This window comes from Pleurodeles waltl, chromosome 6, assembly GCF_031143425.1.
Source record: "Pleurodeles waltl isolate 20211129_DDA chromosome 6, aPleWal1.hap1.20221129, whole genome shotgun sequence".
Lineage (NCBI taxonomy): Eukaryota > Metazoa > Chordata > Amphibia > Caudata > Salamandridae > Pleurodeles > Pleurodeles waltl.
The window spans coordinates 112,710,309-112,775,400 of NC_090445.1; the positions used below are offsets into that span (position 1 = coordinate 112,710,309).

A 65,092-nucleotide genomic window follows, 5' to 3' on the forward strand; every position below is an offset into this window, starting at 1 on the left:
TTACTGCTGCTCGTTTTTTTTTCACTTGAAAGCGCAAAGCACTGTTATTAGCATAATGCTTCTTTTGGCCAGAGCCTGGCCGAGATGCAATGCCCCTGTCTTGTTCTTGTCATTTACTATGTATTGTTTTCAGGCTAGTTACACTGGATAAGCTGGAGTGAGCTAAAACGTCGACTCACAGAATACATTAGATTGCTGAAAGGAGAACCACGACTTGAGCAATGGGTTATTGATGTCATGGAGCCATCTGATATCCTTATACAGAAGGGGGCTGGTGTGGCTGCTGCATACGGACTTCAGTGTAGGAGGGGCACGCGGTCTTGTGGTTGGAAATAAGCATCATTACTGCATGAGTTTTTTCTCCCTTGGTAAGGCATATCAGCAGGTTAATAGTTTGCAACTATGAAGCTGGTTGGAAAATTGCTAATTACTGCTTGAAAAGGCTACATACAGTGGGCTGTAGGATATTCCACTGGCCGCTCTATTTCATGTCACCATTGCAGAACCCCACAGTCACTGAAATGGACACCACTTAAGCAACAGCAGAAAGCGGAAGGAGCTAGGAGTGTGTTTCACGTTTATGATTGAGGGTTTGGCATGCGTGGCTATGATGTCAGAGGTCCTGCATTATCTTTTCCATGGGGCCTTGTCGTCAATGGGATACCTACAGTGTTGATGTATGGGGGCTGCTGTAAGTTTGTGTTGGCCCTAAAGGCCAAAGGGCTTGTGGCTCTGAAGGACATGGTATTTACTGGCTCGTATGTAGCTCCCCCAACCTGCACTCGCCACGACAAGGATGTATTTTGTGATCACAGCAATGAAAAGTAAGTGGGGAGTGGCTGAAAAGCCTGCGAGGAGCAGTGGTTTACAGGGAAAAGGGACAAACGGAGAGTGGTGGATGGGATGGGGTACTGGTAGATGCAAAGGAGGGGGGAGTGATATATGTAATGGGAGAGCTATTGGTGTGAGAGTGGAGGAAGACTGAAGCAGAGTAGTAACAGTGGTTGGAGGTTGATAGAACAGACAGGTAAGTAGGGGTGATGGGAAAGATACAGTGGTAAAGAGAGTGCAAGGGTGAACTGAAGCAGTGCAAAGGTAGAGTTGAGAGGATGGCTAAATGAAAGAGTAGGGGCAGTGAATAGGGATAGTCGTAAAGGTTGATGGATGAGGGTTAGTGAAGAGTAAATATGGAGGGAAGAGTGGGAGGGGTCATGCGAATAGTTGTGAGGGGTACTGGAACACGTGACTGGGTAGTGAGAGAGTCAAATGCTATTGGTTTTGATGTGGGTAGCCACTCTGACTTTTTTGGACCTGCGTAAATTTGTAAAATATACTGTGTGTCCATTGTATTGAAAAGTTTGGAGACCCCTGATCTATCGCATGCACTTGTTTCTCTTACTCTTTTAAATCTGAGGAGGTTGTCAGTTATTTATATGCTTTAACGAATCGGCCTCCTCAGTTGGTCATATTTTCCATGAAAGAGTCTGCTGCTCGAAATCTTTTCCAAGGAAGGAATGGTAAGGAGTTCGGCCAACTAGTCTGCCAGCAGGTGCAGAGTTTATGTTGAAGGAGAGGACCAGTGCAGCGAACAGCTTCATTTAGAGGTGATCCATCTAACCAAAGGAAGCCAGTGCATGGAGTAAAGAGCTGCTCAGATGCAAGCCATGGCACGTAAAGGAAGTTGTCATGCGTTACAAGAAACTGACTAGAGTCCAGGAGCACTCACCAATTTCTTACTTGAGTTGCGGAATAGTGTATGAAATCTACCTTTTCTGAGTGGTCACCTCCGAATTTATTGCTGACTTTTAAACTCTGACCAGTGTATGTGCTCTGAGCCCTAAAATATCGAGAAAGTAGCTAATCCCTGATTGGCATATTTACTTTTCTATAAGGTCATAGTATACTGTGAGGAAATAGACCCATAGCAGGAAAAGTTAACTGTCACTGCAGACTGCAACACTTATTATACCATCCATCAGAGTGACAAAAGAAAAAATGGCTTCAGGACTACCACTATAGCCTGACTGTTGCAGAATAAAACCGTCAGTGAGACTTGCTAAAATAACCCTTTAGACAGGTAAAAAGCTCCATTTTGAATATTAGTAAGTCACCTGTATATAAGCCTTGTAGCCCACAAAGTAAAGCAAATGGTATTTAAAAGTGAGGCATGTAGAAAATTTATCTTACCATATCCCTGCGGTGACAAGGCCCTAAAAGTTAGTATCACTGTGGTTGGCCTAGCTGTCAATCAATCAATCAAGGATTTATAGAGCGCACTAATCACCCGTTAGGGTCTCAAGGCGCTGGGGGGGGGAGCTACTGGTCGTAGAGCCATGTCTTGAGGCGTTTCCTGAATATCAAGAGGTCTCGGGTCTGGCGAAGGTGGAGCGGTAGGGTGTTCCAGGTCTTGGTGGCTAGGTGAGAGAAGGATCTTCCTCCAGTGGTGTTGCGGCGGATGCGGGGGATAGAGGCGAGGGCAAGGCTGGCGGAGCGAAGATTGCGGATGGGGACGTGGAAGGTGAGTCTGTAGTTGAGGTAGGCTGGGCCTGTGTCGTGGATGGCCTTGTGTGCGTGTATGAGGAGTTTGAAGGTGATCCTCTTTGATACTGATAGCCAGTGAAGGTCTCTGAGGTGGGGGGAAATGTGGTCACGACGTGGGATGTCCAGAATGAGGCGGGCGGATGCGTTCTGGATTCTTTGCAGCTTTGTTAGGAGTTTGGTTGTTATTAAGGCATATAGGGCGTTTGTGTAGTCCAATCGGCTGCGGACCAGGGCGTGGGTGACAATTTTCCTGGTTTCGACGGGAATCCACTTGAAGATTTTGCGCACCATGCAGAGAGTGTTGTAGCAGGAAGAGGAGATGGCATTGACTTGCTGAGTCATGCTGAGTGTGGAGTCCAAGATGAAGCCTAGGTTGCGTGCGTGGGTGGTGGGTGAAGGCGCAGTTCCTAGGGAGGTGAACCACCAGGAGTCATTCCAAGTTGAGGGGTTAGTGCCAAAGATGAGGATTTCTGTCTTGTCTGTGTTTAACTTGAGGTGGCTTGATTCCATCCAGCTGGCGATGGCATGAAGTCCGTTGTGGAGGTTGTTCTTTGCAGTTGTAGGGTCTTTCGTGAGGGAGAGGATGAGCTGAGTGTCGTCTGCGTAGGAAACTATGTTGATGTGGTGGGTTCGTGCAATGTTGGCGAGGGGGGCCATGTAAACGTTGAAGAGCGTGGGGCTGAGCGAAGATCCTTGGGGAACGCCACAGATGATTCTGGAGGCTTCTGACAGGAACGGTGGGAGGAGGACTCTCTGGGTTCTGCCTGAGAGAAATGATGAGATCCAGTCGAGTGCCTTGTCGCGGATTCCAGCGTTGTGGAGGGGTGTGCGGAGAGTGTAATGACATACCGTGTCGAAAGCTGCGGAGAGGTCCAGGAGGATGAGTGCTGCTGTTTCTCCTTCGTCGAGCATGGTCCTAATGTCGTGTGTGGCAGCAATGAGTGCAGTCTCAGTGCTGTGGTTTCTGCGGAATCCGGTTTGGGAGGTGTCAAGTACCTTGCTGTCTTCCAGGAACCGGGATAGTTGGCTGTTTACGATTTTTTCGATGACCTTGGCTTGGAAGGGGAGGAGGGCGATCGGCCGGTAGTTCTTGGGGTCGTCTGGGTCTGCCTTTGGTTTCTTCAGCAGGGTGTTGATTTCTGCGTGCTTCCATCTTTCTGGGAAGGGGGCTGACTCGAAGGAGCTGTTGATGGTTTTGCAGAGATGGGGGGCGATGATGATGTTTACCTTATTGAAGATATGGTGTGGGCAGGGGTCCGATGGTGATCCGTAGTGGATGCAGGCCATGGTGGTGGCGGTGTCCTCTATGTTGACGGGGGTCCAGTGTGGAGGAGGTGGGTGTTGCTTGGAGCGTTGGGTTCTTGGGTGTTTGTAGTCAGCTGGTGGGTCTGGGGTTTGAAGTTATTGTGGATTTCTTCTATCTTTTGACGGAAGTGAATTGCCAGTGAGTTGCGGAACTTCTGTGATGGCGGGGGTTCGTTGGAGCAGGTCCTGGGGGTGGAGAGCTCATTGACGATGCCGAACATCTCTTTACTGTTCTGAGCGTTGGCGTTGATGCGATTTTTGAAGTGGGTCCTTTTGGTGGTGCGGATCAGCTGGTGATGTTTGCGTAGGGCATCCTTGAAAGCGATGTGGTTGGAGTTGGTAGGGTCAAGGTGCCAGGTTTTTTCCATTCTGCGACATAGCCGTTTGGATTCCTGAAGTTCTGGGGTGAACCAGCTGGCCTTGAGTCTGTGAGAGGTGTTTAGTTTTTTTTTTTGAGCGGTGCAAGGGTGTTGGCGCAATCTTCTATCCAGCGATGCAGGTTGGTGGTGGCTGTGTTGGGGTCCGGAGTCCCAGGGGGTGGGGCCCGGGCGAGAGTGGAGATCAGTTGATCCGTTGATATTTTGCTCCAGTTGCGTCGGGGTGGGGGGTTGTGTGCGGTGGTGGTGAGTGACTGGTTTCGGGTAGAAGTGGATGCAGCGGTGGTCTGTCCAGCTGAGTTCGGTGGTGTAACTGAAAGAGTAGTGGTTGCTGGCTGAGAAGATGGGATCGAGTGTGTGGCCTGCGGAGTGGGTGGGTGTAGTGATGAGTTGCTTGAGGCCGAAGTTGGCGAGGTTGTCGATTAGGTTGGTGGTGTTGATATCGTTGTTATTTTTTAGGTGGAAGTTTAGGTCACTGAGGAGGATGTAGTCTGTTGAGGCGAGGGATTGGGAGCTGATGGCGTCAGCGATGTCGTTGCAGAACTATGGTCTGGGTCCAGGGGTCTGTAGACCAGTGTTCCTCTGAGTGTGTTGTTGGCGTTGATGTGGATTTTGAAGTGGAGGTGCTCAGCGGAGTTGATGGTGTCATGGGAGTTGGTGGAGACTCTTATGGTGTTTTTGTGGACTATGGCAATTCCTCCTCCTGGTCTGTTGATTCGGTCTCTTCTGGTGATCTTGTAGTTTTCTGGTATGGCTATGGCTACGTCTGGTTCCGAGGCTGAATTCATCCAGGTTTCGGTGAGGAATGCGACGTAGGGCGAGTATGTGGTCAGGAGGTCCCAGAGTTCAATTGCATCCTACTTAACACCCGCTCCGTCCACAAACATGCATCTTAGGCGGTTGTCTGTTTGATTTGGAGTTTGGAGGTTAGGTTGCAGGTGAAATTGCAGGCTTTGAAGGAGAAGGGTCCTTTGGTGCGCGTCGGTGTGGACTGAAAGCAGATGGAGGTGCGTCCTGGATTAAGGGCGTTGAGTTCGTTGGCAGTGTAAAGGTGTTCGGTGGCGCGGGAGGCGTGTTGGCCAGGGGGTCTCGCGTTGGGCGCGGTCGTGACGCGGACGGGCACAGACCGGATTGCCTTTGGCGAGCCAGCGGCGCGTCCGCGCTGCGGCTGCCATAAGAGGGGAGGTGGGAGGGAGTGGCAGCTGGGAGGAGGGAGGGAAACCTCCAATGGGAGTGCAGGGGAGTGGGGCAGCAGGAGTCAGGAGCGGGAAGAGCTCCGAGGAGGAGGGAGGGGGGCGGGGCCTTCCAGGAGAGGAGAAGCCAAGAAGCCCGAACAAGCTCAAACAAGCCCAGACAAGCCCAAAACAATGGCAGCACTTACCGGAGCAGTGGTGAGGAGGAAGCGACCTGCCTGCAAGGATGCAAGGTCAGAGGTCGCCTATGTAGAAAACCAAAGTACAGATTATAATACTAACACCGTATCTCATGAATGGGACCAGCTGAAAAATAACTAAGCCATTATTTTTAATAGCTATTAAAACTCCAATTTGTAAGAAACTGGACTATTAATTGGGCTGCCTGACTATCCACCTCAAAGAATAATAACAACCTTTGTTGGCATGAACCCTTAAAGTCACTAAATTAACCCAACCTCAACTCCCTGGCAGCTATGGCACAGAGCAGACCAGCTTAATTTAGGGCACTATGTAAAGTACGTATGCAGCAACAAAACAGTTATAAAGTCATAATGAAAAAACAATAAAAATCCCAATACCAATTAGAAAAATAGTGTAACATTTCATAAACAAAATGACAAAAACACATTTATGGGAACCGGATATATGAATTGTTAAAGTTTTAAGTTGGAATAGCACAGAGAAGCAAAAAGTGCCAATGATAATCAATGGTCATGGTAGACTTGGACCTAGGCGAAATTTAAGGCTGGCCACGATGGAGCATGAATTAATCAATTAGGTATTTATAAAGCGCGGCTTATTACCCGAAGAGTCTAAAGGCGCTGGGGGGAAGGATACGGATCACTCGAAGAGCAAAGTCTTGTGGTCCTTCCTGAACTGGATCAGTGAGAGGTTTGCCTGAGGTGGAGAGGCAGTGTGTTCCAGGCATGGGTAAAATATACAAAATAGGTTCATCCTGGTCAAAAGTTTTATCTTTCGACTTTGCCCTTTGCGTCCCACTTCTGAACAGAAGTTCACTTCTAAAGAACCCAGGACCTCAGGGGAGACATTTAGGGACAATTTATCATAGTATTACATAACCCTTGCGTCATGCATGGTGTCGCAAGGGCAACGCAATACTAAAGTCAGATTTACCAAGCAACGCAAAACAACTTTGCATGAACCTGCGTTGCTTGGTAAATCTGGAGTAACACAAGGTGGCGCAAGCCGCTGCCTTGTGTTATTCTGCCCTGGAAAGGCACTCCATGGATGGAACGTGGGTGTTCCCATGGATCCACCTATGGTTTCTGGCTCATTCCCAGATTTACCAAGACTGGTAAAGCTGGGAATGCACCAAAATGCTACACCTTCTGAGGGAAGGCACAACCAGGGGAAACTTTCTAAGTGCATTGCATTGTGAAGCACACTTAGAAAGAGGAAAAATCTCAGAGGATTGTTTTTGTGCAGGAAGGTGCCCCTTCTTTCACAAAAAACAATCTTGTTTGCAACAAAGCGCAAGGGTGCCTGTTTTGGCACTAGGCAGCAGTTTGTGTGCCAGCAGAGAGCAGGTAAATATGGAACATTCCTGTCTTCTCCCTTTCACTCAGCCAGTTGTCTTGCATACCATGAAAGATTAGTAAATCTGGCCCTTAGAGATTCAGGGTGTAAGGCAGAGGCAAACAGCAGCGTCTAGTTCAGGTGCAGTTGGCACTGGTCAGTTGCTGGAAAGGTCCCCTGTAGCTTGTTATATTCCTGTAGCTTGAACAGGTCAGCTTCATGACAGTTGGAGTACACTTCTTTGTCCTGGATACAAGAGAGACAGCAGGTCCAGTCCTTTATGACTCTTTTCAGGTCTCAGACTATCGGTTCAGTTCTCTTCTGAAGTGGGTGGTTGGAGTTGCCACATTTATGCCTGGCACAAGCTAGTGGGAGGGAATTACTCATGGGCATACCCTATTCAATTTGACAAAGGTTCCCCTGGGCCAACTAACCCACGCTGGACATTTTCAAGATTAAGAAGTCTTCAGCCACGCAACATTTTGGATCTGAGGGCTGGTGAAGTGTGTAGAGAGTCTACTATGGTAACCCTAGTGGCCTCTCCTATCTAACTCTAAAATTCCAGTTTGGGGCAGTCACTGTACCCCCAATAAACCCAGCGAGATGTCTGGTAGAACAAGGTAGGTCTTTCAAGCAAAAATGCGTTGGATAGACAAGGTAGAAGTGCGCCCCAAGTCATATGTAAATCCACAGTAGCACTGAATCTGGATTTGACAATGAAGCATGTTTTGATACTGTGATGTTAAAAAGGGTCAAAAGGGATGCTTACAGCCCCATCCTGCACATTCTGTCAGGCTCAAAGGGGTCATCTCTGCGCAATCTAGTCAGACCTATTGCTTGCTCCCGGGAAGCATGTCACACCTTTTCAACACCTATTCAACTGCTAATTAGTGGCTGGCAGAAATGGGAAAGTGTGAGCCTGTCAGCTTTTTGGCGTGTCTCCTCTGTCTTTTTGCCTTCTGACCTCCTGTTTTACGGTATACTGGACTCTGTTTTTGTTGTTTTATTGTCCTTGTGCACTTTACCACTGCTGATAAGTGCTCCATATGTAAATTGCACTGGTGATTGGTTTATCCATGATTGGCATATTTGATTTACTGGTAGGTCCCTAATAAAGTCCACTAGAGGTGCCCAGGGCCTGTAAATCAAATGCTACTAGTGGGCCTGTAGCACTGGTTGGGCCACGCACATTAGTAGCCCTATAAACATGGCTCCGAACTCCCACTGCAGAGTCTGTGTGCGCAGTTTTAAACTGCCAATTCGACTTGTATCCACTTGCCAGGACTAAACCTTCCCTTTTACTACATGTAAGGCACCGCTAAAGTGGACCCTAGGTGGCCCCATGGGCAGGGTGGAGTGTATTTAAAAGGTAGGACATGTACTGGTGTGTTTTATATGTCCTGATAGTGAAATACTGCCAAATTCGGTTTTCACTGTTGCAAGGCCTATCTTCCTCATAGGTTAACATGGAGGCTCCCTTTAAATAACTTTAAAGCGCAGATTCCCTTTGAGGACAGATAGAAATATGGAGTTTAGGGTCTCTGAACTCACAATTTAAAAAAACATCTCTTAGTGAAGTTGGTTTTTGGATTGCGAGTTTGATACTACCACTTTTAGAAGGTAGGCATTTTCTTGTGTAAACCATTCTGTGACTGCCTGTTTGTGAACTCCCCGTCTGGGTCAGTTTGACAGTTGGTCTGTTCACAACTCTCCTCTAGACAGTGACACCAAGGGAGCTGGGGTGTAGCCTGCATATCCTGATGAGCCGCCTGTGCTGAGAGGGAGGGGAGGAGTGGTCACTTACACCTGAAAGGACTGTGCCTGCCCTCACACAGTGCAGTTTCTGACCGCCTGGAGTGTATCTGGGGCCAGGCCTGGACAAGGAAGGAGCTTGCAAACATGTGAGATTTTGCTTTGAAGTTGGCCAACTTCAAAAAGCAGAAAGGGGTATAAATAGTAGACCCAAAACCCAAGACTTTTAGAATCTTTCTGGAATCAAGAGGAACCTCTGCCAAGGAGAAGAGCTGGAGGAGGGGTACTGTCCCATTGCTGTGTTGCTTTTCTGGATTGGCCTGCAGTTGCTGCTTCTGCCTTAAAAGAGAGCAAAGGGTGACCTTTGCTGTGTATCCTGCTTGAGAAAGTTCTCCAAGGGCTTGGAGTAGAGTTTGCCTCCTGTTGGTAGTCTCAGGGACACCAAAGACCTCCGTTTCCTCGACCTGCAGCACTGGGAACTGTGTGTTTTGTGCTGTCCAAGAGGAGAAACCACTGCGCCGCCGCCAATGATGCCGCGGGCCTGCATCGTGACCTGCCGACGCAGCACAGAGCTGCACTGCTCCGCTTCGCACCGTGACCCTGGTCTCACCGACGCTGTCATTGGACAACTTCACTGAGCCGCTGCTCACACTATGACCTTTGGGCCCCACACTTCGGCATCGCCTTGCTCACACTGAAGCCTGGGCATCCCCGACGCTCCTGCTGACACCAGCGCCGCTACCTACACCGTGGCCTATGGGCACCACTCCTGAGGAGCAAGAAGCACTGTCCCATCCCGCAGTCCCGGCCCACCGACGCCAGTACCATCGACTCATGTCGTCACCAGGCATCCCTGCCTGCACCGTGGCCTGTGGACACCGCTCGAGGGTCACAAAGCACCGTCCCACACCTCTGGCTTAGGCCTACCGACATCACTTCAGCAACGACAATGCTGCTGCCTGCACCGTGACCTGGTGACACTGCACGTCGCACCGTCCCACTTTACACTGCAGCCCTGGTCTCACTGACACCGCTGGATGCCGTCACCAACCTGCTGCCTGCACTGTGACCTGTGAGCACCACAAGTCGCATCGCCCCCGCTTCGCACCGGAGCCCCAACGCCATCCACACCAGTGCGCCTGACTTCATCAGCCCAGAGTTCGATCCGCAACGCATGTGACTTCAAGGGCCAGACAACTCCTGCACTGACTCCGGAACAGACACAGCAACGTCACTCTCCGGAGCTCCCCACGAGGATCACAATGCCCTGCAATTCCAAAGGTACTGTTTGCGGGTCTTCCCGACACCATAGCTGGCCCGCGGCTGGCCTGAACTGTTGGTTTTGTTGATCATGATGCCGTGATAGCGCCAGGTGGAGCTATTGAATTCAAGAAAACTGTATTTTAGTAACTCTTGCAGAATTTATATTTTTATTACTGTATGTTGGATTTTTATCGTATTTGGTCTTGTTTTATATAGATAAATATTGGCTATTTTTCTAAATCTGGGGTGGTGTCCTTTTGTACTGTTTTTATTTATTACTGTGTGTTATGTGCAAATGCTGTACACATTGCTTCTGAGAAGCCTGACTGCTCATGCCAAACTACAGAGGGGGTGAGCAGAGGTTATCTGAGCGAGTATCTCCCTTATCCTGACTAGAGTGAGGGTCCCTACTTGGAGAGGGTGCAAACCGACTGCCAACCAGAGACCCCATTTCTAACAGAAAGCAAATGCAAATGGGCCTCAAGCTGCATTAGGCAACAAAAAGGTAACTTGGTAAAAGTACCTTTTCCTTAATATATTAGTTTTAAAAAAATCCAACTTCGCCATTAAATTGGATTTTTAATAACTATTAACAGTAGTTATATTTTTAACTGTTTCCTAAACCAAAATCAGACAGCATTAATAAATCTAATGAATGTTTTTTCCTATGGAACAGCCAGCCTAGTTAAAGTGACATTAGCTGTTGGGCCTTTTCACTGTAAGGACAAGTTTACCATTACATTTCTACATCTCATGCTTTTAAAAACCATGCACCCTGCCTTGTAGACAAAAAGGTCTATAAAGGGGTGACTTAAAATATTTAAAAGAAAGGTTCTAACCTGTCAAAAGGGTTATTTTGACAGTTAGAATGAGCAGTTTTAAAGTGCTACAGCCAAGTTACAATGGTGGACCTGAAGGCATTTTTACCCTGTTACTGAAGTTGGTGGGCAAATAGGTGCTGCAGCCTACTAGTGACATTTAACTTACAGACCTTGGGTACACATATACTAGAGACGTACGGGTAAGTTAAATATGACAATGATGTGTTTACCAATTTCATCATTTTGAAAAGGGAGAGCACAGGCAATTTACCACTGGTTAGAAAGTGTAAAGTGCAGAGAGCTCTATAGCAAGAAAAAATAGTTTTCAGCAAAACATGCACAAAATCCGGGTTAGCCATGCAGAAAGGGTACATTTCATACAGTCCTGCTGGTGATCTTACTGAGCTACAAGCCCCGATAAACGTGCTGAAATCATCAGAAAAAGGGGGATTAAAGGAAAGTAAATTTAGTTGTGGTCTGGGTTGAGAGGTCAAAACTAAAGTTAATTTTAATAGCTCACCTGCTTCGATTTCCATGACAAATATTCTTTCAGTTACTTGGCTTTGAAGATGAAGTGATAGGCTACAGAGTTGCATATTTCTTGCAAGTGGGTAACTCTTGAAAGGCCCTGGATTCTAGAATATGGTGATTAATTGATAAAATTAATTAAATGGTAGGGTAGCTTCTGAGCTGCAGCGGGAATAAATCAACCTTTTTGATAGTGGCTATTTATGTTCTGCAATGAGGCTGAACAATGCAAGTTTGTCATTATGGTTATACCTTTTCTTCAAGTGTATTTCCAAAATTCCTTTATTGTTTTTCAGAAATTTCAGTTCAGGTATCAAGCAACTGGTTTTTCAACTGCACTGAAGTCTTGAAAGGCATGATGTTGTCGAGGATGAACAACAGCCAGACTTTGAACTACTAAACATATACGATTGCACTGTTTACAAAGAAGGGTTCATGAGAATGAAAAGAGCAAAAGCTGTTTTCTTCCACTGACTTACTTTGAGGTTCATAGGGCTAGTAGTCTGCAGTATGAGGTGTTTGGAAAGCAATAAATAATTGTTTTGTTTTGCGAATTAGTTTTGTTCTGTCAATGTAGTACATTGCTACATAGCTAGTAGTCTGCAGTGATTACCGAAAGGAAAGGTTAAAGAAAATCTCAAACTGATCAGTCCAGGTAATACGATGATTTCCAGCCACTGAGATGATGTTGTGAGAATTGAATATTGCAATAGTTATAGGCTCCCTGTGTGAGCAGGACTAGACATCATCTGATCTAGGTTGAGCAATATGAGATATTAGTGTAGTTGGGTAGTCTGGTGGTGTTCTGGTTTATCAAACTATGCTTTTAGGTCTTGTAGTTCGCAGTAGGTGGGATGTTTTAAAGTGATCTAATAGACAAAATCCAGAAAGGGACCTATAAATCCACAGCTTTAAGGGGAAGCACTGTAAATGAATGGGAATGGGGCAGTGAAGGTTGGTGAAAAACAGCATTGGATGAATAGAGTCACATTCCAGAGCAATTTAACATTGAATGAACTTGTTAGGTACAGAGGTTTTACAGACAACAGCAAGTCTGATCCTAAGTCTTATGATCACTGATCAGTATTTTATAGCCTGGAAGGAAAGCTTTGTGTAGATTAGGTACTTCGTCGTCACATACCCAACTTTCTGAGACAGAAAACAGTTCTGTTGTATGTGTGTGTGTGTATGGAAAATGTCAATTACCCAGTGTACATCTGTTCATGGCATTAGTCGCTGCAGATTCACATGCTGTGCACATCCCGCCATCTGGTGTTGGGCTCGGAGTGTTACAAGTTGTTTTTCTTCGAAGAAGTCTTTTCGAGTCACGAGATCGAGGGACTCCTCCCATTTCGACTCCATTGCGCATGGGCGTCGACTCCATCTTAGATTGTTTTCCCCCCGCAGAGGGTGAGGTAGGAGTTGTATATGCTAGTAATAGTGCCCATGCAATGGAGTGAATACGTATGTACATAATGTAGTTTAAAGTAATATATATATTTACAAATATACAGATGTTCAAGATCAACTTTCAAACGGCTACAGGCTCCCATGGAGGCGGGTGGGCGCATGTGAATCTGCAGCGACTAATGCCACGAACAGATGTACACTGGGTAAGTGACATTTTCCGTTCGGTGGCATGTGTAGCTGCAGATACACATGCTGTGCATAGACTAGTAAGCAGTTATCTCCCCAAAAGCGGTGGTTCAGCCTGTAGGAGTTGAAGTTGTCTGAAACAGTGTTCGTAGTACTGCTTGGCCTACTGTGGCTTGCTGTGTTGTTAGCACGTCTACACAGTAGTGTTTGGTAAATGTATGAGGCGTAGACCATGTAGCTGCCTTACATATTTCTGTCATTGGAATATTTCCTAGAAAGGCCATGGTAGCACCTTTCTTTCTAGTTGAGTGTGCCTTTGGTGTAATAGGCAGTTCTCTTTTAGCTTTAAGATAACAGGTTTGAATGCACCTAACTATCCATCTAGCAATGCCTTGCTTAGAAATTGGATTTCCTGTATGAGGTGTTTGGAAAGCAATAAATAATTGTTTTGTTTTGCGAATTAGTTTTGTTCTGTCAATGTAGTACATTAACGCTCTTTTGATGTCCAATGTATGTAGTGCTCTTTCAGCTACAGAGTCTGGCTGTGGGAAGAACACTGGTAATTCTACTGTTTGATTTAAGTGGAACGGTGATATGACTTTTGGTAAAAATTTAGGATTTGTTCGTAGAACTACCTTATGCTTGTGTATCTGAATAAATGGTTCTTGTATGGTAAATGTTTGAATTTCACTTACTCTTCTTAAAGATGTGATGGCAATTAAAAATGCAACTTTCCATGTTAAGTATTGCATTTCACAAGAGTGCATGGGCTCAAAAGGTGGACCCATGAGTCGTGTTAAGACAATGTTGAGGTTCCACGAAGGAACTGGTGGTGTTCTTGGTGGTATAATTCTCTTTAGACCTTCCATAAATGCTTTTATGACTGGTATTCTAAATAGAGAAGTTGAGTGCGTAATTTGCAGGTAAGCTGAAATTTCTGAAAGATGTATTTTAATGGAAGAAAAAGCTAGCTTTGATTTTTGCAAATGTAGTAAGTATCCTACGATGCCTTTGGCAGATGCGTGTAAGGGTTGAATTTGATTATTGTGGCAGTAATAGACAAATCTTTTCCACTTATTTGCATAGCAATGTCTAGTGGTAGGTTTCCTAGCTTGTTTTATGACCGCCATACATTCCTGTGTAAGGTCTAAATGTCCGAACTCTAGGACTTCAGGAGCCAGATTGCTAGATTCAGCGATGCTGGATTTGGGTGTCTGATCTGTTGTTTGTGTTGCGTTAACAGATCTGGTATGTTTGGTAGTTTGACATGAGGCACTACTGAGAGGTCTAGTAGTGTTGTGTACCAAGGTTGCCTTGCCCATGTCGGTGCTATTAGTATGAGTTTGAGTTTGTTTTGACTCAGCTGGTTTACTAGATATGGAAGGAGTGGGAGAGGGGGAAAAGCGTAAGCAAATATCACTGACCAACTCATCCATAACGCATTGCCCTGAGACTGATCTTGTGGGTACCTGGATGCGAAGTTTTGGCATTTTGCGTTTTCCTTTGTTGCAAATAGATCTATTTGTGGCGTTCCCCAACTCTGGAAGTAAGTATTCAGTATTTGGGGGTGAATCTCCCATTCGTGGATCTGTTGGTGATCCCGAGAAAGATTGTCCGCTAGCTGGTTCTGAATTCCTGGAATAAATTGTGCTATTAGGCGAATGTGGTTGTGAATCGCCCAATGCCCTATTTTCTGTGCCAGGAGACACAACTGTGTTGAGTGTGTGCCTCCCTGTTTGTTTAGGTAATACATCGTTGTCATGTTGTCTGTTTTGACAAGAATGTGTTTGTAGCTTATTATGGGTTGAAATGCTTTCAGCGCTAGAAATACTGCCAATAGTTCTAAGTGATTTATGTGAAACTGTTTTTGGTGAGTGTCCCATTGTCCTTGGATGCTGTATTGATTGAGGTGTGCTCCCCACCCTATCATGGAGGCATCTGTTGTTTTAACGTATTGTGGCACTGGGTCTTGGAAAGGCCGCCCTTGGTTTAAATTTATACTGTTCCACCATTGAAGCGAGGTGTATGTTTGGCGGTCTACCAACACCAGATCTAGAATTTGACCCTGTGCCTGTGACCACTGTGATGCTAGGCACTGTTGTAAGGGCCGCATGTGCAACCTTGCATTTGGGACAATGGCTATGCATGAAGACATCATGCCTAGGAGTTTCATCACCTTTTTGACTTGTATTTTTTGATTTGGATACATGGCCTGTATTACATTGTGAAATGCTTGAACCCTTTGTGGACTTGGAGTGGCAGTCCCTTTTGCTGTGTTGATTGTCGCCCCTAAGTATTGCTGTGTTACACGGCAGAAGGTGTGACTTTGTGTAGTTGATTGAGAAACCTAGTTTGTGTAGGGTTTCTATGACATACTTTGTGTGATGTGAACACCTTTCTAGAGTGTTGGTTTTGATTAACCAATCGTCTAGGTACGGGAACACATGTATTTGCTGCCTTCTGATATGTGCAGCTACGACTGCTAGGCACTTTGTAAAAACTCTTGGCGCAGTTGTTATTCCGTATGGCAACACCTTAAATTGGTAATGTGCTCCTTGGAACACAAACCTTAAGTACTTTCTGTGTGAAGGATGTATCGGTATATGGAAATATGCATCCTTTAGGTCTAGTGTTGTCATGTAGTCTTGTTGTTTGAGTAGTGGGATTACGTCTTGTAATGTCACCATGTGAAAGTGATCTGATTTGATGTAGGTATTTAATGTTCGGAGATCTAATATAGGTCTCAGAGTCTTGTCTTTTTTGGGTATGAGAAAGTACAGAGAGTAAACTCCTGTTCCTTTCTGGTGTTCTGGTACTAATTCTATTGCTTCTTTTAGTAGTAATGCCTGAACTTCTAGTCCTAGAAGATATATATGTTGTTTTGACATATTGTGTGTTTTCGGTGGCACGTTTGGAGGGAATTTGAGAAATTCTATGCAATAACCATGCTGGATAATTGCCAGTACCCAAGTGTCTGTTGTTATCTCCTCCCAATGTTTGTAAAATTGTCTTAGTCTCCCCCCCACAGGTGTTATGTGTTGGGGATGTGTGACTTGGAAGTCACTGTTTGTTTTGAGGGGTTTTGGGGCTTTGGAACTTCCCTCTATTTTTTGGGAATTGTGCCCTTCTATATTGCCCCCGAAAACTTCCCCGCTGGTATTGGCTTTGATAAGTGGGCCTTGCTTGTGAGGTTGTGGCCTCTGTAGGTTGACCTCGAAACCCTCCCCTAAATGGTGTTTTGCGAAATGTGCCTCTGCTTTGTGGGGAGTAGAGTGCGCCCATGGCTTTTGCGGTATCAGTATCTTTTTTGAGTTTTTCAATAGCAGTGTCGACTTCCGGCCCAAACAACTGCTGTTCATTAAAGAGCATATTCAGCACGGCTTGTTGTATTTCCGGCTTGAATCCTGACGTACGCAACCATGCGTGTCTCCTTATTGTTATTGCAGTATTTACTGTCCTTGCAGCTGTATCTGCTGCGTCCATTGATGACCGTATCTGATTATTGGAGATACTTTGTCCTTCTTCTACCACTTGTTGTGCCCTTTTCTGGAACTCTTTGGGTAAGTGTTCTATGAAATGCTGCATTTCGTCCCAATGAGCTCTATCGTATCTTGCCAAAAGTGCTTGTGAATTGGCAATACGCCATTGGTTTGCTGCTTGTGCTGCAACTCTTTTACCCGCAGCATCGAATTTGCGACTCTCCTTGTCTGGAGGTGGTGCATTTCCCGAGGTATGAGAGTTTGCTCTCTTGCGAGCTGCCCCAACAACTACAGAATCTGGTGTTAATTGCTGCGTAATATAAACAGGGTCTGTTGGTGGTGGCTTATACTTTTTTTCCACCCTTGGAGTTATGGCTCTGCTTTTAACAGGCTCCTGAAATATTTGTTTTGAATGTTTTAGCATTCCTGGGAGCACAGGTAAGCTTTGGTATTGGCTATGAGTGGAGGAGAGTGTATTAAATAAAAAGTCATCCTCAATTGGTTCTGAATGCAAGGTGACGTTATGAAACGCAGCTGCCCTTGAGACCACCTGCGTGTAGGATGTACTGTCTTCAGGTGGCGACGGCCTTGTAGGGTAACAGTCTGGGCTGTTATCTGATACAGGAGCATCATAAAGGTCCCATGCATCAGGATCATCTTGACTCATTGCAGTATGAGTCGGAGATTGCATCAGTGGTGGAGTGGCTACCGGTGATGTATGCATTGATGGTGGTGGAGATGGTGGTGGAGTAGTTTGTCTTGCCACCTTTGCCTGTGGCTGCTTGTCCTTTTCTTGAAAGGCAAGTCTTCTTTTCATCTTAATTGGGGGAAGAGTGCTTATCTTCCCTGTGTCTTTTTGAATGTGGAGCCTTCTTTGAGTGTAGTCTGGCTCAACAGATTGAAGTTCCTCTCCGAACTTATGTCCTTGCATCTGGGAGGACAATCCCTGTTCCTCTGTGTAGGAACCTGTTTTCGGTTCCGATGCTGGATGTTTCGGAATCGAAATCTTTTCGGTCGCCTTTTTGTGCTCCGAGGCAACCTTCTTTATTTTCGGCGTCGTGGTTTCTTGGTGCCGAACCATTTCGGTGCCACTGTCTCGGTGCCGAATCTGTTCGGGGCCGGTGTCTCGGACCCGAGATTGCTGTGTGGCGGTATCTCGACCGGAGTCGGATGACTTCGCCACATGCATGCCCTTTTTCGGTGCCGATGATCGGTCACCTATCTTTCGGGTTAAGCCATGGCCTGTTGGCGGTGGCGTCCCCTGGGCTTTTGTTGTCTTCTCGTGAGTTTTATGTTTCGATGTCTTACTCACGGTTTTCGGCGTTTCGTCAGGATCGAGCTCGTCCGAGTCCGATTCATGGATGGAGAAGCTTTCTTCTTCCTCCTCGAAACGCCCTTGTCCTGTCGGCGCCGACGCCATCTGCAGTCTTCTTGCTCTTCAGTCTCTTAATGTCTTCCTCGACCGAAACGCTCGACAGGCTTCACAGGTATCCTCCTTGTGCTCTGGAGACAGACACAAGTTACAGACCAGATGCTGATCTGTATATGGATACTTGTTATGGCATTTTGTGCAGAAGCGGAATGGGGTCTGTTCCATCAGCCTTGAAGAGACACGTGGCCGGGCCGACCAGGCCCCGACGGGGGGATCGAAAAAACCCCGAAGGGCCACCGGAGCGCTTCAAAAATCGGTGTCGATCTGTTATAACTAACCCGATACCGAACGCAAACAATACCGATGATTTTTCAGAGATTCTAACTAACTTTCCGACCCGAAACACGGAGCGAAAAGGAACACGTCCGAACCCGATGGTGGAAAAAAAACAATCTAAGATGGAGTCGACGCCCATGCGCAATGGAGTCGAAATGGGAGGAGTCCCTCGATCTCGTGACTCGAAAAGACTTCTTCGAAGAAAAACAACTTGTAACACTCCGAGCCCAACACCAGATGGCGGGATGTGCACAGCATGTGTATCTGCAGCTACACATGCCACCGAACATATATATATATGTATATATATATATATATATATATATATATATAGTTCTTCCGATTTCAATGCTCTTGCATTTAAGAGGTTCCAAGTAACTCGGAGGGATGTACGGAAAGGATAGCTAGCATCACTGTCTGACTCCAGCATGCCAAGTAGTGACTATGTATGGTTGGAAGCGATGGAGAGACAGCAGCACAAGGAATGGGGTGGAACATCACTGCACAAACACTAATTCTCAGGAAGTGAGATAGGGTGGATAGGAGGTGAGGAGTAAGCAATAACATGGATAACAGGGAAGCAGGCGAGGGCTGGTGGAGTTGAGAAAGGTAAAAGTAATGTTGGAAGTTATGGCTGGACAAGGAAAAAAAGGGTTAGCCTTAGCATGGACAAGTTCTGGTGTATATTTGAAGTTGGTTTTAAAAAATAGCGAAGAGAGGATTTACAGGTAAGAATGAAATTGGTGCAAAAACATGACAATGGTAAAGGCGTGGTTAATAATTGGAGGCAGTCTTGAAACAGGATGAAGGCCAGTGAAGGCACTGGAGAAGGAGTGAGAAAGTGTGGTAGCGAATGCTAGAGACTTCCAGGTTTCAGAAGGAAAGAAAGGTGAGCTGGTATGTCTGGGAAATGGAGGACAGGGAAGATATGATGGAGCTATCGTTGAAGAAGAGGTAGTAGGCATTGATGGTGAAAGGAATGAATGTTAGGAAGGACAGAAGGCGGTGAAAGATATTAGATGAGAAATAATTTCTCATTAGTCCATCATCGTGAGTGTTGAGATTTTTAAAGGTGTTTCTGTCTGGAAGATGGCATGGTTCTGGGCCTTCTGTGTTACTTATGGTGTTTTCAGTTTATGATGGTAGTATGTTCTGTGGTGCTTAGGTGTATGATGGGAGCAGTAATCTACATCCACTAGGAGTGTAGTCAGTTGCTGTTTAGGGATGTGATATCGACCTTTGAGTGGCAGGAGCTCAGCTTTGAAGAGCCATTGGTGTTATTGATTATAATCCCATCCGGTGGACTTTTTGATTAATTGTAAATTTAATTTGGTGTTAACTTTGGAGCAGCAGGAGTTCAGCCTCCAAAATCACTTGTATTGGTTATGCATCTACCTGAGGGAGCTTCCAATTATTTGTTTTAGTGGTGATGTGTCAACACTGGAGTGGTGGGAGTGTAGAAGTTTATTTTGAAGTGCAATTTTGGATGATAAATTATTTATAAAGTGTGGTAAGTTTCATGATGGATATGGTTGTAAGTGATGAATTAATGATGATGTACTTGAAATTACGATTATATTGTTTAGAAGTGTGATTGATAATTTAGTATAGTTATGTTACATTTTGTATAGGCCCCCATTTATCAAAAATGAATGCAATTTCTGGCATTCTCCCCATCTTGTTCCTGCTCATTTCCCCTCCCAAACAGTGACCTACTGCAAAGTCTTCTCTCCCACGGTTTCTGAGGAGCACAGAGTGTTATGACTTAGATGGCAACTGCCTTAGTAAGTGTGTATTGTGAATGGAACTTTCCACGTCTTGAGGTTCTTCCTGAAGATTGTGAGCGACGGGCTTTGTCTGAGGTGCAGGGGAAGATTGTTCCAGCTCTTTGCTGCAGTGTATGGCGGAGGGATCTGTCAGGGGTGAGAAAGGAGACACTGTGGTCCTGGTAGGCGGGTCCTGCGTTGTGTATGGCCTTATACATGTGGGTGAGACGCTTGAAGGTAATTTGCTTCTCGACCAGTAGCCAGTGGAGGGTCCTCAGGTGTTGGAAGATGTGTTCTCGGCGAGGGAGGTCCAGAAAGAGTCTGGCACTCAAGACTCTGGAGTGAATTAATTGCTTAAATACCGATCATTGTTCTATTTTCTGATTGTGTGTTCTGTACTTCAGCCTTCATGGCAATCAGTGCATCCTTGTGTATCGTTTATACTAAGAATTCTGCAATAAATCTTTTAAACTGTTTTCTTTGATCTAGAACTCAGTTATTGAGTGGTCCCAGTTTCTATTTCTATTTGTTATTCAGTAAGTTTAATGCTGTGGAGGATGGTGTCGCCTGTCACTAGATCAACAAGAATCAGGAGCCAAACTGACTGGGTTAAAAAAAAAAAAAAAAGGGGTGTGTAGATTATTGGGGTTTGGCTCCCACACAATTTTATCTTCCAATTTTATCTTCCAGGATCCATTTGATTTTGGATTATAGGTTCAATCTAGTATTTTCCTACTTCTTGTCTGGCAAGGCAGTTCCGAGCCTAGAGTAGTGGAAATTCAACTTAACTGGAACTAACTGTATTAAGTCCTCATGTGGTTTGGATAACAGAAGAGGGCCAATTCCATGTAACAGACGTGACAGGAACTTAACTTCTAGGAAGCCCTGCGACTTCAGCATAAATTGTGGTGGGATTTGCTTTAAGGAAGTTGCTTCCCCAATACTGGGAGGCATAGTGCCCACTCTAGGTGGATGTTTATTTTCTTCCAATAGACACCTGAACTTCTGCCTTTTAGATAGGCCTAGGAGTGGGTGAGGTACAAGGTGTGCCTTGAGACACACCATTTTTGTGTGTTTATTAGCATTTGTAGTTACTGCTGTCTGATTCGAATCTGTAGAGGTGCACATCTTTGGTCTCCACTAAAGGACTCCAAAAACATGCATAATCTATTAGGGGAGATGATGGATAAAATCAAGATGTGCCAGAAGTAGGTAGTTTGTAATCAATGTATGCGGGCTCCTTAGCCATTAACAGAAGTTACTTATAAGAGGCATTATTTAATTATATGGAGCAGACGGACTTAATATCACGGTCTGTTTTAAACAATATGAGCCTTGAAGGAAGGCAGTGTGTCAATATGCAAATCCCATGTAGAAAACACTCAACTTTGATACTGGTTAGAAGCAGTGATTTGGTTAAGGCAGCCTTGCGTTTTGAGCAGACAATCATATAGGTGTGGTTGAAAGAGAGGCAGGACCAGAGTCAACGAATGTCACTTAATGATGACACTCAGACTTTTTGGGTCATCAGCACATGTGGATGCCCTGGTTGTGTAGAATGATCCCTGTTGAGTCTTTCTATAGGCAGTAGGCCTCATTGCGAGGGCTGTGTAATTTCCAATTCATGAGTAATTGGACTTGGAGCTTTCCAATGGCCTCTTGCCCAGGACATTTCACCACGTCAAAGCTGATTTTTCCAGTTCTATAACGAATCACACATTTCTCAGGGCACCTTTGGAGGACAACTAGGAATATGGCAGTATTCCCGTATCTCCAAATCAGCGATCCCCAAGATGTCTGTAATTGCTATAGTGGCACTACCAATGTAGTGTTCCCAAACACAAAAATGGAACCCTTAGTGCCCATGCAGATGCATTACAATTAATTACACAAAACATTGCACAGTCAACTCTGTTGAATCTGAACATTCACCTGGCCTCTGTAGTCAACATTTCAAAGAGAGTTATTGACCACTTGAATATTGTTTGTTGGTGTCTGATGGTTAACTGTTAGGCCTGTGGTAGGCTGGCAAGGACTTTGCTGCTTGGAATTAGAATCATAACACCAGGTGAGTAACTGTTAAAGATTAAAATCCCCTCAATTTAAAAATTTCAATTGAGGATTTTTTCAGAATAGTTGTACACACCACTGCTCTGCATCCTCCACTACAACTGGAAAAACACACCTCTGGTGCTACAAATCACAAAGATAACATCCATCACCTGCTATCATGACGAGGAGTGAACCACCAGCTGTCACCCATTATCAAAGTATGTGGTGTACAGGGTCTCTATAATTTGAAGGAGGGAAAAAAAAAACATATTTTGAAAACTCCGGTATATGGACACTGGATCAACAAGGCAGGACAAAGCAACTGAGTTACCTATGGGTTTTTAGCATGCCACACATGACTAGATACACACTTAACTAGATACAGACACAAAATCCTTGCCTCCATGCTTAATGTCTTCTTTAAAATATTTTATTTTCATCATTTGTATTTTTTTTTTAGATAAACAGATACGATTTAGGGTGTCAACATCAAAACAGTAATTAACAATCTGCTGCAAATAAATCCTCATATATTAATATTATAACAGTAAACAATCCAAAAGGTAACATCTGATCGATTAATAGCAAGATCATTACTTCAAACAGATAATGTAGTGCCAAGACTAACTTAAAAGATAAAACATACAAGGAACATGAACAAGTGAGGATAGCAAAAGAAAGGTGTCATTAATGAAAAATACTACAGTTTGGAAAAAAATCATAAATTAATAAGAAAGTTGATTTAGGATTCCGATAAATTCAGAAAAAAAAACCTTTAAGATGTCAGCAAGTCTACAATGCAGACAATTTATAGAAACATTCACTGATAATCATTTATATTTGATTAGTTTTTGAAAAATGACAGGTTTGCGACTTGCAATAATTTTGCAGCAGTGATTTTATTTTTTGATGTGGATGTTGGCCATCAGGAAATCTAGCGACTGTGCTTATTACACAAAAATAACATGCAGTATTGAAAGATTAATGTTGGTACGCACTAACTTTGAGCCTACAGCCTAACAAGTATTTCAGTGCTGTAAAGTCACTCAGATCAACACCGCATGTTCTGTGCTAGTAGTACTGCCCAATAATACTGTTTTAGATTTCTAAAGCTTTTAGTTTACAGGGCCCCCACCACGGTCCAATCAATGAGTCTTTGGAAGCCCTTGAAGATAAATCACATTGAAATGAAGGCCTTTTGTACACGTTAATTTGATGGATGATAGAACAAACTTGTCCACGACATTGGCAACTGCCGCACCCAGTCCAGAAATATGGAGCCCGCCAGGAGTTTCTTGGTGATTACGCACTGGGCTAGGACTTCTGGACCAACTCACTTTTGTGAGTTCCATCACAGTAAGGTTGGTTCTTGGTCTGTTTGCACCCACACAGCCAAACTGTCTTTGATTCTTCCACGACAAACCTGAGAGGAGAGAAGCTGGGGCTGGCTTTCTTATGGGATCCATCACAGAAAGGCTGAGGAATACAAAGCATATCAAGCTGCATTCTTAGAGATACAATCTACAGGAAAGAGTCATCATTTGAAGAAATAAAACATGCTAATTTATACCCAATCTTCTACATACTACAAAAATGTTAGCATAGCTACAATGATCCGTCAAAGATGCTGGTTCAATGTAAACTTCGATTTTTCAGTTTTAAAGCCCCCATTGCATTTTATACATTTGTTTTATTTGACTGCATATTTAACAATTATAAACACGTTGTATTTAACTTTGTTTGGTTTGTGCAAATATGTTGTTTTATGTTTCCAACATGATTTGACAGTTCAGCAATTACTTGCTGTATGCATCTGAAGTGTTCACTGGTGCTTCATATTGTTTAATGTTGACTTGTGTGACTGTTCTTATCTGCATTTCAACAGTCAACAATGTGTCCCAGAGCCATTAGGTAGGTGAAAAGACATGATGGTTGTTTTTTTCAGTATTATTCTACAAAAAGGCAACATGTTGGTTGTTACAGTTAAAAGCAAATCAATAGAAGAACCTTGAAGGTATATTAACTTGATGCAAACAAAAGATAAAGAGAAAGAAACCTTCAGGGAGCTGAGGATCAACATTTGGTGCAGAAGCTGTAAACATCATCTTCTTCTAAGGCAAGGACAATGGCTGTCACCTTGAGAAAGCTAGACAGCCTTACCTACTTTTGCTGAAACACCATAACATCTGGGAGCAGTGGAAGAGATTGTGGCTTCCTTTGTGTGAACAGCATCCCTGCAGTAGCATTAAATTATGTGGGAGAGAAACAAGACCACTTATTGATTCTTACTGGTACCTTTTGGGGCTAAGGCGAGGCATGGGTTAGAGGACAAATACAGTGACATGCTGCATTACCGTAATAATGTTGTGATTTTTCCTTCTTTTTAGCTGGATAGGCACGGTTATTGCCACTATCTTGTCTGCCCTTAGATACTGCTATGCACATTTGTATGCACTAAGGTAGGCCTTGATCTTGTTGTTGTAAATACAAAGTATAAAGATATATCCTAAGTATGGTTGCTCAAGCAGGTGTAGCCATGACGAAAGAGGTTTTGGAACCTACTAACATTAAGTACTCCTGTGAATCTCACAGGACTGATCGTTACCTGTCCATCTAGTATGCAGGAGATTTGTGGGGTTATAGACTGCGGGGTTTTCTATCTCAGGATTGCTATACTAAGTCCTTGCTACCAAAAGGCCAAAGGGGCGCTCAGCTCAGACCGTATTCCGGATAAAGCCAAAATCAGTACCTGGGTATTTTCTAGTTTTTGAAAAGCAGTATGGCTACATTTTGAGGACAAAGGATATTGGTGATGTTTAACCTCTGAATCACAGAACCTTCACTGATATATTGTTAAGAAAAAATAAAATGTGAGGAAATCTCACCACCACAGACATCAGTAGAGTGTTGTAAAACTATAGTCGTTAAAGAGCAGTACAGGCCCAAGTTGCAAGGTTACGAAGTAGGTGAGTCTACCAGAAAGCAGAACAAACTCAGCAAGCTTCAGTTAAATATATTTAACAAGCTTTGTAGAGTTTATGATACAGCGCACAAGTATGTATTTCATTTTCTTTGTCAATAGAGCATGACTTAGAAAAATTGGTCAACAGTTACTTTAGTCAGGAGTGTAGATAGTCAGATAAGAAATCTTGAAACAGAGCAATAAACACTTACACACATGGCGAACGAAGGTTAATGTTTTCTCAAAGTTCTGTTAGGATTACGATAAGGGGAACCTAGAGAAGAGGTCAGGAGTTTAAGGATGCAGGTTATGTGGTGTTTATGTTAAAGTATAGTATTAACTTTTTATTCTGTGACCTGTTATTGGTTTTTAAGATAATATGTATAAAGCCTGCATTTTTGTGACTATATAAAGTAAAGGGCTGCTTGTAAGCAGTCATTTGAGATCAGCTTTTCAGCTCTACGGAGATAACGCCTCTCCTGACTGTTGTGATTAATCCTACTTTTGCCTTGACAGAGAAGCCTTGTTTCTCTTTATTCCAGTTTGCCCCCAAAATATATATAACCTATATTGATATGTAAAAATACAGAATATTTCTAATAATGTGTAAGATCATGAACACTTCACAGCAGCTCGTCCCATAAAAATCTCATAAGTAAAAGCTATCAAAGACGGAAATATTCTAACCACAAGATCTGGGGTGAGAAGACCAAGTATGTTTATATTTAGTGGTGCATTTGCCCCATCAGGGTAAAAATAGTGCATTCATATTAGCATGAAAACTAACTCTAGGAGAGTAAGTCAGATGAAAATGCCAATATATTTGCTCTGCAAGAAAATTGCAGTGTATCATTTCACAGTGCACACTGGTGTAAGCACTGCATAGTGATAGTATTGCATTATTGGGTGCATTGCCTTATTAAAATGGAAGGTATTTGTTACCAGCAATGTAAGCTGATGCATTCCTTTCTTTGTTGTTTTAATGTAATGTTTGCAGCTCCCATATATCCTAGGCTGAGCTGTTTTTCAGGGGCATGATGTGTTTAGTCCTTTTCAGTTCTAAGCTCAGGCTGCCACAAAATCCTAACTTAATCTTACCAACATGGGTTACTAGACTTGAGCTCAGCCATGCATCGAGCCTTGAACTCAGCTCTCTAATCCTCCAGAAATTCAACCTCCCTCTACTCCTGCGAACTTGCGTCCACAGACCAATGGATGACTTTCAGCCACCTAAATACAATGTTTCAAAAACTGAAATACCTGTGGTAAAAAAAATGTATGACCATTTATCTTCCTGGCCAGACAAACTAGAATCCTTCACAAATATATATAAGGAGGTACAAAACCTTCTATTTATGATGGATCTAGACTGTCCGAATTAGCTTTCTTTGAACTATGAAAACACTCCGTTACACTTTCCAACATCTAGGATTTCTGCATAAAGTTCAACCATCCTAATCCTCTGAAAACTGGATTACACTAAGAAACCTATAGCACGGCTCAGCACTATCAATCATAAGAAGCTTGCAAGTAAGTTAGAGCTCTGCTGCAAGTCAGGTTGTACGATTAAAGATGCAAGTTCATATCTGCCCTGTCTTGGTCTTTACAGTTGCATGGTCCTCATTCAAGCTGTTATGTCTCTCTTACAGGGCAATAAATGATAAAAGCCCACAATTCTTTCTGAAAAAAAGAAACACCAGCTACTTTCAACCTAGGAACATATGTTCCAGACTAGTACCCCTTCTAAAAAAATTCCAGCTTACAAGAAAAGTAACCTACAGGGTCACAACATTCTCTGTGCATGTGGCCAAATTGTGGACTCACTACTGGCAAAAATAAGGACTACGAGAACCATATTACAGTCAGAAGAATGGCTGAGAAAAGGTAACTCTTAACATGATCATTAAATCTCCAAGATTAACTATGTCAATTCCCACTACCCTAGCAAAAAACATTTTCCACAATAGCATGGACAAAAGCTAAAATAAGATCTACTGTAAAAGACTCGAACAATCATTAAAACCAAGCAGTTCTGTTCCTATTGACAGAAGCCCCTATGAAACTTCATGCCCACAAGAGGGTGCACAGCAACTCTCAAAGTGCAGTGACATCATCAAGCCTGGTGCATAGAAGTACATAGAATACTCGCTCTAGAAACTTGCAAAGAACACTCAATGTCATCAATTCCCAATCAACTTTTTCTCTTGCCTCCACTCGTCCTTGAATGTCCCCTCCTGTATATCCTGGCCCAATCTACCCACTCTCTACCCCAACTATTTCCAAATCGTCGTCTGAAAACAACTTGACTACCTGAACGTTTATGCACCTTTCTCCACTCTAGTTAATGTTCCTATAAATGTCTACATATTTAATCTGCACATGTCCTCACTTGTATAAATTCACACATTTCTTCTCCTCTTTGACTAGTAATCCTTCATACAAAAGCTGCAACTGCACAGTACTTCCTAACCCAATTCTTTCCAACCATGACTCAGCTAATCTCACTCACACACAAACAACTTTAGACTTCACGTAAGACTAGGCACTTGTCTAGAAAACACGAGGCTAAAAAAGAGCACAACATTTCTCAAGCACAAAATCCTAGATTAACAGGTTACGGCTTCTTCTGCCTAAAGGCATGCTCTGTAATATAACTAAATCACTAATAATCACTGTACCCACTCTGACAATGGGTTCTGAAGTAGTGTGCCACTTCCCGAAAAGTGCTTCAATGCCTCGTCAGAGGTACTAGTCACTATAGGTTATTATAATGCAATATAGAAACCATAAGTGGACAAAAATAATGATCCCAATTCCCTTTCAGTCTCTCTAAATAATGTGCAAGTGAAAGGGGGTCCTAGTAAATGACAGCATAGAAAAACATCAGTAAAGGAAAGTTGTTTCATTCATTTATTGACTCATCTATTCATACAGCCAAATACTCACAAATTCATCTGTAAGAACTTGATTTGATTAGTTGCGAAAGATGCGAGTCGTTCTAAACTAATAGGTCTGCAATTGTCTCATTACTGGGAACTACAGGCTGAATGTGTCATTATTAGAAATAGCGACTACCTAATTGTGATTCTGTGCAAATCGCAATTAGGTAATCCCTATTCCTAATGTATGAAACGGAGTTTCATTTCGCGCATCCTAATGGTCGCAAAATGACCTACCTCATTAATATTAGTGAGGTAGGTCGAAATTTTAGACTCATTAAGAAACACAAAAATCACAGGGATGGTGGCTGGCTGGGGTCAGAAAACCACCATATCTGTGATTGCTTTTAAACAAAGCAATCTTTTTTTTTTTTTTTTTTTTTTTTAAATGCAGCCAGTTTTCCTTAAAAGGAATGTTTAAGGATGTTTAAATAAAAAAAATAAAAAAGTTTTCTTTTCATTTTTTAACAATAGGCAGTGGTCCGTGGGACAACTGCCTATTCTTAAAAAACATTTTCACCACCATTTACAAAGGGGAAGGGGACCTGTTCCCATCTGCGAAAGGGTTACCACCTATCTAAAGTAGGTAAAATGCGAATGTTTTATGACCACATTTCGGTCACAAAACATTGATACATACTGCTGCGATACAGTATTAGAAAGGGACAACCTGAATACACCCCATCCTAATACTGAATCGGTATTTACTCAATTCCAAATTGCGATTCGGTAATATGTTACCAAATCGCAAATTGGAATTCATACACACCAAAATGCATTTTACCAGTCGCAAACGGCCCAATTCTGCAGATCAGGCCATTTGCGACTGGTAAAATGCATGATACATATGGCCCTATGTTCCCTAGAATGGCACTTGACTGTTAGGGTAGTGAAGCAAAGCAACCCAAGTCCTACTCGGGGGAGATGATGTGGGCTAGCAATCGTAAATCACTGGCACGCAACAGCAAAGAATTGTTGTCCAATCAGTGCTTTTTCGTTTAAAAAGAAATGTACTTTTATTACAAACACACAGTACTAAATTACAAATATATACATTCAGGTAAACTGGAACACCATATCAAATTATACCCTAGTGCATCCTGAACCCTATAATTGCAATACCACCCCATATCAGATATATGTAACATCCCAATATATAGGGGTGTCATTTTAAATGAGGCAGGTCTACTAACTTTGTTGGGGGGGTGGAGGGGTTAGGGTGGGTCAGTCACAACATTAATAAATTAGATCAGGTCCCAGGTCCAGCTCTCCCTGTGCGTCTGCATCACTCATGCTCCCGTCTTCTCCTTGGTTTTTCTTCCCCAGTTTTTTGAGTGCCTTCTCCTTGTTCTTCCCTCAATCAAACATTTATAGTTCACAGTAAATCACCTGTGAGAGTCTCGAGGCACTGGAGCTGTATCCTGCTGCGTGGAGGAATGATCATTCGAACATCCAGGTCTTTAGTTCTCTTCTCAATCGTTGGAGTGACTGTGTGGTCCTAAAGCACAGTAGAAGATTGTTCCAAGCCTTGGCTGCCAGGTGCGAAAAGAAGTGTCCTCCCAGTTGGCTCGACATATCCGTAGGGTGTCTGCAAGGGAGAGGGAAGCTGATTGGAGGTGCCTGGTGGGTAGGCTAAAGGTCAGGCATTTGCTGATATATGCTTGTTCCCTGGTATCAATCATTCTCATTTTGTGTGCCCTCTCCTTGCTTTTTCCTTGTTTTCACTGCTTTCTCCTTGCTTTTTCTACTGTTTTTTGTGTGCCTTCTCCAAGCTTTTCCCTTGTTTTTCATTGCTGCTTTCCTTCTTTTATCCTCGTTTGTGTGTGCCATCTACTAGCTTTTCCCTTGTTTTTCACTACGTTCTCCTTGCTTTTTTTCCAAGTTTTTTGTGTGCCCTCTCCTTGGTTTGCTCTCGTTTAACTGCTTTCTCAGGGACCTGCAAGTGCCTGGATAGCCTGTCGGGTGATTAATTACGCTTTACAAATCCTGATTGATTTCCTCATGTTTCAATACAAAACCACAATTTAAACCAATGGGGATAAAATCATATTGGAATATGACATTACGAAATTATAAGTGTGTGTCTGAGTCTCTCTTCACTATCAAAAAGCCTCAAACTGCAGCCATAGGACCCAGTATAAGGGATTACCCCATTCCAGAGGAAAAGCTCCAGATCTAGGAGTGCTTAAATCAATGGAAATCTCTTCTGGGGGATATGGGAATAAGGCTCTAGGAGACTTAGTGCAGGAGTCCTTAAATACCTTCTAGCGAAAGTTTCTGCACTCTTGCAGCCACCCCAAACATCCTTCTGTAACTGTTGGTGGTGTCCTTGTCCCTTAGTGGGCACCACAAGAAAGTAAATATGTCAATTCAAACCAGTGCAGAACATCCTGAGGCACGCCTTGCTGAGAGCATTTGCCTGTGCATACTTATGAGTAGGGTTTTGTGGCACATTATTTCTTTTGATTTTGGGTACCCCAGCTTTTCTTCTTTGTTTCGTTTCTTACATTCATATGCTGTCGAGCAGGTGTACCGCCTTCCTACTTCCTGTGGGCAGGGAAAGCACTCTTAGAGCGGTCATGCACCAGCCCATGTGGAGCATGAGTGGGTGTTACTGCCTCGATCCTCCACCCCTCCAGACACTGGCATGGGGAGTAAATGGGGAACATTCAATCGCTCCCGGGGTTCTAGCCTTCCCAGAAGAGAATGAAGAGCACAATGGCGATCTAATGGTTTGCCTTCCTTGTTCTCTGTGAACAATGCATGGGTTTCCCCCTGGACTCCATGAATGGCACTGCTTTAGCAGTAGTGCTCCCCAGGGCCAGAAGCAGGATATGGGAGGGAGTCCCACACATGCCCCATGTTCAGAGAATGAAATAATACATAAAGTACCGATCCCTGTACCCTGGTCTATCCTGCAGGCTTGTTTCGCAACTCCTGGCCAGGCTTAGCCACTAGGAGCATTTTCATTAGGTCTCTTGGCCTCTAGAGGGACAGTTTGTGGGGTGCTGGATATTCTGACTCCCTGTCTCAGCCTTGTCCCCTGCCGGGCACCTGGTGGTACTCTTCTGCTGGTGTTGCACAGTCCCTTCTGACCTGCACCACAGGTTCCTGGTTTCTTGGGGGGCCTCTAGGGGCAATACATTTCAGGTTCTTCCCACTACCCCAACCCCCCAACTGATCCTGGGGAGATCCATCCTAGTTATGAAGTCAGCTGGAGTCAAAGTCCTTAGTCCATTGTTGCAGGGCATCAGGTGGCGACTTATTGCTAGGCATTCTTCTGCCATTGTCGTCTCCTAAGACCAGGGGTGTCTGATTCGTCTCTCTCTTGTGCAGGAGTTTTTGGTGTGTGGAAAGGTGTAGGGACAAGGCACTTCTCACCAATAGTACAATGCCACATCACCCCTCCACCCATTCCCAAACCTTGCTTCACAGATCTAAAATGGTGATTTCATGTTTCCACTGGAAAAAGCTCCTCTGAGGGCCTCAGCTCTGCCCCTAGCTGACACCAATGCCTGGTCCCTTCCACCAAAACTTCAAAGGCAATCCTCTCCTGTGTGGGCTGCAGAGGTCTTGGCTCCCTTTTTTTCTAGTGGGCCTGGGTTGTTCCACCCCAGATGCATGCAGATTTCCCCAGAATCCTTCCTTTGCCAGTAACTGAGTAAATTACTGTTAACTGCCCTTTCGTGTGGGAAGGTCTCTAATCCATTTTCTGGGGAGCAGAGCAATTAACTAGGCCCAGTAGTAGGAACAACGGCCTGGTACCAGATTATGAGCTGAGCCAGAGAAATAGGACAAATCCTGAAGATGCGTGATGCCTTGCTGGATCCTGTAGGTCTAAGAGGAGTAAAAATGTACTTTAGAGCAGATTTCGCCTATATGTATAAAATATAGTAAAAACACCACTGATTCCCCTGTGAGCACTACAGACCGACACTTTGAATGGTCATAATAATGAAAAGCCTATGCCAGGTCAGCACCAATCCTTGCACAGTCCTTTCTCCGACAGGCAACCTGTGCACAGACACGGGGCTCTGCACAACACTAGTCTGACGTGGAGCCCACACGCATGGTTATGTGTAACGAGCCCAGTACCTCTTACTGTAGCTGAGCAAAAGCCTCTCTCACTGTAGCTGAGCAAAAGCCTTAACTTAAACGGCAGACAATGGCTGTCAACACGATCTGTCGAATTAAAGTGAATTTACTGTGAGTGCGACTCAGGCATTGAGACTCACTCACATGAGATCCAAATTATCAATATAATTGTCATACTCAGTGCTCAGCAGAAAGTTGCCTTTAGAGCAACAATATCTTGCTTTCTCTTAGACCTGCATGAGACAAGCAAGGCTGGTGCATTTACTACTAAGGAGCCAGTAATGGCAAGAATAGGCCCACTTGACAGTCACATCAAAGTGCCAACACGGTTCAAGTAAGCCTTCATTTTTTTTTATCAATTCTGAACTTTCTATGGATAAACCTCTTTAAAAGAAAGATGAAAGACTAATCCTCACTACAGTGGAGTGGAATCCTTCAGAGATTAGGTGCTCATCTGTAAGACTGAACAGCAGTGGGTCACTCTACAAAACTTAAAAACACTTGCACAGAAATGAGTTGGAACAGAGGGCAGCTGACTTGTGCCCAATATGGAGCAAAATAAAGGCAGGACTCTAATGGACAACATGAGGTCCCAGTTCTACACAAGAAAGCAAGGTGGCACAATATAGATATAGACAAGATAGATATTATACAATGTGTATCAGTAGAACGCTACTGACAAGAGTGAAATGAGCGTTTATACACACTCATCAGGTAGAAACAAGCTTGCCATAGAGGGGAGACACTCAGCACTGAAGCACCAGACATAGGGGTAACCATTCCCAAGACAACAAACACACCAATGCTTTGCTATCAAGGAATGAAAGCTGGCTACCGAATAAGCTACTTGTGAAGACAGCCCAGTGTATTTACCTATACTGTTACTCATATTGCCCTGAATCTCTTGTTGACTCCCAATGTCAGGAAAAAGCTGTGCACGACGAGCTTGGGCTAAGACTGTGGTGGTCTGCAGAATTTCAAGTAGTGTTTATCAACCATCCCCATAGGTTCAGAGCACATTTAACCCTGCAGATGGGGGCAGGAGACATGGTTCTCTAATGCGCTGCAGCTAAGTTGAACCCAAAAGCATGGCTTTATCAATATTTATTGACTGCAGAAGATTCTTGCTATAATAGCTTTTAACATCAAAACCTACAAATTGTGCGGGAGACAAACGTAAGTTGTGTAAACTTAAAGGCCTGTATAAACGTTCTTTACTACCTTATCAAATTCTAACATGTATGCCACATGTTGCCTAATCAGGTCTTAATCATTTTTCCATTTATTGTCATTCTGCAGATATCTGTCCTTGCTCTGGTAGCAGATAATTAAAACATTCAAGGGAAAACCCAATTCATATATATCATTTCTCCAGTATATGGTCAAGCTTTCTCACCCAGCCAAACCTTTGCACAAGACAGACATCAAACTTATAACATGAAGCAACTGTTATTTTGCTGATTCAGTCAACAAGGCAAGAGAGAAAAACACAAGTTTTCTAGTCTAATGAACAGTAGGAAAAAACATTCTAAGTTTATATCTGAAGACTCATTAGATTGCCCTATGCACGTAGTGCCTCGACAATGGCTTTTTGAAGTCATTCCTCATCTTGGCAAAGAATGTATTTGTGAGATGCCATGCGCTTTGGGGGTTTTCAATGTTGTTTGGAAGCAACTAAAGATTTCAGGAATTTCAGCTAGCTGTTTGTTTTCTTTCTAAACAAGGAATCACAAGATAAGTTTCTTCATGCATAAAGTTTCCCTTTAACAGAACATAGAGAAGACTGTCATGCACTCTAGTGGGACGGAAGCACCTTGTGTGGGTGCCTCTAGAATGACTACATTGTGAACATGCCATATTTCCACCAAGCACTACTGCCCGCACTTGCAATCTAGGAAGGAGTCCTTTGCTGGCCTAGTGCTTCTCCAGAATCAGTCAAATGAGCATCCTACCTGCGTAGTGTGTTTTGGCCAACTACTGCATACTACTGTAATTCAAAAGCATGAATAATTATGAACGAACCACCACTAGGAAAGAGGTTAGTTACCACAATTATGAACGATCCGCCATGAGGAAAGATGTTAGATACCTATTAGTTTCCCAGCACTGGTATCTCTATAGATTCATACAATACTGCTGCTAATTCTTAGTATTACAAAACACTATATCTGATTGCATCAAGTGATAGGTCTCTTGGGGCAGAGAAGATGCTTTTCACCACATTAGTTCCTTTTAGACACACAATGAGGTAGACTGGCTACAGAGGCTAAAGTACGAAACCTTTGTTTTTGGACAAGTACAGATAAAGGTACATAGTTAACATGGATATATTTAACAATGCACTTGAACAACCGTAATAATACAATGTACACATGGTGCGCAACAGTCACAACTAAGGGAGGTGTTATTAGGGAACCATTACCTGGGCCTGATATGAATGTGACCAGGCAGCTTCTTATTCTCCATCGTCCGTCTAAATGTTTACCTACAGTCTCCTTGTGTGCTTTCCAAACTCATGCTGCCATGGCATTCACTAGGTATCAGCTGGACATTCCTGCAATGCATAGTTAATCCCCCACAAAGTCTTCTATCCAGGTTTTGTAGAGGAGGTGGCTTTGTATTATTGATATTTAAAAAAAAAACAATATAATTTAAAGAGACATGCATCACATCATTTTGCTAGTTACCTGCTTCTTGCTGTGCCCGCAGGCGCACCAGGCATACCGCTTCTCTGCAGTCAGGTCCACCTGGAACGGGTGTTTCGCTGCAATTACTGGAGCTGGGGCAGATCCATCTGTAAACCATCGAACCTGCACACAGAGCGAGTCTTCAGACATTGCTTCTCACATGCACAATGCAATCTCTGAGAGCACTGATGCATTCTTGCAAATCAGATCATGAATAGAGGTATAATGCATAAAATATGTTGCTGCAAATCATCAGATAGCTTTATCACGTTTTTCAGAAACTAAATGTTGCGCTGTTATGAAAGGCAATTTCGGTTTTACTGGCATTCCTCAAATAGGTTTTTATTGACTAAGGAAGTAAACAAATCAACCGGGTCAGAGACCTGCGTGATGGGGTTTGGCTGGCCTCAAGTGTCAAAACATGAGTAGCCACTGCTGATTTAACATGTCTACTAGACATTTTTCCATTTTCTTGTTCTGCATTTCTTTTTAACTGCAAGTTCTGTGTAAGAAGAAAAATTCACATTGCCATGGCTTGACTGTACCTCACCTTTCAATTGAGCCACAAAGCACACATGAGCCCCATCACTGGTACAAAGCAGACTTGTGCCGGACTTTGTTCACCCACCTATTAGTGTAGCAGCAGAATTTCATACAAACACCTACAGCCGAATGTAATTATTTTTCAGGGGAAAGGGACATTTTCCCACAGTTTGTACTGTGGGATATGATACTGGACGTAGATGAAGGCCACAGCCAGTGGGTACAAGTACTGCGATAGGTGAAGATCATGTAGTGCAAGTGCTGGTGGCAGGGATACAAGTCATCTCTAGATTGTTCGGAAAGTATAGCATTGCAATCTCCCACCCTGCTGAATAAATCTTGTATGTATACTAAGATCAGTTACTACTTGGTGGGGAAAAAACAATTACAGTCCCCTAGTTATTACTTATGCAAAAATACCCCATATAAACCCTCATGACATCACACAATTTAGGACAACATCAATGGCATCAGAGAAGTTTCAAACAGGTAAATTGTTCATATCTGTTTAAAGACTGGAAATGTATCCTTTGACTGGATCAAAGTTTCTGTAAGGACATCATGATGTCTGCAGTGGTGTTGCAGCCTTACAAAGACATTTAAATTGTGTGTAAAGGTTTTCATTGCTTGTGAGCGAAATTCAACCTGCTTTTAGCAACAGTGTAGTTTCTGAGGATATTACGGGCCTAATTACGAGAGCTACAGATAGTCCTGGCCCCTTGATATACCTCTGTAAAAAAAAAATGTTGTCCAGAGATTTTTATTTTTGATTTGTGTTTTTGTATCATTAGAGAAGTAATTCAGCTTGGGTAGACATTGTTAAGCCGGGCCTATTATTTCTGGACAACATTTTTTAAAATGGCGGATGTCTTGCAGTGATGATGTAATATTTCAGGCACCATTAGACCTATATACTTAATTTTGGTGCCAAAACATAGGTCTTGGGGGTCAAGTAGTCTTGTAGAGGCAGAAAATAACTCCTCATAGCAACCCTTCTGCCATTTTCCAAAATGGTGGCTCTATAATGATGTGTTTTAGCCATCATATTGGTAATTTATTTTAATATTGTTTTTGTTTTAGGTTTTCCTTTGATTCAAATTTGTATACATGATCGAAGCAGGTGGTAGCAGAGGATCTTTACCTCCCGACAGAGTGTTTCTAACTACAAAAATTGAGGACTCCTTGAACAAAGGAACATGTATCATATGCCAAACTAATCCGAAAGAAAAGCTAACATCAACTGCGGCTGGACAGAAGAGAGTTTGAGATGCTGAAGAAATACAGGAAGACTGAGTTCACAAAAGATTGAAACTGACGGGTGAAGAGGATCAAATATTTTATAATTGTAACATCAGGTGCTCCAAGTCGTACACAATGGAGAAAAGCCATGAAAAAAAATAATTAAAAAAAAATAGCAGAAACCAGTGAATCACAGCAAAAATCAGAGTCTTCTGAGAAAAAGACGACAACCAAACCCAATGCCCATCCACTTAGAAGATTGATGGCTACCCCTTGTCCACTTCAAACAACTGATCAGAAAGCAGAGGAACTTCGATGAGTTATTTCTGGTTTAGCTAGAACAAGGCCCAAGCGGACTGACCAAAAAACAAAATACAGAGTATGTGAGTCTCAAAGGGCAAACATGTTTTTATCTGCAGCTAGTTTCTTTCAAGATGAAGTTTTCAGCAGAGGAACTGATCTTAACAGAGAGGTAAATGTATTTGTAGCTGATTTGTATGCCCATCCGAACTGCATGCGTGGATACATTCTAAAATATGAACGTACAATGAGCTCCCAGCAGCAATGTAACCAATAGCCTTCAGTTAAGTTTGCACTCTTTGAAAAAGCAAATTAAGTTTTAAAGCCACCGAGGGAGATCAGAGAAACAATGGTCAACATAGATTAAACTGTATAGATCCATAATAATTAAGTTAAGATTTTTCTGGTGAAAATGTACAATGACAGAATTTGTTTGTCAGTCTAACAAAAAAATGAGCCACTTAGGGTGCTCTCAGCTGATTTGACTTCTGAAATTCTTGCTGCCAAAATAAGATCAAGGTATGCTGTAAAATCAGCAGGAACCATTTTAAAAAACGTTCTAAAAGACTACGATTTTGGACTTAATGACAAATTTTGTGATGCCCCAGAGCTCCGTAAATGATGGGAGTCAACAAGAATGCCTGATGTTGCCTTAGCATTTTTTTTACATCACTGTTTAATATCAGCAAAGCAAAACTGTTAAAAGCTAACATTCTCGTATTCCGAACAGAAGCCAACATTGATGATGGCTTTGAGTATATAAACGAAGTGGAAGACAATCCCATGAACCGAAAGGCTTAAGCTGTGCCAATGTATTGTCTTTTCAAAATCATGTTTTATGAATTACATCACTGCAAAAAGAAAACTTCGCTACACATGATGACTGCCCATGCAATCTATGGCAGGTACAAATGTAGAGAGCTAATCACTTCAATGAATAGGATTGGTGCATCAACAAGTTATATTGACATAGTAGGGAGCAGGAACTTGTTAACAGCTCATACTGTAAAATCTTGTGAATCTGACAACACACCACTTCCAAGTCACTTTACCAGGGAAGGATTTACAATTACTGCTCTTGATAATTTTGATTTTGAAGACCACTTTTCTTTGTCTGGAACATCCAGCATACATCATACTGCCATGGTGCTTTTTCAAGACTGTACCAATGAAGAAGCTGCTGGAAAACAAGCTGTAGGCATACACAAACAAAGCTGCAAACTTGTAACCAACCTGCCTTGCCAACGTGTGCAAAATCACTACAAGCCATCAACTTGTCTCAGTCTACCAGAAAATTTCAAAGTGGCGGAGGATATTGGACTTCTTCTACCTGATGCTGCAGTCCACAAAGCTGATTTGACTGAAGTTATCATATTGCATATAAAGTGCAGACTGAAGAAAAGTCAGTTCCTCCATGGGCTGGAATTCATGCGCTGATCACCCAAATACCATCCCACTGAAGGAGGTATGATTCTTACCAGTAATACCAACTCCAGTCACAAACTTCGCAACAGTATACACAGCTCTAAAAAATACCCAAAATGTGCGTGCTCAGCTTGAAGACCAGCCTATCCTGCCAATTGTTTACAATGAACGTGTTTTCCATATTTCAACTGACATAGCAATCCAGTTGAATTTGATGATCTTTAGCCAATGTTGGGTGTTTTCCACATCACAAAAGTTGTGTTGCAGTGCTGGAAGATCTCAGTGGATGTGGCATAGACAATGCACTTATCAAGGCTGAAATCTTTGGAAGCAAAACTGTCCAGTCAGTATTAAGCGGACCTCATTATGTTAATTCATTACAAAGTATGCTGATTATATCAGACACTATTGAAACACTGCGCTGGAATGCTTTCTGGAATAAGAATGATAAATTAGGTTTTGCATATCCTATCTCAGAAGTGAACATGGCATAGGGTGCACTTCATTCAAAAGACAATTCAAAGCCAGGCAATGTTCAATCACTTAGTTCAAAATCAGAAAACCTGAGTTTGTCGAAGAATGTGAATAAAAATCTGAAATGTGCAAGTACTAGGGTAATGATTGATTCATGATAGTTCTAGTGGAAAAACTTGGTACATGCTGATCGGGAAGGTGACTGGGAGCTGCATGTGAAGACTGTGGGACCACTGATTACTGTGTTTCACAAATTGTATTGCATAAACTACCTGAGATGCGGGTCCTGGTATTTGGAAAAAGTGAAGAAGCTAGAGTTGGAAAAACCATCCCTCTACAAACAATTCATCCCAAGACATTTTGTGGTGAAAGACAGAGAGGGAAGGTTCAAAGTTGTGGCTCTAGATATGAATCTAGAACAGATGAGCCAGAGATCAGAGAAAAGCTCCAAGGGAATTGTTGGTCAGACACATAAAAGTGAATATGCTGCTCAATGGCACCTAGTTTACCATGAAGTCCTTTCTATTTGCAATGTTTTTAGAGATAACAAATTCAAATTTAATGGACCATTGTGAAACTGTTCCTCTCCACAAATTTGTGGGACTGAGAGGGGAACGTTTAAATAAACATGTTAACAGCCTTCTTCATTTCATGCTGCAGCAAGGAAACCCTTTTGAAATGGCTGAGCCTGTGCGACTACACAACTTTGTGACCAAACAATAATGGGGATAACTATATAAAGACACATCTACTAGATGTCCTGGAACATAGATCAAAACTATACGCAGAACTGAAGCAGGAGAGATTTGTATTGAAAAATAAAAAGCTGTTTGACATAATCACTAAAGCTAAACTTCCATGCATTAATTGCCATAGTAAGTGTTTCATCCGACCAGCCACTACAAACCAGGCTACAAAAAACAACTTTCACAAGCACATAGAGAGATGGATGTAGCAAAAGAAAGGGGTGAATTTATTAAGGACATTCTGTTGCATGATCTTCTTCCAACAAATGTATTATTTGATGGAGATGCTGCAACCAAATCAGTGAAGCACAAACTTGTACAAGAGCTTGAATTTTTTTTTTTTTAAATAAAATAAAAACTTCACCTGAAGAATTTCAATTCAAAAAGGTGACCTCACTGAAAACTGGTGTTGTTGACTGTGTGTCACAATTGCGAATGGTCAAGATTCCATCCATACAAAATTTCGGAGAGGTCTATCAGACTGTTCTACAAATAAAGTCAGTGTGCACCTTGCAAGAACTGTAGATTGTCTTTGACAGTTATCTGTCAAAGAATGTGAGAGAATCAGACAAATATCTATAAGTGGAACAACTGACCTTACCTGCATCAAAAATTCAATACCTATACTGTGCAACTTGATAAATACTGGTCATCAACATCGAACAAGATGAACTTGGAGATGTTAACTATCCAAAACATTGCTGATGCTTCAGTGAACAATGGATTTTCAATTATTGCAAGTGGAATGATTATCAATAAGGAGTTGGTGCCTGCAGAGAGATAATCAAATGGTATGGGCCATATTGTTCCAGAACAGCCAATTGGAAGAAGCTGAACTTTGTGTTGTGCAAATGTTGAGAAGGCTGCTTGAAATGGTTCCAATCAAGTCACTGTACTGTCAAATGACACAGATGTTATTGTTGTGCTACTCAGATTTGTTGCAATGTTCATAAGTCAAGGATTGTCAGAGTTATGGAACAGGCGAGAAGAGACACTTAATCCTGCTTCATATTCTGTACAAGAACTTGACCCGGAGATGCCCAGTGTTCGAATCAAGGCACACATTCCTACGGATGACACTAAATGAAAATTGGAACAAAGCTTGGAGCTTTAACTGCTGAACCTGCGAAGATTCTAAGAGTATTTGCTGAGATGAAAGAAGAATGTGACTTTAAAGATGTAGAAAAATACCTTGTGCATGTGTTGAAAACAAGTTCTGACTGTCACACATTTGACAATCTTCGGTACAGTGAGTTCAAGAGATCAATCCCGCTAAGTGACCTTCCACCAACATCATATTCTGTGCATGGACATAATAAAAGAGCATTGTACTTGATCAGAAGATGTGTAAATGTTTTGGGTCATGCATATGTAAAGAAAGATCTCTGTGAATTTGGTTGGGAAGATACTGATGGGGTGCTAAAACCTACAAAATTTCTAAAACCTCTACCCACAGAACTTACACGTACATGTACCTGCAAAAGCTATGCTACAAAAAGATGTCCCTGTTGATATGCTCCTCTCAAATGTTTAACATTCTTCAAATTTACCACGAGCGATTGCCGAAACAAATATATAAAGTGAACTATGAAAACGTGCCTAAACCAGGAGTGATAATCATTTTTTTAATTTTCAGATCATAAACATTGTTTGGTTTATATATATCAAAGGATTAAAACACCGTCTGTTCTTCCTCTAATATAGCTGCCGTTTTGGAAAATGGTGGAAAGGTTGCTCTGAGAAGTTATTTTCTATCTCTATAGACTACTTGACCCCCAAAACCTATGTTTTAACACCAAAATGAATAATATAGGTCTTGTGGCTCCTGAAATATTACATCACCACTGCAACACATATTTTAAAAAAATGTCATACAGAAAGATTCAGCCTGGATCAGAAATGTCTACCCAAGCTAAATTACTTCTCTAATGATCCAAAAACACAAATCAAAAAGGTATATCAGGGGGCTGGGATTAAGAGGGGTAACTGGAATTTATGACACCTGATAAAATCTGGTACCCAAGAGTACAACATTTTTTAGGGTGTAATAGATTTTGCCTATTCTGACTTTTTTTGGGGAAACTGTGGATTTTGGAGACACACACACGATTTTGGCAGGGTTCAGCTACTAAAATTGCTCCAGACCACAGACATTATCACACCTGGTAATTAACAAGTGTGATAGACTCCAAAAGACTTAGATTTTCCAAAACACTTGTTATCAAGTCCCGAGTTGTGACACCAGTATTGAATTCATGCATCTGCATTTAATGTCTGTGAGGATATGTGTAACATGAGAGTGTAAACAGAGAAAGCTTTCTTCTGTGCAATCTCTGAGGACAGCTGGCAGCTATTTCCATCTAAAGCCTGTGAAGATATCTATTACACAAGAGTGCAATTGCAGCTGGTTATCTTCTTTATAAAACCTCAGTGAGAGCATCTATATCCATATAAACTCTATGATCTGTTCACTGACATTTCAGCCTTTCCTTTCTACTTAACTTCTGCAAGGGTATCTAGTTGCTGACAGTGGAGTTGTCAGATGTGAGGCAACGCTGAGTCCCCAGTAATGCTATGTGTGATGTCAGAGCAGTGCGCAGGTGAGGAACGAGCATTATGACAGCCTAGCTAAACTTTACTGGGGGCTTTCAATAGTTTAGATTCAGAAACTATGCCTATGTGTCTTGCTAATGATAAAAGTGGCTTAACAAATGTTATATGGAACAAGTGTACTCATAAACATGCGTGTATTTATTTGAAAATGTTTCCTCACTATTCAGCATGGGATCAATTTTCACTTCCCCACATCGTTTGATTAAGATTAGTAACTCTTGAGGTTTTTCTTACAACTATAAAATCTATGCTTTTAAGACGTGCCCATCTTGTGACAAGAAGAAAACAGTCATGTTGTCAGAGAATGTCCTTTGAGTCATTCATTACCTAGGACAACAATTAAGGACAGAGACAGAATTCTTACCAGGAGGGAGAAACACTCCTAAAAGTGGTGTGGAGTGTTGGCCACCACCTGAGAGACCTGGTGGTGTCCCTGCCTCATCCTATGTTCGTTCACAGGCCCTCTCGCCGCCTCCTGAGGCTAGTTCCACGAAAACAGTGACATCAGCACCACTGCTAACATTCCCACTTGGTAGGAGTGCAACGTCAAAGACGCCAACAGTGACAAACTCTTACCAATGATATGTTTGAGATACTGTCAAGGCTCTCAGTTCCATGTGTTTCCATGAAGACACATAACAATTCACAATACACATACGTTTTACTTTCGCGGAGCCCTGTTTTTGGCCCTCCTGGGACACCGGAGCACAGAGCAGAGGGGTGGGGCCCCCAGAGCCAAGCACGTATAGCGCTCAGCTGATTCCCGCAGCGCGGGACGTTTTACTTTCACGGAGCCCTGTTTTTGGCCCTCCTGGGATACCGGACACCGGAGCACAGAGCAGAGGGGCGGGGCCCCAGAGCCAAGCGCGTATAGCGCTCAGCTGATTCCCGCAGCGCGGGACGTTTTACTTTTGCGGAGCCCTGTTTTTGGCCCTCCTGGGACACCGGAGCACAGAGCAGAGGGGCAGGGTCCCCAGAACCAAGCGCTTATAGCGCTCAGCTGATTTCCGCAGCGATGGACGTTTTACTTTCGCGGATCCCTGTTTTTGGCCCTCCTGGGACACCGGAGCACAGAGCAGAGGGGCGGGGCCCCCAGAACCAAGCACGCATAGCGCTCAGCTGATTCCCGCAGCGCGGGACGTTTTACTTTCGCAGAGCCCTGTTTTTTGGCCCTCCTGGGACACCGGAGCACAGAGCAGGGGGACGGGGCCCCCAGAACCAAGCGCGTATAGCGCTCAGCTGATTCCCGCAGCGCTGGTGGCGCCCGGGCCAAGGGCGGGCCCGTCTGTGACCGATTGAGACCAGGCTGGGCCCCACCCTCTGATGTTTGCAGCCCTGGAGGTCTGAGTTAATAATACCTACGTAAGAAAGGAGAAGTAAGCTATAATTCAGATTTGCTAACTGAGTAGTTTTATTGCCTATGCATTTTGTTGTATAGTGCCTTTGGCGCCTCAGCACTGTTCTGAACTGGTCTAATCTTGGGCATCTTTTGCCCTATTATAATCTGAGACGATGGGCAAAAGGAAGAATATTACATCTGGGGCTGAAGGAGTACAGGGTATGCCTGTTCAATCATCAATAACTAGTTACTTATCATCAGTTATTGGGGCCATTGAAACTGAAATTGTCCAAGTAGAAGAAAGGATTGGGGCTGTTAACAGTTTAACTCAAAGAATCTCTTTAGAGCCTATGGTATATATCCAGTCCGCAGATCCTCTAACTGCCACCTATAACTTTGGTTTGCCTCAACCTAAAGATAATATAATTGACTTGCATTCTCCACAGTCTCTTAATGTATGCAACGAAGTCCTCATGGACCATTTGGTTGCGATTCCTCCTCCCCCTAAAAAAAGGAAAGCAGGAGGCCATCGCAAATGTATCAAGTCTTTAAAACAGGTGCCGAAGGCAAAGGAATCCACTCTTTCATCATTGGATGTCCCGGTTGATCATCTTTCTACGGCAGGTGCATTAGGCTCTGAAAGTAGAAATTTAAGATTCTCTCATGATAACCATTTGTCTAATTTGGACCTAATGCGCAAACCGCTTTTTTTTTTGCTTTAGAGGAGAAACTAATATTATTAAGTAAAACTAAATTTGAGCAGTTATACGACACTGTCTCTAAATCTTTGTCTCAATTGTCTACCATAAAAACTGGTATAAAACCTGCGGTTTCCCTTACCCATGAAATTGCGTCTGATTTTAAAGACCCACAGCAAGTCAATCGTTTAATGGACCAAGATCAAACCCCGGCCCACCGCATATCCACTCGCGGCTTTCATGATGATTCACCCACAGATCTTTTGCCTATTCCAATTGGCAGTACGACTACCCTGTTGGAACGTGATATAGCCTCTAGGCCTAGACTTTTAATTACTCAAAAGGAGGTTTTACAGTTCCCGCCGGACAGTATGCCGTATGTTTTGGTCTTAGCTAATGTGCCTCCTCTTGATTGTACTCAGAAGGAAGACCCTCGGTCTCTAATAAGGAAATGTGCACATTGGTTGAGGCAAAAGCTTAGACATCAAGACAATCTAAATAGTAGAATTATCATGGCAAGAAGGGTGAAGTGGGTAGGTCTGTCTAAAAAAGCATATGAAGGAGATTGTATAGTGATTAATTGTGCCAACCCCCATTTGGTTAACTAATTGTTGGTGACTTTGTCACTGTGTGCGAAGGGGAACAGTGCGATTAAAAAATTTCCTCTAAGTTTCTTTTATGATCCAACTGTTTTAATAGTTCCCTCTATGAAGGTTCCCTGTGGATTAAAGGCAGTATTGTCAAAGGTACCTCCACAGAACCCTATTTTTGACTCTGATGGTAGTCCAAATTTGTCATCTCTTGATGTTAATGATTGACAAGTGGAGGGGATGCGAAAAACGATTGGTACCCCGCAGGAAATTGAGATGGTGGGAGGGCATATGTCTTTGGCAATATCGACAGGGTCTGATGAGTCAGTTATTTTATCCCAAAATATAACAGACATTGCTATAATTAAGGAGCCAAGGAATAGGTCCCAGGAAAGCACTGAACTCTTATCTTTAATTAGCTGGAATATCGCAGGGCTTCGATCCAAAGTTGAAAATTTAGAATGGCTGGAGTTTGTATCTACTTATGACGTTATTTGTCTCCACGAAACTTGTTCCATGGCCCTTTTTTTTGGGATGGCTATTATTCCGTGTTTCAGCCAGCTCTTCCATCCACAGCGGGTAGAACAAGCGGTCGGCTCTTGGTACTTGTGTCCTTACTACTCCCAAAAATTGAGGTGTCTTTGATTTGGTCCTCTGCTTATTTTATGGTGGTCCAATTATCAATGGCTGGGTGTAAGGACATTCTACTTCTGAACTTCTATAATAAGATTCCGTGCAATGCTTTGTTAGGAAGCCTCGAAGAGCTAACAGACTTTCTAGACTACGTAGGAAAACTCCAGGACAGGGAGTTTGAAATGATATGGGTCGGAGATTTTAATGTCCAGTTATGCAATCACGAATTACCTCACATATGTGGCACCTTTATAGAAGGCAGAGGGTCATTTACACACTTCATTCACTCTAACCAAAGCAATGCTTTGAACACTCTTGTCTATAAATTCAATCTTGTCTTTGCAAGGGATATGACAAACAGTCAGATAAGAAAAATACCCACCTACACGGGGAGTATGAATGGTAATATTTTTTATTTTATTCTTATTGGCTCCTCACTTTCACGCTTAATTGTAGATTTTAAGATAATATTTCACTGTGCCAGTGACCACAATCCTTTGGGCATAACATTAGCCCTTAAAACTAGGGTAGTTTTACCCAGAACAGAATGCAAGGGGAAAGTAGTTCTCAAAAGAAATCTCGGCCCCCGTATGAAGTGGGATAGAGTAAACATTAACACCTTTCATGAGGATATCATAACCCAAAATAAGGCTCATATTGATAAATGTTTGTCTTTGCAACCTATTTGTGTCCATCTTGTAGTTGCTTATGAGTCTTTAAGTCGTGCTATCTCTGAGGCACTGATGTGTGCCAAGCATTCTAAAGGCGTAAAACCTCAACATTGGTTTAATTCGGCCTGCACAGCTGCCCATAGAGACTTAAAAATAGCTATCAAAACTATCCCATTTAGCCACGACTTAGTCAAACAGGCTAAGGGTCGATATAAGTTAGCCCTTGAGGATAGGAAGAACGAAGTACGATCTAAAGCATGGGAAGATCTCATGGCAGCTACGGAATTGATGGACCCCACACAATTTTGGACGGTGGTTAATCACCCGTACTTTTCAGGACAGGATAATAGGGAGGATGAATGCCTGATACCAGAGGGGGTCTGGGGGAAACACTTTACATCAGTATTTCAGTCTGTAAATGACCCCAATCATGGCAAAGAGGTTTGTGGCTTTCCGGCATTGGTTACTCCAAAACCAAATAAGAGTGGATTACTATTTGAGATATATGAGATAACCACAGCAATAAAGAAAATGAAATCAGGGAAAGCCCCCAGTCCTGACGGGGTTCCAGTGGACTTATTTAAATCTTTACCTGATTTGTGGGCCCCGCTAATTACAAACGTTTTGAATAGTGCCATTAAAAGCTCTATCCCTTCCTGATGGCTAACAGCAATAATTGTCCCGATATTTAAAAAAGGAAATAGGCTTGACCCCATTTGCTACAGACCCATTTCTCTCATTGACTCTACGGCAAAGATTCTGGGGAGTGTTATCTTGATTCGGCTTGAAGAGTGGGTGACAAGGACAAAAATCCTATCGCCAATTCAATATGGCTTTAGGCCTGGATTAGGCACAGTAGATCAGGCCTTAAATTTGCATCTCATTCTTCGCAAATATGTTATTGTCAAAAGGGAATCTATTCACTTAGCTTTTATAGATCTACCCAGTACATTTGATATGGCGAACAGAGAGAAACTGTGGGCATTAATAGATACAATGGGGGTTGAGCAGGATTTGTTGGACCTGATCAAACGTCTATACTCTGATCTTACTATTTCAATCCAGTTTGGTCAACATGGTGAAAGGTCCCATCCCCTCGCATCCAATCGGGGTGTTAGACAGGGCTGCACTTTGCCACCTTTTTTATTTTTGTTATACACTAATGGTCTGTATAGTTATTTAGCACAAAATGGTAAGGCTTTTCCTAGGATGGGTCTTAGACAACTGCCGATTTTATTACATGCTGATGATGCCGTTTTAATTGCCCGTACAGCTAATGGTTTACAGACCCTTTTGGATCTCTTTTTAACGTATACACAAGAGCTTGACTTGAAAATTAATTTTTAAAAGTCACATGTTATGATCTGTGGTCCTAGAAATACAAGCACAAAATGCGTCATAATGGGGGGGGAACACTTTAACAAAGGTGAAAGATTTTTGCTACTTAGGTTTGCACCTAAGTTCCTCTCTGTTGTGGAACCCCCATTTGAACTTAAAGGTTCAACAAATGGAAAGAAATGTGGAAGCGATTTTTCGCTTCGCCCATAGACTAGGACACAGATCAGTTCATGAGATCATCACGCTCTATAAATCCAAATGTGTTTCAGCCGCAATTTACGGGGGGGCTTTGGGGATATACCAGCTCAACCATACTACAACGGGCAGAGAATACATTTCTCCATCGGCTACTTTTGGTATCTAAAAATGTAGCGAACATTATATGCCATAAGGAGTTGGGAATCCACTATATTAGATACTTGCTTGATATTGCCCCCCTTTTGCTATGGATAAAAGTATGGCTAAACCCTGCGGCTACTCTAATACAGGATTGTGTAAAAGACTGCATCTCGTTAGCCAACTATAACAAAATTCCATGGTTAAATTTTATTCAAAAATGTTTTCGGAAATTGGACTTAGAGTTTATGTATCTCAAACCGGAGCTTATGCCTGTAAACGCGAAGGAAATTGTTAAATCTCGTTACACAGAGCACGCCATGAATTATAGATATCAAACGGCAGAGAAAGTGAAATCTTTTGAGTTATATGTACATATTTCGACTTCAAACTTGATAGAACCTTATTTTGTCTGGTTTCCGTTTCCCTCCTTGTACTCTCTACTTTTACTTTTTAGATTTAACATGATTCATTTTAGAGTGGCGTTTCCAACAAAATGCATGTGGCAAAAAATATTACCGTCATGTCCCTGTGACAATTTTTCTAAACAAAGCCCTTGTCACTTTGTTTTATTCTGTTCACTTTACTCAGCTCCTAGGAAAACTTTTATATTGCCAATTTTGCGCAAATTACATACTTTTTCTCATAAGGAAGCATTGATTGGTATTCAAAGACTTCCATCTAAACAAATGTGCAGCTCAATTTTAAGTTTTATCAAATCAGCTATTACCATTAGAAAATCGATATGAACTAGTTGATGTGACTGTTTGTTAATGTAATTTTTAATGCAGATTTTATTGTTGTTTAGGATTTTATAAGTATTAACTATTATTTATTAATTTAGAAGGGCTAAGGGATATGTTTGGACTTTCTAGTTTTGTAATATTTGTAGATCGAAGAAACTGGCCTTCTGAATTAAGTAATAAGGATTGTATTTTATGGTGACATATATGTATGCATGTGCACTTTTATGGCAATATGCCGAATAAAGATTTTTGACTGACTGACAATACAGCACTCTGTGTCATGAAGATGACAGATGTAGAAACACGCCTCAAGAAATTCCCTTTCACGTAAGTCACACGTGGTCATCGATTTTAAAGAGGGGGGGTGGGACTATCCATCACATAGGACAAAGTCTTCTCCTTGATGGCAGGAGTCTCCTAAGAAAAGTTATATGATTGAAAAAAGCGTCCATTCCATTAACTTGCTTGCTACAAAAAGTTTAATTGAAAAGGTAATCAAACTCCGTCACTCAGGCTCTCCTTTCTGAGCTAGGACGTGCTTCCAACATTCACCGCTACATCTTATTATGTGCTTGTTCATTAGGATATGAACTGCCCTACTTGAAGCTAGTTCAGCTGTGTACTCAGGTTACTTTGTGGTGTTAGTCATAGTCAAATGACTTGTCCAGTTGAGGCCCTATAAATTATGACTGGTTTGAAACGTCAACAGTATATCCCTTGGTTTATAAGGACGTTTTGGCCTATGTAGAATACGTGTAAAACATTAACAGGCGCTCACAATTACTACTATCAGTACCAGGGATTTTTTTTTTTTACATAGTTGTGATTTTATAAATATAAGTCACTTATTCACCTTTGTCACACACTGCGTTGCCTGCAGTACTTTAATTGATAACTTTATTGTGTTGTAAACTTGAAAGGAAATTGTACACAATGAGAATACATGTGATCAAATTCTCCCACAAGAGGCCTAGTTATATTATTTATAACTCCAATTGATTCTCTCATTTAATGACATATAAAAGTTTAAATTGTAATTGGTTATAGATGAATTATATACAACAGCTCCACCTTCAAAAGAGTCCCACATGACCATTGTTGGGTAGAATATGTGTACCCAGATTCAGCTGGGCTTACTGGATTAGTCTTTGTGATATGAGTGATAAAATTACCCCTGCTGTACATTATAATGATATTGCAAGTCACCGAGGAGTTCCATAACTACATAGAGGAACTAAGCTGAGTTCCTCTATAAAGTTATGGAACTCCAAGGGGACTTGCAATATCCTTATCCTGTACTCCAGGGGGTACTTTATCACATATAATACATGGTTACATCATCACCTTTCCCATAAAGCACTTAAAATCTCAATGCGTAGCTCTTTCATATGAAAGAGCGAGCATGTTTGCAAACATGAGGAATTAAAATAAAACCTCTAGTGCAAAATTAAACATAAAAAACATGTTAGGTTTTTGCTGCACACATTAGAAACAGTTCAATACAAGTCACTTAAAAATAAAGCTGCAGTAGCGGAATGTGTATAAACATGTAGGCATATTCTAGGTTTTCTCTATCTAAAGAGTGGAAAAAATAAACCTATTCTCTCTTCTTGTCATTGTAAACTATTAAAATAGAGCAAAAGAGAGAAAAACAATGTTCTGTTTGTTGCTTTAAACACCTGCTTTATTCATGCTCAGTGACTTAACCTGTCTTTCACCTCGGCTGATGGCTTCGACACTAAGCAATGCAATGTCAGAACTCCATTGTGATAACCTTAAAATAGTCTGTTCTTACGCCTTTTCTTTAAAATTGATGACTTGGTGTATCACACGTCACCGATCATAAAGAAATCAGTGCCTGCCATTTATACAGGGATTACAGACTCCCATGTATTATAAATATATACTTCCACATTCTAAAGGCATAATCTTAAAACAGTAGGGCTTCTTGCTGCGCTGCCCTGCCCTGCGTCAAAAGAAAAGGGCAGGAATGTGCTGTACCTATGAGATACAGCTCATTCCTGTCCTCTTCCACTGTGCTGGTGCACAATTGGCTGCCATGTGCCAATGCAGGCAACCCTTCCACCATGGTGCCAACAGTGTAACTATCCACTATAAGTGTCTGTGCAGAATTCTACTCCTTTTTCTTAGCATGAAGCATCACCAACAAATTGACATCCATCTTAATGTTCACTCTTCTGATCTGCACCTAGACGAATGTAACTCGCTTGTTACCCTATTCTTACAAAACCAAATCTACAATCAGAACCAGAGACTGTCACTGTTTTTCTTCAATGTTTAATAAAACATATTACTCAAAACATCAAAGAATAGAAATTGTTAACTGACACCCAAAAAGTAGCAGATCTCAGGAGGGAACGATCTTCCCCTAATGATCATAGAGTGGGATGATCCTTGTCTCAGTATCCTTAATAGAACAACAAATTTATTTCCCGATTACTGGGAAATTTTACATTTTGTCAGGACCAGAGGCAAGGATTATGTATTTTCAAAGACTACTTACCACCAGCGATGCCACCTTCAAGACTGGCTTAAAATAAAATCTTTTGAAGGTCGATTCTGAAAAGCAATGCACCTCATTCATTGTATCTTCCAGGCATCCTCCTAATAATCTCCAACATTTACTCCATCAATTACTTCCTCTGGCATAATCCAGGTTAGCCAACTGGCAATAGAAAGCGAGGCTACTCCCTTTAAAGTTTTCTTCAATGCAATCAGCAATTGTCCCTCCCACGGAATCTCAAGCTCTGCACTAATTTCCTCATAGGCCTTGATACACATGACAACAGACAATTTTGGTTTCTCTTCAAATGCTGGGAATGAAATTGGCCTAGAGTCCCAATATCAGACACTGGTCTGCATGACACCAAACACAGCAGCTCTGGGAGTTTAGAAGACAACTGTTTCCTGGATAGTAACATTTAAAGGTATACAACTTAGTATCAAAATCTGGCATCAGGGTAACTTCACCAACCAGAGTACGGCGAGGACACGCCTTCCGTCAAGCCAAAACTTCTTTCTCTAGATGATGACAAATTTTTGAACCATATCATCTGCTACCTTAGCTAAAGAAGCCCAATAGGATGGCCTAAGAATGTATAATTGCTTGAGCTCAAACATGTCTGAAGGCGTCCAGTCATTATTTACTCTCAAGTAGGAAATGTTCCAGGCTGCCTGGGTCTGTTGCATCCCTGCTGCTCAGACCAATATCCATTGCCTGTCCCACCCTCACCTCTAAATAGGGGCACCCAACAGGATGAAGGTATTTGAGACAGAGTTGTCATTCTCCCCTGCCTTTTCAGCTTCCCAGGGAGGAGATACAGCTTTGAGTATGAACCCATTCTTGCAGAAGGTCTCTCGCAACTTACCGAACCCTGCCAGGTTCCTATGTCGCACCTTTTCTGGGTATTCTTAAGGGCAAAGTGGTTACCTGGGGACCAACACTACTAGGATCACCTAATCAAGGACACCTGCAACAGTCCACCTCCCACTTACACACACACACACACACACACACACGCGCCTAGTAACTACCATGAGGACCTGGTCCCTAATAGGCTTAAGGGCTTCATTGACAGCTCGAGAGAGAGCTCACATTTCTCTGGCAGAGGCAGTTCAGCAGGGGACAAGCCTGCCTTTGGGGTACTTTCTCACCACGTGGGTCGTCATCATTAAAGAAGGACTGCAAAAGCTGATCCACGCAGTGCTACCATATGATTTAACACTGTGCAGAGTCCCTTTTTAGAAATGTGCTCAGGATTCACCACAGGGATCATCTGCTGTGCCAGTAGTTACCTGTAAAGAACCCCTACACTGAAAGTAAATATAATCAAACAACCTGGTAAACCTGAATCAGTCATAATCGCTGTGAAGAAATGACATGGAATTAATTTCTAGCTGAGCACTGAAGAAAAAGGAGGAGTTTTCACAGAAGTTCAGAGTGGACACAGACATAAGATTGGTGGACTGTGTTGTTACTTTGGTTTTGGGAAATGTAGCTTTGTACTTGGCAACAGTTGCTGAGACATAAATTTAAAAAGATGACACATAATCCTTCCATTTTGTCCTGACATAGAATAATTGTTTTCCCTTTGGGACTGCTAATACCAGATGGCTCCATGTCATACTACTCCTTATTTCCTGTTCACTTTTTCAAAAATCAAACATGTGCAAATAGTAGTTAAATGACTGGGACTGATGCACCTGAGCCTGTACTACCTATAAGCAGATGCGCTGGGTGCAAACAGGGAAAGTGCGCCATATTAGGTACTACATGCTTCCCTCAGTTCAGCACATGCCAGAGATGTACAAAGCAGCTGTTTTAAAGCTGCTCAGTGTTTCACTGTGCAGGTGGCAACCTGCCTGCACTTGTCAGAGGGATTCAAAATCCCCTTGCAGGTGTGTGCAGTGAGTCACTGCACCTGTCAGTAAGGGGATGTTTTTGAACATGAATCCATGGGACCCCTTTTTTGTCCCTCCAGAGGGATGACTGTAGAAGACGCACTGAGTGTGTGCCACTTTTTTGTGGTTCACTTTCAGTGCACCTTCGAAAGGCAGGTTTGCCTCTGTGCCATTGTTCTAGCTTTGAAGAGTAACAGCATTGTGGTCTGTTTAATGAAATGTTAACTGTGTTTTTATAGTGCTTAGTTTCTAGGTGAACATTACTGTTTGACGTCAGAACTCTGGCCCAGAGGGCTGTAAAGACTTCTGCTTTTCACTGGGTATCCTGCTTTTCACTGGGTATCCTACTTTTATGTGTAGCATATTTTTTGTGTGTATACACAAGGACTTTTCTCTTATAAGGTACTAACAGGACGTTGATCGTATTAGTTGGTATTATGGTGTAAGCTGTATTCTGAATGTCTAACCCACCTCGCCTCCTCGAGTAAGCCTTGGAATGCTCCGTCTCATTACCCTGAGATAGTGAATAGCTTTAAAGAAATAGTTGCTTATCCAGTTTGGGATGCAGTAGCACTGTGGCCCCAGGACACTATTAGTCAACAACCCCAATTGATGCAAATTGCAGCCGCGCAACTCCTGAATGCCCTGGTGCCTCGGGAACGTGGTCGTCACAAACGCAATAAAGAAGTATCCAACATGAACTAGTGAGTCCCATCTCTTGACTACTCAAGATACTGTTCTACAACATAGCTCAAACCCAACACTCCGTTTGGGTGTCTAATCTGGAAATGTTCTCAGCGATTCCTCACCCCTATCTGATGCAACAGATAAGCACATCTGTCACTTCACATTTCTCCCTCCTTCACTGTACCATCGCTCATAGAGCCGGAGGGCCAGCAGTGTGACATTGATGGCAGTCTCACTATTTTAGTAATCCAGCAGCTAAATGTTATCCTCCCACATTAGAGTTTAGTCTGGTCCAGCTGTTTCTCCCACCGAATGGTCATTTGCCACACAAATATATGAGTAGTCGAACGACAAGACTTCTAAGCTACAGCCCAAGGCAACATTAAAAAAAACACGAACTTGGGAGACCTGAACTTTCCTAGTCCACAACAAATCGAAAGCTCGGCAGAAGTCATATTTTCTTATACTGATGCTCTCAAGAACTCTTAACGCTAAGAAAAAGCACAAACAAATGCTTAAATAATACAACTCTCAAAGACATGCTAAATCTGATAACCCGACGTTTCCGTCTCAAATCCGAGGGCACACTTGGCATCTGTGATTTTTTTTTTTTATAAAAAACGCCTGTGTTTGCAGAAATCCAGTCATCGCTGTGTGAATATTTTTGAATGATGTCTAACCATGGTTTATCCGGCTCACTTACGTTCATCCCTCTATTTGGTCATTAGAACAGTGAAAACGACAGACATGTGACTAGTTCTAGAACCTTCAAAAATATGTACAACTGTCTGTAGTGCTTTTCATTGGGGGAAACGATTCCTTGGCCCATCCCTGCGTACTCAATGCTACGTTTTTTTGTGATCGAAGATTTTCATAAATGCATTGCAGACTCAACGCACCCTTTGTTCCGGTGCAATGTGAAAGAAAACAGTGCAAAACAAACAACAGTACCCACCCTCTCTGCCCTTCATAACTCTACCCTTATATGCCGCAACCTCCAATGTATGGGTTATCGGACTCTTTAAAAAAAAAAAAAATATATATATATATATATATTTTATAACGCCAATAAACACTTAAAATATAGCTCAGGTATGCCATAAAGTGGACTATCAATGAGTCCAAAGCATATTGCAGCTTGACATGCACCAACCATCCAGTGGAATGCGTTGAAAGGAACATTTCATATAAATTCAATCGGCTCAGGCATGCATATACCCACCACAATCTAATATACCCGTGATTTCGTTTTTTTCTTAGAGAACCTGCTAGTAAAATACACCACACAGAAACACTAACACAAAAATGACAGGCAAGGGACCGATTGTTTATGCACCTAAAAGGAATAAGAAATCAGCAAAAGCTCTCCAGTACATTTTACAGCAAAAAAACTCATGGGACCATGATTAATCGAATAAGGCACTGCTTCACTGGAACACACACACATACCTTAAACTATAATAATAGGACAACTCAGACTGTCGTATGCGAATTAAAGCTCAGAATCATTTGGAGGAACATCCCAAGATAGTAGAGCGATACAATTCCATACTAAAGGCACTACAGCAGTGCTTTAAATGGGCCGGTACTGAGTACCGGCACTTTTTTATTTTGAGAGTGAGAGTACCTGCGCTTCTTGGGATAAACGTAATACTTTTAATTAGAGAGTACCGGCACTTCCCAGAAACAAGGAGGTACTCTGGTACAGAGTACTTGCACTTCTATTTTTACATTTCAAGCACTGCACTACAGAGATATACCACTGTAGAACAGAGGTATACCTTGGGGAGATAAACCATAGCAGACCAAACTCAAGTCGGAAAATAAGTAAACCATGGGAGGAGAGGAGTAACGTGGCTCGGGAAACAACAGACCTATCGCGGCAGAGGTGAGATGAACCACACTGAGACGCGATAAAACGGAGAAGGAAGAGGAGGGAGGAACAAGGTATGGAACAAAGAGGACAGGTGTGAAGCGGACAGGAGAGTGAGTAAAGCAGAGAATAGGGCGTCGATAGACCACCACCTAATAAGAATGGCGTTTTCGGTGGGGGCGTCAAGTTCGACTGATGTAATAACGGAAGCAAAATAAAGTGTTGACCTTTAGCAGCGCTGGAGTGCTCGTGGAGGGCACAAGGAAAAATCAAAAAGAAAGGAGATTTAAAATTAAATTGAGGTTAGCAAGTTTGCACGGTGAAAGTGACAACTCCCCAGGAGCGATCAGGGCAGGAGAGAGTGCCTTGACCATCTTGGAGCAGGCTGACTTGTCGTGGGGAAACGAGTGAGGTGACGGCTTTGTGGGCTGGCATGGAGGCACTGACCTGGCAGCTCCCAATTCTGCCGAACCAGGTCAGAGCTCGCGCCGGCCGCCGGACAGCACAGAGAGCCCACCGCAGCATCCCGAAAACGTGTCCCGAGCAGGCTCAGGAACAAATCTTTACTGTACGAGCTGTGAACACAGAAGAGGGACGAGCACGAACGTACCCGTGGAAATAGTAGAAAGACCACTGTAACCTCCCCACGCACCCAGGAGACGGAGGATGCCTCGGGACACAGCTCCGCATTTGTTTTTTAACCCCTTCGCTGCCAGGCCTTTTCCCCCTCCTGTGCCGAGCCTTTTTTTGGCTATTTGGAGCAGTTCGCGCTTAGGCCCTCATAACTTTTTGTTCACGTAAGCTAACCACGCCAAATTTGCGTCCTTTTTTTCCAACATCCTAGGGATTCTAGAGGTACCCAGACTTTGTGGGTTCCCCAGAAGGAGGCCAAGAAATTAGCCAAAAAACAGTGAAAATTTCGTTTTTTTAAAAAAAATTGGAAAAATGGGCTGCAGAAGAAGGCTTGTGGTTTTTTCCCTGAAAAGGGCATCAACAAAGGGTTTGCGGTGATAAAATCACCAGCTTCCCAGCTTTCAGGAACAGGCAGACTTGAATCAGAAAACCCAATTTTTCAACACAATTTTGGCATTTTACTGGGACATACCCCATTTTAAAGATTTTTTGTGCTTTCAGCCTCCTTCCAGTCAGTGACAGAAATGGGCATGAAACCAATGCTGGATCCCAGAAACCGCAACATTTCTGAAAAGTAGACAAAATTCTGAATTCAGCAAGGGGTAATTTGTGTAGATCCTACAAGGGTTTCCTACAGAAAATAACAACTGAAAAAGAAAAATATAGAAATTGAGGTGAAAAAAACATCAATTTTTCTCTAAGTTTTACTCTGTAATTTTTTCCTGCAATGTCAGATTTTCGAAAGCAATATACCGTTACGTCTGCTGGACTCTTCTGGTTGCGGGGATATATAGGGCTTGTAGGTTCATCAAGAACTCTAGGTACCCAGAGCCAATAAATGACCTGCACCCTGCAGTGGGTTTTCATTCTATGCCGGGTATACAGCAATTCATTTGCTGAAATATAAAGAGTAAAAAATAGCTATCAAGAAAACCTTTGTATTTCCAAAATGGGCACAAGATAAGGTGTTGAGAAGCAGTGGTTATTTGCACATCTCTGAATTCCAGGGTGCCCATACTAGCATGTGAATTACAGGGCATTTCTCAAATAGATGTCTTTTTTACACACTGTCTCACATTTGGAAGGGAAAAATGTAGAGAAAGACAAGGGGCAATAACACTTGTTTTGCTATTCTATGTTCCCCCAAGTCTCCCGATAAAAATGATACCTCACTTGTGTGGGTAGGCCTAGCGCCCGCGACAGGATACGCCCCAAAACACAACGTGGACACATCACAGAAAACAGACCTGTTTTTAGCAAAGTGCCTACCTGTAGATTTTGGCCTGTAGCTCAGCCGCCACCTAGGGAAACCTACCAAACCTGTGCATTTCTGAAAACTAGAGACCTAGGGGAATCCAAGATGGGGTGACTTGTGTGGCTGGGACCAGGTTCTGTTACCCAGAATCCTTTGCAAACCTCAAAATTTGGCTAAAAAAACACATGTTCCTCACATTTCTGTGGCAGAAAGTTCTGGAATCTGAGAGGAGCCACACATTTCCTTCCACCCAGCGTTCCCCCACGTCTCCCGATAAAAATGATACCTCACTTGTGTGGGTAGGCCTAGCGCCCGCGACAGGAAACGCCCCAAAGCGCAACGTGGACACATCACAGAAAACAGACCTGTTTTTAGCAAAGTGCCTACCTGTAGATTTTGGCCTGTAGCTCAGCCGCCACCTAGGGAAACCTACCAAACCTGTGCATTTCTGAAAACTAGAGACCTAGGGGAATCCAAGATGGGGTGACTTGTGTGGCTGGGACCAGGTTCTGTTACCCAGAATCCTTTGCAAACCTCAAAATTTGGCTAAAAAAACACATGTTCCTCACATTTCTGTGGCAGAAAGTTCTGGAATCTGAGAGGAGCCACAAATTTCCTTCCACCCAGCGTTCCCCCACGTCTCCTGATAAAAATGATACCTCACTTGTGTGGGTAGGCCTAGCGCCCGCGACAGGAAACGCCCCAAAGCGCAACGTGGACACAGCCAAATTTTTGAAGGAAAACAGAGGTGGTTTTTGCAAAGTGCCTACCTGTAGATTTTGGCCTGTAGCTCAGCCGCCACCTAGGGAAACCTACCAAACCTGTGCATTTCTGAAAACTAGAGACCTAGGGGAATCCAAGATGGGGTGACTTGTGTGGCTGGGACCAGGTTCTGTTACCCAGAATCCTTTGCAAACCTCAAAATGTGGCTAAAAAAACACATGTTCCTCACATTTCTGTGGCAGAAAGTTCTGGAATCTGAGAGGAGCCACAAATGTCCTTCCACCCAGCGTTCCCCCACGTCTCCCGATAAAAATGATACCTCACTTGTGTGGGTAGGCCTAGCGCCCGCGACAGGAAACGCCCCAAAGCGCAACGTGGACACATCACAGAAAACAGACCTGTTTTTAGCAAAGTGCCTACCTGTGAATTTTGGCCTGTAGCTCAGCCGCCACCTAGGGAAACCTACCAAACCTGTGCATTTCTGAAAACTAGAGACCTAGGGGAATCCAAGATGGGGTGACTTGTGTGGCTGGGACCAGGTTCTGTTACCCAGAATCCTTTGCAAACCTCAAAATTTGGCTAAAAAAACACATGTTCCTCACATTTCTGTGGCAGAAAGTTCTAGAATCTGAGAGGACCCACAAATTTCCTTCCACCCAGCGTTCCCCCACGTCTCCCGATAAAAATGATACCTCACTTGTGTGGGTAGGCCTAGCGCCCACGACAGGAAACGCCCCAAAGCGCAACGTGGACACAACCACATTTTTGAAGGAAAACAGAGGTGTTTTTTGCAAAGTGCCTACCTGTAGATTTTGGCCTGTAGCTCAGCCGCCACCTAGGGAAACCTACCAAACCTGTGCATTTCTGAAAACTAGAGACCTGGGGGAATCCAAGATGGGGTGACTTGTGTGTCTGGGACCAGGTTCTGTTACCCAGAATCCTTTGCAAACCTCAAAATGTGGCTAAAAAAACACATGTTCCTCACATTTCTGTGGCAGAAAGTTCTGGAATCTGAGAGGAGCCACAAATTTCCTTCCACCCAGCGTTCCCCCACGTCTCCCGATAAAAATGATACCTCACTTGTGTGGGTAGGCCTAGCGCCCGCAACAGGAAACGCCCCAAAGCGCAACGTGGACACATCACAGAAAATAGACCTGTTTTTAGCAAAGTGCCTACCTGTGGATTTTGGCCTGTAGCTCAGCCGCCACCTAGGGAAACCTACCAAACCTGTGCATTTCTGAAAACTAGAGACCTAGGGGAATCCAAGATGGGGTGACTTGTGTGGCTGGGACCAGGTTCTGTTACCCAGAATCCTTTGCAAACCTCAAAATTTGGCTAAAAAAACACATGTTCCTCACATTTCTGTGGCAGAAAGTTCTGGAATCTGAGAGGAGCCACAAATTTCCTTCCACCCAGCGTTCCCCCACGTCTCCCGATAAAAATGATACCTCACTTGTGTGGGTAGGCCTAGCACCCACGACAGGAAACGCCCCAAAGCGCAACGTGGACACAACCAAATTTTTGAAGGAAAACAGAGGTGTTTTTTGCAAAGTGCCTACCTGTAGATTTTGGCCTGTAGCTCAGCCGCCACCTAGGGAAACCTACCAAACCGGTGCATTTCTGAAAACTAGAGACCTAGGGGAATCCAAGATGGGGTGACTTGTGTGGCTGGGACCAGGTTCTGTTACCCAGAATCCTTTGCAAACCTCAAAATGTGGTAAAAAAACACATGTTCCTCACATTTCCGTGGCAGAAAGTTCTGGAATCTGAGAGGAGCCACAAATTTCCTTCCACCCAGCGTTCCCCCACGTCTCCCGATAAAAATGATACCTCACTTGTGTGGGTAGGCCTAGCGCCCGCAACAGGAAACGCCCCAAAGCGCAACGTGGACACATCACAGAAAACAGACCTGTTTTTAGCAAAGTGCCTACCTGTGGATTTTGGCCTGTAGCTCAGCCGCCACCTAGGGAAACCTACCAAACCTGTGCATTTCTGAAAACTAGAGACCTAGGGGAATCCAAGATGGGATGACTTGTGTGGCTGGGACCAGGTTCTGTTACCCAGAATCCTTTGCAAACCTCAAAATTTGGCTAAAAAAACACATGTTCCTCACATTTCTGTGGCAGAAAGTTCTGGAATCTGAGAGGAGCCACAAATTTCCTTCCACCCAGCGTTCCCCCACGTCTCCCGATAAAAATGATACCTCACTTGTGTGCATAGGCCTAGCGCCCACGACAGGAAACGCCCCAAAGCGCAACGTGGACACAACCACATTTTTGAAGGAAAACAGAGGTGTTTTTTGCAAAGTGTCTACCTGTAGATTTTGGCCTGTAGCTCAGCCGCCACCTAGGGAAACCTACCAAACCTGTGCATTTCTGAAAACTAGAGACCTAGGGGAATCCAAGATGGGGTGACTTGTGTGGCTGGGACCAGGTTCTGTTACCCAGAATCCTTTGCAAACCTCAAAATGTGGCTAAAAAAACACATGTTCCTCACATTTCCGTGGCAGAAAGTTCTGGAATCTGAGAGGAGCCACAAATTTCCTTCCACCCAGCGTTCCCCCACGTCTCCCGATAAAAATGATACCTCACTTGTGTGGGTAGGCCTAGCGCCCGCGACAGGAAACGCCCCAAAGCGCAACGTGGACACAGCCAAATTTTTGAAGGAAAACAGAGGTGGTTTTTGCAAAGTGCCTACCTGTAGATTTTGGCCTGTAGCTCAGCCGCCACCTAGGGAAACCTACCAAACCTGTGCATTTCTGAAAACTAGAGACCTAGGGGAATCCAAGATGGGGTGACTTGTGTGGCTGGGACCAGGTTCTGTTACCCAGAATCCTTTGCAAACCTCAAAATGTGGCTAAAAAAACACATGTTCCTCACATTTCTGTGGCAGAAAGTTCTGGAATCTGAGAGGAGCCACAAATTTCCTTCCACCCAGCGTTCCCCCACGTCTCCCGATAAAAATGATACCTCACTTGTGTGGGTAGGCCTAGCGCCCGCGACAGGAAACGCCCCAAAGCGCAACGTGGACACATCACAGAAAACAGACCTGTTTTTAGCAAAGTGCCTACCTGTGGATTTTGGCCTGTAGCTCAGCCGCCACCTAGGGAAACCTACCAAACCTGTGCATTTCTGAAAACTAGAGACCTAGGGGAATCCAAGATGGGGTGACTTGTGTGGCTGGGACCAGGTTCTGTTACCCAGAATCCTTTGCAAACCTCAAAATGTGGCTAAAAAAACACATGTTCCTCACATTTCTGTGGCAGAAAGTTCTGGAATCTGAGAGGAGCCACAAATTTCCTTCCACCGAGCGTTCCACCACGTCTCCCGATAAAAATGATACCTCACTTGTGTGGGTAGGCCTAGCGCCCACGACAGGAAACACCCCAAAGCGCAACGTGGACACAACCACATTTTTGAAGGAAAACAGAGGTGTTTTTTGCAAAGTGTCTACCTGTAGATTTTGGCCTGTAGCTCAGCCGCCACCTAGGGAAACCTACCAAACCTGTGCATTTCTGAAAACTAGAGACCTAGGGGAATCCAAGATGGGGTGACTTGTGTGGCTGGGACCAGGTTCTGTTACCCAGAATCCTTTGCAAACCTCAAAATGTGGCTAAAAAAACACATGTTCCTCACATTTCTGTGGCAGAAAGTTCTGGAATCTGAGAGGAGCCACAAATTTCCTTCCACCCAGCGTTCCCCCACGTCTCCCGATAAAAATGATACCTCACTTGTGTGGGTAGGCCTAGCGCCCGCGACAGGAAACGCCCCAAAGCGCAACGTGGACACATCACAGAAAACAGACCTGTTTTTAGCAAAGTGCCTACCTGTGGATTTTGGCCTGTAGCTCAGCCGCCACCTAGGGAAACCTACCAAACCTGTGCATTTCTGAAAACTAGAGACCTAGGGGAATCCAAGATGGGGTGACTTGTGTGGCTGGGACCAGGTTCTGTTACCCAGAATCCTTTGCAAACCTCAAAATGTGGCTAAAAAAACACATGTTCCTCACATTTCTGTGGCAGAAAGTTCTGGAATCTGAGAGGAGCCACAAATTTCCTTCCACCGAGCGTTCCCCCACGTCTCCCGATAAAAATGATACCTCACTTGTGTGGGTAGGCCTAGCGCCCACGACAGGAAACACCCCAAAGCGCAACGTGGACACAACCACATTTTTGAAGGAAAACAGAGGTGTTTTTTGCAAAGTGTCTACCTGTAGATTTTGGCCTGTAGCTCAGCCGCCACCTAGGGAAACCTACCAAACCTGTGCATTTCTGAAAACTAGAGACCTAGGGGAATCCAAGATGGGGTGACTTGTGTGGCTGGGACCAGGTTCTGTTACCCAGAATCCTTTGCAAACCTCAAAATGTGGCTAAAAAAACACATGTTCCTCACATTTCCGTGGCAGAAAGTTCTGGAATCTGAGAGGAGCCACAAATTTCCTTCCACCCAGCGTTCCCCCACGTCTCCCGATAAAAATGATACCTCACTTGTGTGGTGTAAGGAAATGCCTCCTTGGCATGGTTGCCCCCTGACTTTTTGCCTTTGCTGATGCTATGTTTACAATTGAAAGTGTGCTGAGGCCTGCTAACCAGGCCCCAGCACCAGTGTTCTTTCCCTAACCTGTACTTTTGTATCCACAATTGGCAGACCCTGGCATCCAGATAAGTCCCTTGTAACTGGTACTTCTAGTACCAAGGGCCCTGATGCCAAGGAAGGTCTCTAAGGGCTGCAGCATGTCTTATGCCACCCTGGAGACCTCTCACTCAGCACAGACACACTGCTTGCCAGCTTGTGTGTGCTAGTGAGGACAAAACGAGTAAGTCGACATGGCACTCCCCTCAGGGTGCCATGCCAGCCTCTCACTGCCTATGCAGTATAGGTAAGACACCCCTCTAGCAGGCCTTACAGCCCTAAGGCAGGGTGCACTATACCATAGGTGAGGGTACCAGTGCATGAGCATGGTACCCCTACAGTGTCTAAACAAAACCTTAGACATTGTAAGTGCAGGGTAGCCATAAGAGTATATGGTCTGGGAGTCTGTCAAACACGAACTCCACAGCACCATAATGGCTACACTGAAAACTGGGAAGTTTGGTATCAAACTTCTCAGCACAATAAATGCACACTGATGCCAGTGTACATTTTATTGTAAAATACACCACAGAGGGCACCTTAGAGGTGCCCCCTGAAACTTAACCGACTGTCTGTGTAGGCTGACTGGTTCCAGCAGCCTGCCACACTAGAGACATGTTGCTGGCCCCATGGGGAGAGTGCCTTTGTCACTCTGAGGCCAGTAACAAAGCCTGCACTGGGTGGAGATGCTAACACCTCCCCCAGGCAGGAGCTGTGACACCTGGCGGTGAGCCTCAAAGGCTCACCCCTTTGTCACGGCCCAGCAGGGCACTCCAGCTTAGTGGAGTTGCCCGCCCCCTCCGGCCACGGCCCCCACTTTTGGCGGCAAGGCTGGAGGGAACAAAGAAAGCAACAAGGAGGAGTCACTGGCCAGTCAGGACAGCCCCTAAGGTGTCCTGAGCTGAAGTGACTCTAACTTTTAGAAATCCTCCATCTTGCAGATGGAGGATTCCCCCAATAGGGTTAGGATTGTGACCCCCTCCCCTTGGGAGGAGGCACAAAGAGGGTGTACCCACCCTCAGGGCTAGTAGCCATTGGCTACTAACCCCCCAGACCTAAACACGCCCTTAAATTTAGTATTTAAGGGCTACCCTGAACCCTAGAAAATCAGATTCCTGCAACTACAAGAAGAAGGACTGCCCAGCTGAAAACCCCTGCAGCGGAAGACCAGAAGACGACAACTGCCTTGGCTCCAGAAACTCACCGGCCTGTCTCCTGCCTTCCAAAGATCCTGCTCCAGCGACGCCTTCCAAAGGGACCAGCGACCTCGACATCCTCTGAGGACTGCCCCTGCTTCAAAAAGACAAGAAACTCCCGAGGACAGCGGACCTGCTCCAAGAAAAGCTGCAACTTTGTTTCCAGCAGCTTTAAAGAACCCTGCAAGCTCCCCGCAAGAAGCGTGAGACTTGCAACACTGCACCCGGCGACCCCGACTCGGCTGGTGGCGATCCAACACCTCAGGAGGGACCCCAGGACTACTCTGATACTGTGAGTACCAAAACCTGTCCCCCCTGAGCCCCCACAGCGCCGCCTGCAGAGGGAATCCCGAGGCTTCCCCTGACCGCGACTCTTTGAACCTAAAGTCCCGACGCCTGGGAGAGACCCTGCACCCGCAGCCCCCAGGACCTGACGGACCGGACTTTCACTGGAGGAGTGACCCCCAGGAGTCCCTCTCCCTTGATCAAGTGGAGGTTTCCCCGAGGAACCCCCCCCTTGCCTGCCTGCAGCGCTAAAGAGATCCCTAGATCTCCCATTGACTTCCATTACAAACCCGACGCTTGTTTCTACACTGCACCCGGCCGCCCCCGCGCTGCTGAGGGTGAAATTTCTGTGTGGGCTTGTGTCCCCCCCGGTGCCCTACAAAACCCCCCTGGTCTGCCCTCCGAAGACGCGGGTACTTACCTGCAAGCAGACCGGAACCGGGGCACCCCCTTCTCTCCATTCTAGCCTATGTGTTTTGGGCACCACTTTGAACTCTGCACCTGACCGGCCCTGAGCTGCTGGTGTGGTGACTTTGGGGTTGCTCTGAACCCCCAACGGTGGGCTACCTTGGACCAAGAACTAAGCCCTGTAAGTGTCTTACTTACCTGGTTAACCTAACAAAAACTTACCTCCCCTAGGAACTGTGAAAATTGCACTAAGTGTCCACTTTTAAAACAGCTATTTGTCAATAACTTGAAAAGTATACATGCAATTTTGATGATTTGAAGTTCCTAAAGTACTTACCTGCAATACCTTTCGAATGAGATATTACATGTAGAATTTGAACCTGTGGTTCTTAAAATAAACTAAGAAAAGATATTTTTCTATATAAAAACCTATTGGCTGGATTTGTCTCTGAGTGTGTGTACCTCATTTATTGTCTATGTGTATGTACAACAAATGCTTAACACTACTCCTTGGATAAGCCTACTGCTCGACCACACTACCACAAAATAGAGCATTAGTATTATCTATTTTTACCACTATTTTACCTCTAAGGGGAACCCTTGGACTCTGTGCATGCTATTCCTTACTTTGAAATAGCACATACAGAGCCAACTTCCTACATTGGTGGATCAGCGGTGGGGTACA

At 43.5% G+C, this 65,092-nt stretch overlaps 1 protein-coding gene across 1 annotated transcript; it reads right to left on the reverse strand.

Annotated features, from left to right (window-relative positions):
• Positions 1-22,334: 22,334 nt before the first annotated feature.
• On the reverse strand, positions 22,335-55,879 carry CISD3 (CDGSH iron sulfur domain 3). The gene is made up of 3 exons (XM_069237482.1): positions 55,724-55,879; positions 34,604-34,726; positions 22,335-23,396 (listed from the first exon to the last, which is right to left on the reverse strand). Exons 1-3 carry the CDS (start codon positions 55,799-55,801, stop codon positions 23,235-23,237), a joined length of 363 nt encoding a protein of 120 aa, XP_069093583.1. The 5' UTR covers positions 55,802-55,879; the 3' UTR covers positions 22,335-23,234.
• Positions 55,880-65,092: the final 9,213 nt, after the last annotated feature.

Excerpts from the sequence above, each read along its gene's own strand:
- CISD3 (XM_069237482.1), bottom strand. The coding sequence starts at position 55,801 with ATGCTGCGGTGGGCTCTCTGTGCTGTCCGGCGGCCGGCGCGAGCTCTG. Across the intron at positions 34,727-55,723 it reads GCAGAATTGGGAGCTGCCAG|GTTCGATGGTTTACAGATGG; the intron begins GTCAGTGCCTCC and ends CTCTGTGTGCAG. Across the intron at positions 23,397-34,603 it reads GCGGGCACAGCAAGAAGCAG|CCTTTCTGTGATGGATCCCA; the intron begins GTAACTAGCAAA and ends TGTATTCCTCAG.